A 71,781-nucleotide genomic window follows, 5' to 3' on the forward strand; every position below is an offset into this window, starting at 1 on the left:
TTTTTGATGAAATCCGAGAGGTATATGACTCGTCCATAGACAGCAATATAATCAACACTTTCAAGGTCCAGAAATGTACTAAAGACATTGTTAAAACCGTTGACGTGACTGCAGTGGTTCAACCTTAATGTTATGAAGCGATGAGAATACTTTTTGTGCACAAAAATAACGAATTTATTCAACAAGTTTATGTCCAGCTCTTTCAGGTTGTATGTTAGAACAATGACTACAATGATTATTGGCCGGCTCCTGTGTCAGCATCACACGCATGCGTCGTGCTGCTCACGTGGTCAGCTTTGGCCAATACTGAGCCGGCATTCGGACGTAAACACGGAAGCCTCTACTGTGTTTACTGCGGCAACTACGTAAGGATAATGACAGGGAAGAGAAGAGATTGTTCAACAAAGTTGTTATTTTTGATTTGTTTTTGCGCACAAAAAGTATTCTCGTCGCTTAATAAAATTAAGGTTGAACCACTGCAGTCACGTCGACTATTTTAACAATGTCTTTCTGGACCTTGAAAATGTTGATTATATATCTATGGATGAGTCATATACCTCTCAGATTTCATCAAAAATATCTTAATTTGTGTTCTGAAGATGAATGAAGGTCTTACGGGTGTGGAACGAAATGAGGGTGAGTAATTAATGACAGAAATTTCATTTTTGGGTGAACAACTTAAACCAACCCTTTAAGATGTACCCTTGCCTTCATTCCCTGTCCGATCACCATTACATTTGGTTGTGTTAACCTTCACCTGTCTGCCTGCTTGGTGTATTATTATTAAACTTGGAGTGTTTTGAACTTGATCCATCTGTCTTCGTCTTCCTGCCTGAACACGACTGTGACAGATGATCGGACCACCCAAGATGGATGAACGGGCAAAGTTCATCGCCGTGGCCCAGGAGATCCACGATTTTTTGGAGTTCACGAGGGAGTTTGTCCGGTTAGCTATGACCAGCTCCCTTGACGACGAGACCCTGAGGACCTCTGTCTGGAGAGTGTTGCATCTCGATCCGGAACACAGCCAGACCCAGAGCAAGTTCCACCACTGACAACCACTAGGGAGCCAACTGAGCCCCCTGCAGAGACGGAGAGGTTATTCATGGCGACGAGTGAGCCAGTGCCCAAGAAAGGGAAGACAGTGCCCACCATCGCGCTGAAGGAGGAACTCCCCGGAGAATCTGAGCAGGGGTGTGAGCCAGTGACATCACAGCCGAGGGAACAAATTCAGAGGACTGACTAATGGACTTCAACGGGGACTTGTTGATTCCCTCCCTATCCCACCCTGTATCAGAATTTTCGTTGGATTATGAGAACTTTCGACTCGAATCTGTCTGTCTGTTCGGATTTACCGCTATTTAATGACAGCATGGAGGATACTATAGACTGGGGATTAACCCTTTCACTGACCTGTATTGACTGTGTGTTCCTTACGGTGGCCCTCTCTAGTCTCCTATCTACGCCACCTCAGTACTCAGCCAGTCCTCCAGCCCCATCGCTACCGGTGGTTTGCAGCCCTGCATCATCTCCGTGGAAGCCCCACAGCTGCAGGTCACGCAAACACCAAGCAGCGCATGTGAATGTGGATTCTACGGCTCCGCCTACACCTCGGCCCGTCAGCTCCGTCTTGGCTCCTCCCACCCTCGTCTCCACCAGAGACCCTCGGACTTGCGGCTCAACCAGGTTCCCTCGTCCTACCGGCTCCACCTCGGTCAGTCGTCCCACCACTTCAGCCACAGACTTACAGGCCATCCATGGCACTCTGTCCCTCCACCCCTACAGCTGCAGTGGGTTCCTCCTTCCCCTCAGCATCGCCTCTGTCCTCCGTCACACCGGCTTCGCCTCAGCCCTTGGGACCTCCACCTCTGTCGCTCGTCGCTGTGACTGCGCCTTGGTCTCCAGTGCCAGCGACTCCGCTCAGTACCATCGGTCTTCCTTCTGCGCCTTTGGGTCCACCAGCTCCATCTCCCACAGTCGTCTCCCAGCTGTCGTCAGCCCTTGGCTCCTCCCTCCCTCGACTCCACCATGGGCTGTCGGCTCTGGGAAGCTCTGGGTCTATGCCATCGACCAACCACCATCTTCGCTGCCGGGGAATCGGTGTCCTGCCATCACCATCCTTTTGTGTCTTTATTCTAATACAATTTTCAAGTTGAACTGGACTAAACATTATATTAGGCATTAAGATAAACTATGGTTATAATTCCAAATCTTATTTTTTAAAAAGTTGGTGGTATAGAGTTCCTTTTAAAATGTGACTGTGAGGTTAACAAACACAAACCCACTCAGTTATCCAACTTGCAGGCTCTTTTATGTTGCCTTCTTATATACAAAATATATACAACATATATACATATACAAACTTATACCCCCCCCCCCCCCCCACACACACACACACACAAACAGTTAATATGGAATAATAAAATGTTAAATATAAAAATAAACCAACCTTCTATGACAACTGGGTTAAAAAAAAATGATATTCTATAAATGTGAGGGCTATTTATTTACATGTACTGAATTTTTAAAGACATTCTGTATTCCAATATCTCCACGAGAATATAGAATTTTATTCGATGCAATACCAGCAGGTTGTAACATGTATTCCTTGTTTTGGTTTAATTCTAGTTCCTGTTTCCTTTGTTCTCATTTTGTTTGGTTGGTTGTCAGTTTTTCTATATGGTTGTTAATCAGTTCCCCACACCTGTTCTGTTTCTACATTGATTGTCCTGTTTGTTTATAAGCCCTGAGTTCACCTTAATTCTTTGTCCAGTATCGTTTATGGAAGTGTGTTTGTTTTCCTTTATATTAAAGTGTTTCTTTGCATTCTGTTTTGCGATTATGTTACAGTTTTGTTTTTTTTTGTTTTTTGAATTTTTTTGTCTGAGGTCTTGTTAAACAGTGTTAATATTATAGCAAATGCAATAATACATTTTCAGACATGTGATTCATTGCCCTGCAACATTTTGTAATAAATACTTTTGGAATTACCATTTTAGGAATATTAACTGGAGATTGATTTGGACTTGTAATAACAAATACTGTATCAATAATAAATTTAATGAAATATACTTTAAAATTATAGGCCTACATATAATTTATCTAACAAACCAGTTCCTAAAAAGATATAAAAATTATCTTTCTGAATCTTGTGTATTTTGTAAAATGGATATTGATTTTACTTTTTTTTTTTTTTTTTTTTTGAATGTATGTTAAAAACGCTTTTGGATTGATGTGGAATATTTATTATATATGTTAAGTAGAATTAAAATTAACAGAGAGAAAAAAGTTTTTTTATTATGACAAAAAAAAAAAAAAAAATAGACAAGATTCACATTTTTATGTTAAATCTTATAATATTACTTGGTAAGTTTTACATACACAAATGTAAATGGCCTGCCCAATTTATAAATATTTACTTTGAAACCTTACAAGGACTCTCAAGCCATAAAACAATCACAAATATGGACATTTACATAGAATTAAATTCCTCTTTTTTATTTTGATTATACACATACCCTTTTCTGTTATCTTTTTTCTTTCTCTTTTCTTTCTTCCTACTCTTTAATATGTGAATATATGTCTTTGTTATCCTTAACGTTCATCATATACAAAACCTGATGCTAAAAATTTTATTGTTTTTACAGCATTATATGTGAAACATTTGTATTTTTCGAAATGTTACATGTATGTTTTGTTGGAAATAAACGTTTAAAAAAATATCTTTCACTGATTGATTCTCGGCTCTTTACAAATTGCTCATGTTCGAAAGAGTTCGTTGAATGAGTTGCTGACTCGAGAACCGCTCGGACCGATTCAGTCCAATTCCTGAACCGGTTCAACCGAATCTTTGAAAAGATCCACTCCAAAATGAACGATTTGTTACAACATGTCATTCATGTCACTAGAGTTAGAAGGCGAAGTTTAATAATTATGGTTAGGTTAATACTGATATATTTTTAACTGTCTCATCTCACCTGTAAAACCACATGACGTACACTCAGGTGAGATCCTGCCTGACACACATTCTTGCTGTCACAATATATCAAGAGATCTGTTCCTCTGAACTTGTGGGAGGAGCATCAGGATCACTGCCACACTTCAGCAACCTAGTGTTGTTCACTTCCATGAAGAATCGGTCCATCTGGGCCTGCAAACACAGCGGAAAACCGGCCCCGCGGCTTAGCGCTTGTGTTATTCGACCGCTGATTGTCAGTTAGAGGATCCGGAGCAGGAACAGAGGGAGGCGGATCCGAGAGGAAAACAGACCGCTGCGTTACAGGGGAGTGACCGTGATGATGGCGTCTCTCGGTAACACCGGCAGCGCCTCCAGCCCGATGGTCATGCTTGCCCCCAAAACCAAGACCAAAAAGAAACATTTCGTGCAGCAGAAGGTGAAAGTGTTCCGAGCGAGCGACCCGATGCTTAGCGTGTTCATGTGGGGAGTTAATCATTCGGTAAGGTGGTTTATGATTTACTTAACTTCCTACATCACACAACTGCCATTTTATAAGCTAACAGTTAGCTGCACGCACGTATATTGGATCCGAGATCTTTAAAAGCATTGTCTATAGGAATATTAATAAAAAAACATTATTACTGTGTACTGTTATTGTTTTGGGTATTGATTGACACGTGAGGTCACGCGCAAACCGGATACATTGTTTCATTGCACGCGGCGGATTGCAACTGTTGCTAGCGATGTCTGATTTGTGAACAAATCGTTCTTTTGAGTCGAATCTTTGAAAGGATCAGTTCACCGATTCGTAAACGAATCAGACTGAATCGGTCCGACCAGTTCTGTTCTACCTATTCTAGTTGGCTGTTTAGGACATGTCTGACTCACTTTATGTTAATTTTAGTATTGCTTAATTGAAATGTAAATCATAAATAGATTCTAAACGGTTTAGTTTTTGTAATCTGAATCGCGGCTGCACCAAAATTTAAATGGCACACATGAAATTGCAATAATCACCCGTATTACTAAAACGTATTACACATATGTGCCTATATATGACTTTATTGTAACTTTTTAGAGCGTGTAATATGACAGGGATGATGTAATAATAACGTCATGAGGTAAACGAATCATTGAATAATTGCTTTGAACGTTTCATTGACACTGTTCGAAAGAACCGTTTGGTAAATGACTCCGATTTCCCATCACTAACTTTTTCTGATAAAGTAAATTTTGCATATATATATATATATATATATATATATATATTTCAAATCTTAAATTTGAATTTTCCATATAATATTTTTTTATTTATTTGTGTTCCTTGCAAACACAATTTAGTCAAAATACACAACTAATTATGCAGTCAATCCAAATAATTTAAATGCTCTACAAATTATGATTGAAATTCCAATAGGAATACTGTACACATTCCTTTAAGATTTTTTGGGAATCCTTGGGGGAAGTAATTGCCTTTAGGGGCAAGTTTGTTATATGACTGGGAAATCTTCATGTAATGACGTGTCAGAAGAGCGCATTTTCAAGCATTGAGTCATTCAGTGTTGGGATATGGAAAATCTGCTTGTGCAAAGTTCATTTCAGATACAAAAAGTATTTTTTTTACTCACTCTGTTTTTCCAGATAAATGATTTAAATCAAGTTCCAGTGCCCGTCATGCTGCTCCCTGACGACTTCAAAGCCAACACCAAAATTAAAGTGAACAACCATCTCTTCAACAAGTATTTATCAAAAGCACATCATTATTTATATATAATCATTATGTTTACCTTCATTTAGATGTAAAGACAGTCAAAGAGTGGCAGCTTTTTCTGCAAAACAGCCACATCAATGCAGCATTTTGCCTTCAGGTGATGGGAAATGCAGTATTCTGAAGGAGTTTTTCATGCAAATGTAAAATGACCCTTCTGTGCCTTACAGGGAGAATCTTCCAGGCCATTTTAAATTTAAGGAGTACTGTCCGCAAGTTTTCAGGAACCTCAGGGAGCGATTTGGAATTGAAGATCTTGACTACCAGGTGACCTTTTTTCCTTCATTTAAAGTGCCCCAATTATGCTATTTTTAGTTATGGAGGTCTCCTACAATGGGTTTACATGCATCCAAGATTAAAAAACACCTTAATTTTCTCATAATATACATTGCAGCATCACCTCTTTTCTCACAGTGTTTGATAAAGGATTCAGTCTCTCTAAACTCCTCCTTTCCGAGAGCCTACTCTGCTCTGATTGGTCAGATGACCCAGTGTCTGTTGTGATTGGTCTACTGCTTACAGTGCGTGTCAGAAACAAAACTGCCATTGTCTGAATTTCAGCTCCGGATGCTTCCTCAGCACTTTTTACACAGTGATAGAAACAGTAACATTCGTGCCGATTTTACCGCACTGAAAGAAGCATCTTCTTGACATGTCAACAACACGAACCAAACTCTTCCAGTCTCAGCTATAACCACAGTGTTTCAGGGCGGGTCAAAGTAGACGTTCGTGAGCAGTCAATGAAGACCATAGGCTGGCATTATGCAAATTTGTTACAAACCTACATAGGTTCACATAGAAATTAAGGCTGGAATTACTGACGACTCGTTTCAGGCAGTTCAGAATCTGTTCTTTATTTAGGAGACGATAACTCCATTTATCGTGAACTTTGATCTTTGAAACTTTGCAGACTTTTAAGGGGCCGTTCACACAGAACGCATTTTTCTATTCCAATGCGCTACTTTCCCATTGTTTTTCTATGTAAACACGCGCTTGACGGAAGTGCATGACTCGCGTCTTTTGCAGCGCCTCACACATGAGCGCTGCGTTTTTAAGACGCCGTGTCAAGTTAAAAAGAATTTAAACTTTTACACGCAGCTCCGCTCATCAATGTCAGTTCCAAAACAGTGGACCAATCAGAAGAACTCGGAGGCGGGCCAAGTGTTGCGAGCTTCTGTTTACAGTAGCAAGTTGGCATGACAACTGTTTTATTTGACGGCAACATGGCGGAGGAGGCGCTCATTATTATCTTATTTTCTTTTTTTCCATGTCAAAACTTGTATCTGTCAATTCTGCTGTTTGCCTATTTCTATTATTTCCGTTATTGTCGTTATAGAGTACCTCAGGGATGACGTGTTTTTGTAGGCAAAACCCGGAAGCGAGTTAGCATTTTAGGACTTTGGTTCCATCGCCATAAAGTCTATGGGTTTTTTTAATGGGTTTTTGCTAAATCGCCTGAAATAGGGTCTGTGGTTAACAAAGCCTCTAAATATTTTCTCGTTTTGATCTATGACATAAAACACACCAGTTATAACCCGCTTGTGATTTTTTTTTATTTATTTATTTTTTTTATAAACCTTTATTGTGTCTTAAAAACGGCGGTTGCTAACAAATTGCTAAAAGGGACTACTTCCTTTGGCGGGGACTTTAGACGTCATCATGACAAACAGGACATTTGGACAGCATTTCTCATGAAAAAGTGGATAAGTATTCATACACAGCGCAGATCATAATCAGCGAGCATGTTTTTAAATAAAGTTGTTTTTTAAATAATGTTTGAGGAAGCTTGGTGGTGGTGACGTTGATCCGTGACCATGGTGTGCTGTAGTCCGTTTATAGCCTACTGTTAGCTTTTTATATCTGACGACTTTATTTAGGCTTCAAAATGTATAAATGTTGTGTAAACTTGTAAAGATTATATTGATAGACAAAACGTGTAAGTGTCATAACCCTTTGTTAAACACAGAGCTTATTTTTTGCGATTTTTCCAAAAGTCTATGGGAAAAATGCATAGGCTTTCGATCGAGGGAACCCGTGCCCTGCTAACTTCTGGGTTGGCCTACAAAAACACGTCATCCCTGAGGTACTCTATTGCATCGCGTCTCAAAAGCGCGTCTCGAGACCCTCGCGTTCTACGCTGCGCTTTTTTAAAAACCATTCCTGAGCGCGTTTTTAGATGCAAAGACGCGTTCTGTGTGAATGGCCCCTAACATTTACAAACCGCTATATTACACACTACATGAAAGATAATATCCAAAAAAGCATAATAGGGGGAACTTTTTAAACATTTTTTCATGCACTGGATGCAATGCAGCCATTAATAAATCAGCTTGTATTTGGACATTCAGACTTCTCAAATATATACAAGCAGTTTCTTTTGTTCTTGCATATGATATAATATTACTGATAAGTTTGATCTGAAGTTTTCATGTGTGCATGGATGTTTTCCATCAGGTGTCCCTGGCCCGCAGTGCGCCCATGAGAGGAGATGGACAGGGAGAAGGTCTTCTCTTCACGTCATATGACCGTACGCTGATAGTGAAGCACATCTCCAGTGAAGAAGTAGCCGACATGCATAACATTCTGTCCGAGTATCACCAGGTATCTCACAATGTACTAGTTCATGCTTAAAGGAACACTCCACTTTTTTTGAAAATAAGCTAATTTTCCAACTCCCCTAGAGTTAAACAGTTGAGTTTTACCGTTTTCGAATCCATTCAGTCAATCTCCGGGTCTGGCGGTAGCACTTTTAGCATAGCTTAGCATAGATCATTGAATCTGATTAGACCGTTAGCATCTTGCTCAAAAATGACGATATTCCTCCTATTTAAAACTCGACTCTTCTGTAGTTACATCATGTAACTAGACCGACAGAAAATGAAAAGTTGCGATTTTCTAGGCCGATATGGCTAGGAACTATACTCTCATTCTGGCGTAATAATCAAGGAACTTTGCTGTCGTACCATGGGTGCAGCAGGCGCAATGATATTAGCAGCAAAGTTCCTTGATTATTACGCCAGAATGAGAGTATAGTTCCTAGCCAAATCGGCCTAGAAAATCGCAACTTTTCATTTTCCGTCGGTAGTACACGATGTAACTACAGAAAAGTCAAGTTTTAAATAGGAAAAATATCAAAACTCTTTGGTCATTTTGGAGCGAGATGCTAACGGTCTAATCAGATTCAATGAACTATGCTAAGCTATGCTAAAAGTGGTACCGCCAGTCCAGGAGATCGGCTGAATGGATTTGAAAACGGTAAAACTCAACTGTTTAACTCTAGGGGAGTTGGAAAATGAGCCTATTTTCAACAAAAAGTGGAGTGTTCCTTTAAATCAAAAGTGCTTTTGACTGAATCATTACTCCAATATATACAGACGATTAATATCTGCTCAACTGCTGTATCTTTCATGAAAGTGTGATAGCTGAGTGTCTTAAATACATAGGTATTTATGTAGGAAGTGGTGTCAGATCAGGTCAGGTAAAACTGCTTCAGTCCAATCATCTGTTCAAATGAAATGCATAACTTTTTCACCAAAAATTGTTAGGAGACACTGTCTTACTTATTAAGCTTTAACTTCAATAATTAAAAGCTGGTTGCGAAAAATACAGTCACTTTGTGTTTTTGCTGTCCACTTTCTTCCACTTATTTGTATATCATTATAGTTCACGTGTTACACAGGTTTGCTTGTGTTGGAGAAATAATCCATCAAAAGAAGTCAGTCTCCAGCTATTTTTATATTTTGTTTTTACCCAGTTGGGATCCACACGCCCTGTCGTTCATTTCCTCTTTACACTCATCCAAACTTGTTCTGTCACTGAAATCATTTTCATGTTCCATCACACTTCCTTGAAATAGGTAAATTCCTCTTTTTATGATTGACAATGAGCTTTGTTGTTCTGGGTGCTTATTTAAAGGTGTACTAGGTCATGTTTATGTTTATGGTCGATATAGCGGTGGCCTTAGATTATATAATGACACATTCTTGATAAAGTCTTGATAAAGTTCTGGGTTAGCATTGTATAATTATATTCTCAGGTGTGTTTGTCATGAATAGTTCATTTAGTGCACAACTAAAATTGTGCAAAAATAAGGGGGACTGCTGAGAGTAATGGTCATGTGATCTCAACATGGTAGCAACCATGAGTGCTGACCTTCCTTAGACAAAAATAACAGGTACACTACCGTTCAAAAGTTTTTAGGGTCAGTATTTATTTATTTTTGTTTTTTTAGAAAGAGATCAATACTTTTACTCATTAAATTAATTAAAAGTGACAGTAAAGACATTCATAATGTATGTTTTAACACTGATAATAATAATAAATGTTTCTTGAGCAGCAAATCAGCATATTAGAATGATTTCTGAAGGATCATGTGACACTGAGGACTGGAGTAATGATGCTGAAAATTCAGCTTTGATCACAGATCACATATTCAAGAAATAGAAAAGATCTTTTAAACTGTAATAATATTTCCCAATTTTACAATTATGATCAAATAAATGAAGCCTTGGTGAGCATAAGAGACCTATTTTAAAACATTTTTTAAATTGTACTGATTCTAAACTTTTGAACGGTAGTGTATTTTAAACATTTGTTCCAAGTATTATTCTTTTTTTTTTTAGATGTAAAATGTTTTAAGAGCTCTTTAAGACATCAGTCAGCCTCAGTGTGATCGTGCTCATGTAAATGTTGGGTTAGTTCAGCGTTTGTTTGCCTCTGGCTTGTTTACAGTGCCGTGACGGCCATGAGAAAAGTATGTGTGAGCTGTTTTAACAGTTTCCATTGTAGCTGAATGAGCAGATTTTAATCGAGACTGTGCTTCTGCATTTGCGCTGCCTTTATACTCACAAGTCCTGAGGGTACACACTTATCCAGGAACCCGCCTCAACAAAATTGTTATTAAATATTAAATTACAAGCTGATATTTGCTTTTAACTGCTATTGACATGCTTTTCCCTTTAGTTCAGCACTCCACTGATATCAAGTTAGTTTAGTTGTGCGATGATGCAGACAGAGAAATTTATTATGCCTGTGGGCTTGTTTTGGTACTGGATGCCACATGCCACCCAAAGTTCACTGTTTATGAACTATGTGCCATTGCATGAACATTTTAATCATAAATTTAATGGGTAAAGCTCATGAAATATAATTCATTATGTTTTGTGTTGTGTCTCGCAGCATATAGTGAAGTGTCATGGCAGTACACTTCTCCCTCAGTTTTTGGGCATGTACCGTGTTACGGTGGAGAGTGAGGACACGTACCTGATCGTCATGAGGAACATGTTCAGCCACAGACTCGTTGTCCACAGGAAATACGACCTGAAGGTAGGAGCAGTTCCTCACAGCTGAGATGAGTTGCTGTTTCATCAGGATGTTTTTGACAGTTTTTGACAGTGTTTTTGCTGTGTGCCTGAACATCTCATAGTGTTTTCATGTCTTAGTTTGCACACATCATTAAGTTCTCAAGCTATAAGCAAACAGAACTTAAATCATGCATCACACCGCCTTTGACTTGGTTTAAGAGATTTAGGTGGACATGATTGTTATATATCTCCCTTTTCGGACTTTATAAACTTGCAATTCTGAGGAAAAAAAGGCAGAACATCGAGTTTATTTCTCGCAATTCTGATTTTTATTCTCTGAATTGTGAGATACAAACTCAAAACTGCGAGGAAAAAAGTCAGAATTGTGAGATATAACCTCGAAGTTACCTTTTTTACTCTTATTGCGGGGCTCCCATAGACTGCTACTGCAGAACTGTCATTTTCTGACACCTGGTAGGCTCCTCCCACAAAGCACATCATCGCTGTTTACATTTATTTGAAATAGAAATATTTAGTAACATTATAAATGTCTTAACTGTCACTTTTTTCCCGTTTTACTGAATAAAAGTATTGATTTCATGAGAAAAATCTTACTGACCCCAAACTTTTGAACTAATGATAATAATAAAGCTATGTCTATTATCAAGTATGAATGGCAGGAGTATCTTTGGTTTTGCTCTTGGTGTGAACACACCTTAACACCCACTACCTTGTTTATTGCTATTTTGATTCTGTGCCACAAGGGGGCGTGAATGCACTTATGATGTATAACAAACTAAATCACACAACATGAGCATCTGATGCTAATACACTTAATGAAAGACACACTCAAGACTGTCTTGAAGTATCTAACTTTGTGTTTTCTTCAGGGTTCCCTGGTGGATCGTGAAGCCAGTGACAAAGAGAAGGTAGGACATCAGTCCAGATGATTTTTCAACATCAGACACAACTCTTCGGTCTTGACATTCTTGCTTCTTCTAATGCAGGTGAAAGAACTGCCCACTTTTAAAGATGTGGATTTCAGAAATAACATGCAGAAGGTGTATGTGACGGAGGAACAGAAAGAGAAGATTATGGAGAAGCTAAATCGAGATGTAGAGGTAAAGACATGCACAATGAACATTTGGACTTTTAAAAATGTATATTTCACACTAGTTACATACTGCAGGATGAACTGCAGTGGTGATTATGATATTAATATTGCCTTTAATCTTTCTATGATGATAGTTCCTGGTGAAGCTGAAGATAATGGATTACAGCCTGTTGCTGGGCATCCATGACGTGGCACGTGGCGAGCGGGAGGAAGAGGAAGCTGAGGAGCCCTGCTGTGAAGATGACACTGATCCTGAGAACGGCCTTGCTCCGGCCGCACAGGTTGGCTCTTACGGCACGTCTCCGGAGGGCATCGCCGGTTACATGAACAACTTCAAACCCCTGGGCCCTGGAGAATTTGACCCTTACGTTGATGTATATGCTGTCAAAAGCGCCCCAGGTAAGATGGAGGGGAAGTTGAGTATGTGGGGGGAAACCCCCCTTGTGTCCAGCATGTATGGAAGAGGGAAATGGGAAAGGACGTGACATGAGTGTGCTTGTGTTAAATTTCAGGAGCACCGCAGAGGGAGGTGTATTTCATGGGCCTCATTGACGTGTTGACGCAGTACGACACTAAGAAAAAAGCTGCCCATGCAGCAAAGACCGTTAAACATGGCGTGAGTGGAAAACACTTTTAATGCGTACATGCCTGACATGATTTGAGATATAGGAGGTTATAATAACATGACTCATCCTTTTCCTTCCTTTCAGGCTGGTGCTGAAATATCTACGGTTCATCCAGAGCAGTATGCCAAACGATTCCGTGAATTCATCTCCAACATTTTTGCGTAACCACTTCTGGGTGTCCTTATCAACATTTTAAGGTCACATTTTACCCCAAAATCAAAATAAAAGAATTAAATTATATTTTGCATTGCAGAAATTAGGCCTTTTTTAGGACCATTTAGTTATATTTCATTTTGACATTATTTTTATGACAGTAAAACACATTTGCCCCCTCCCCAAATTGTCATTACTGTAATGTGTCCAGATGTTTTTTTACATTTTTTTTTTTTGAGATTCTCATTGCAACAATAGTCATTTATTTATATATATATATATATATATATATATATGCATATACACACACAAATATTATTATGTTAATCACGAACGTTTGTGTTAATAACTTTTATGTTAATGCTGTCAAATCAATTAATCGTGATTAACATTAACGTTTGTTTATTTAATGTGTGTGTGTGTGTATATATACACACACACACACACATATAAACAAACGTTAATGTTAATCACGATTAATTGATTTGACAGCATTAACATAAAAGTTATTAACACAAAAGTTCGTGATTAACATAATAATATTTGTGTGTGTATATGCATGCATATATATATATATATATATATATATATATATATATATATATATATATATATATATATATATATATATATATATATATATACACACACATATATTTATATATATGTGTATTTATATATATATGCATACATAATGTGTGTTAGATGCGATTAATCGATTTTACAGATTTTACAACACACACATGCTCATTACAATAATACAGTGCATATACTATTATTTCTTTTGCATATAATGAGAATTTGGAGGGGAAATGTGCTTAATTGTAATGAAAATAATTTGTGAATACAAAAAAAAAAAAATTAAGGATTAATAGGCTTAATTTTTAAGCAAAATATAACATCTTATTTCTTTCTTTTGAATTTTAGGATGAAATATACACCGGACATGTCCTTCACAGGTTTTGTCAGATTCACTCAACATGTCTTTGCAGTTTCTATCTACTGTTGTCATATTAGTTGATATCTTTTAGCGCCTTTTGGCTGTGCTTCATATTTTCATAGCGTTTCATAACACGATATTTAAGCATGACATGTTGACATGTTGACATTCTCATCCACACTACAGCTACATTCATTAAGTGCATCTTCACAGATTAATAGAACTAGATTCACGTGAATCACAACCCACAAACATGGGAACATTGCCTAATCTTTTAAGGAGATATGACTCCAAACCTGTAGCAGTGACATAACTTGTTCTTGGTGTGCTCTCTCACTCTCTCCCTCTCTTTCTTTGGACTTTGGATTGGCAGAGAGAGAATCCACCGCCTTAACCATTTGCTGAACCGATTCTGGAGGAATAGCAGAAACTCATGTTGTCTGATGCTTTAAGTGCATGCTAGCTTCACTTGATATATGCAGCACTAGAATGTTGTGAGGAGGGAAACGAGATACTTTGTAAAAAAAAAAAAAAAAAGAAAAAGAAAAGAAAGAAAAATTACCAGCCGGGGACCCTAAGTGTACAGTAAAGGTCTAGATTAAAGTAATATTATGAATTGAATGCTGACTGTTTATATGGATGGATGGAGCACACACTATTATTTTCTCTTATTTGAGCTATTTTATGCGGTTAGCCTTAATGCCGAAAAGAGGAATTTTGTAGTTTGTAGTAGAAATACTCTAGCAACACTGAGCTGATTTAGTATGAAATGCCTTATTGTTGCATTTTATTTATTTTGCAAATCAGTGTTTGGACCAAATATATTTTTCAGAGATTTCCAAAAACATGGTTTCTGTTATTTATTCCTTTTAGGTTTGTAAGGCACAATTAGATCCATAACAGTTGTAATTTACACGGTATTTTTAGAGCTGTTTTAACACCTTAAGATGTTGTTACAGTAAGACAAGTTGTTACAGTGTGTTCACATAATGCATGTAACGACTGTAATTACAATAATGTGCATTATTAACTACAATAAAACATTTTTGTTATATATTGGGTGAAACCTAATAAACTTATAAACTTTGTCTACAATTTAGGAATAAGCCTTCAGTTCAAAAACTCTTTATGGTCTTAATAACATGCAATAATGTCTATGATAAGTATATATCTGTAATGTTTTACACAACTTCAGGTTTAGTTCCCTGTGAATGCTTATGATAAACTGCTTTTTTCATTGTAACTCTGATAAACTTTGAAAGAATTGAGGTCGTTGGGGCCTCCGTGATGTCTGGACCTGCACATGAAGAGGGGTCAAGGACAGGATCCACCTAGCCCTTTCCAGGAGCTGTGATTTTGCTGACAAACTCTTTCCTGTCTCACTGACAAAAAGATGTACTCTTAACAATGGGAAGCGTGCAGGGGGGGAAAGCCAATCGTCTAACAAACTGCTGACGAATTTTTATGGTTGTAGGAGTAGCTGGAACACGGAGTTCAGAGCGTCACATTGTTCTCCTAAAGGCTTTTCATACTGTGCTGGGTTACAGACACTCTTTAACCCTTGATTAAGAGGGTTATTGTAAAAGCCAATCGTAAAGTAAATATACAAATAAAACTGGGTTAATATTTAAGTGTGAAAAGCACATAATAGTGCTTTTTAATAGCCAGTTTAAAGTTTGGTAGTTACATTTCAATTACAACTGATTTATTTAGCAGATTTTGGCTTTTCAGAATAGTATACTACTAAAGGTAGGGTAGGCAATTTCAGAGAGGCTAGTAATAGCAAGCTAGCTTTAAAAGCATAAGATCCCGTCCTCCCTTCAGTGCGCTCTCCAAAACCACGCCTCCCAAAACACATGAACGCACATAGCCAGAGCAGAGTCTGCAAAGCGTCATGAGAAACAGCGTTAAATTACCTCATGTCTCAAAGCACATAACAATAGTAATAAACGTCTCGTACCACCTGACTGCTGCAGATTCATTTCACCGTTGATAGTGTTGAAATGCATAAATCCGAGTCTGAGGATGTGAACAGCTCCATGTCGAACATCACGGATTGCCGTCTCGTAATTACAACGGTTACAACGTGGCGTGAACACAGCATAAGCTCATTTTGGTTCAGGAGGAACTGTAAAACGCTGCTGTTTGTTTACGGCACTCTGCGACTATCTGTCTATAACTCTGTATATCCTTGTTATGGAACACGCTGATGACGTGATGTCTACGCGAGTGAGAGGTAATAATAAATAGAAAATAAATATGTTGACAGGCAGGTAGGACATCGGTAGGATTGGATGAACGTTTTTTGGTCCTGAGACTTCCACGGAAGATATATGTACATGTTTTAATTAGACCACTTCTATTATTGACTTCTATCATGAATTAGGCTATCTGTGGCTGATTGACTTGCTATAAATGATCATTTTCAAACTCAGGTCATGTGGTACTGTTTAAACAAATGTCTAAACGCTAAAGTCAACCCTAACAGTCATCCCAGCTACAACATTTCAAACATTTGCTCTTTGAAGCCAAAAGCTGTTAGGCAGAAATGGATGTCTTTTAATCAGATTAGATTAAGCGATTAGTTTGTAGTGTCCTCAACCTCAGTAGCAGTTGCTGAAGTGGTCAGTGGGGGATGCCCGGGGTTTGATGTACGGCTGGCTTCCTACCCCTCTCTTGCTCTGCCTGCCACTCACTGCCCCTCGACCACGAAAGCATTTCCTGCTATTGTTCTGCTGGGAGCTGTGTTTTTTCAGCATATCAAGCATAAACTAGCTAAACATTTTTTTTCCTTTTAGACTCAGAACTGTGAAAAGATTCTCAGGAAAAACTGGAGAAAAAAAAAAACTTCCAGAAGCCCCAGGGCCCCAACAGGTTTAACTAACGTTCAGATAAGAGCAAAGTAGTCAATCCACACACACGTAAAAAGTTCACAGTTGAACTGTGGTGTTTATTATGATGTGCAGCAATTTGGAAATAATGGTTTCTTATTTATTTATTTATTTATTTGTGAAGAGACACCCTTCAGCAAGCAACTAAATAATTCATAATCATAAATAAAAGGGAAATTTTTGTTCATAAAATTAGACTGAACTCATTTAGACGTGAACAACCATTTTCTGCTTTATCAAAGGCATTAATCATTTAAAACTTTTTTTTTCAAAACCCACTTGCTTCAAAATTGTGTATTCTAATATTGCTTCTTAATTATAAACTTGGTTTTGCCTAATTTGCATGTAGATCGAAATAATATGCTAATGAATACATGCAAATGATATTTCTATATACATACAGTATCCACTTTGTTTAAAAATACTACTTGATGTGCTCAATTTTGGTTATTAATAAAAAAAAGTGCAAAAGATGTACTGCAATTGTTTACAACAGTGATTCTCGCTCCAAATACATTTGCAGGCCTCATTCAAAACTTGCTAAAGTTGCATGTTGTTTGTTTATTACACATCATTGATGCAGCATTCATAATGTGTTTAGCTACCAATAAGAGTATCATGTGCCTGCTCGTTAGTACAGATTTGCTGTGCCTTGGGTAACGTGTAACATATACACCCTGAGGCTTGTGCATAATCCTTATTTTGTTGTTGCGCCACACCCTCCTGCAACCACTTTAATTCCATCTTGGCTCCACACATTGTTTAGACCAATACTTGCAGAAAAACAAACATTCTCTCCGGTTATATGGATGATACTATCTGCGATCAAGAGATTCTTGGAGTCCTTCCTGTCAGATTCAACCCCCTCCTGTCCTGTGAGGATGTCCTGCCAGTGTGACGGTGGAGCAACCAGATGCGTGAGAGAGAGAGGGAAGAGCTTATTTTGCCCCACAAATCAATGTATGGCTAGATTCCACACAACGTTCCAGTCAAACAAAGCCTCCAGTGATATTTCTCCAGGACAGCTTCTACAGAGGGGTCGACCCTGAGAGCCTCATCTGCAGTAACTACACAGCAAGGTAGGTCTCCTAGTCCTCTGTCTTTTAGGAAACTATAAGTATTTGATTAGCTGCTCGGGATATGTTGGCTTTAATTTTCTAATTGGGGAACAAAAACTTTGATATATTTGGTGCCAAAAAGACTTTTAGAACAGGGATCGGTAACTCTGGGCCTTGAGGTCCACTGTCAAAACTTGCTGAGCTGGGAAAGGGCAAAAGGGGCAGATTTTAGGAAAAAATATCCGACACACAATCCTCTAAAAGCAGGGACAGGCAACTTTAGCCCTCAAGGTCCAATTTAGGGGTGAGCTTAAACATATAGGTTGAATTCAGGGTGATTGGGATACTTTTTGCCATTGATTTAACTTAGGAAAAGTGTCCCAATCAACCTGAATTCACCCTACTTGAAAAATCTAGCCAAAGTCTTTAGGATTGCTTGAGAATCACAGAGAGGTATGTTCAATAAAAGTTGGAGCTAAACTCTGCAGGACAGCATGTATTATGGGCCAGAGTATTAGACGATTGTGTGTCGGACATTTATTTTTTCCTAAAATCCGTCCCTCTTGCCGTTTCCCAATGCAGCAATTTTTACTTGTACAAGAGGACAAGTGAACAACCTTTAAACAAACTCTTTCCATGTTGTTTCTGCAGAACATGACGTACGATCTACACAACTCGTCGTACGACTTCTACAACGGTACGCCGTGGTTTGTCTACGACTGCACCATCCACCTAGACGAGGACGGCCGACGGATCGCTCTTTTCCTCCTTTACCTGGTGCTGTTCATGGTAGGGTTGGGCGAGAACACAGTGGTGGTGTGGGTGAACTGGCGAAGGCGGCATTCGGCGAATGGCGTGCTGTTCTGCGTCATCAACGTGAGCTTGTCCGACTTGATGGTGATCTTCACCATGCCCTTCTTCATGCTGGAGGTGACCATGGACAAGGTTTGGCTGTGGGGCCGCTTCCTTTGCAAGGTCACACACCTCGTGTATGTCATCAACTTCTACAGCAGCTCCCTCTTCCTGGCCTTCATGACTCTGGAGCGATACTTGTCCTTGACGCGTCCCAACGCACCCGCTTGCTTCCCTCCACAGCACAAACGCCGCTGGTTGCTCTGCGCCGGGATCTGGCTCTTGTCGCTTGTGCTGGCCTTGCTGGAGAATGTCCACGTTGACCTGTTGGAGTGGGATGAACCGGGTTGCTATATGGTACCCGAGCAGTACTACACGGAGTGGTTTGTCTCAGTTTCCTTCCTTTGCCTGATATTCCAATTCCTAGGGCCGGCATCCGTCATCATCACCTGCAACATCTTGATTGCCCGAGCTGTCCGCTCAGCTCCGGACGTCCAGAATCGCCGGGACGTGTGGTTGGTGCACCTGTACTCGCTGGTCTTTGTGGCCTGCTGGCTACCCTACCATTTAGTGTTGTTCTTGTTGACAGTGGACGACTTGGATCCGCACCTGTTCTCCTGCAACACGGTCGGGGTGCTGTACTTCTCATTTAGCCTCGTGCAATGCTTGTCGCTCTTTCACTGCATCGCCAACCCAATCCTCTACAACTTTCTCAGTAAGAGCTTCCGCAACAATCTAATAAACGCAGTGATCAGCCGCATCTCTTCACCACCGGCCAGCACGCCAGCTAACGCGATAGCCGACAATACAGGGACGACAGCGGTGAAGGAGCGGAAGCTCAGTAACGCAAGCACGAGTCACTCCGACATTGGCGCGTGAAGAGGGAAACTCCTAAATGACGATCTGGTGAAGCAAAATATGTGCTACGAATGAAATGGCCTTGTTGAGGCAGTTGTTTTTGGTCATTTGCCCAGTAACTAGCCATAATTTCTCCTGTTTTTCTCACCTCAGTATTGTTAACAGTGCAAGGAAGGAAATATTGTCGTCCTTTCGTAACCTTTATTTCCACCGGTTGCTATTGTCACATCTAGGAACTCCTAGATAAGTAATAAAAAGCCTACCCACATGCCAGTGTTTGTACAAAGACTGTTTTGATTGTTCTGCTCAACAGAAACTTTCATTTAGCTGTCCATATGCTCAATCACAACACCTAGCGATGTTTAAATGGCTTTTGAGGTCAGCAACTTGTTTGTACATATTGTTATGGATGTGATGTCAATAAATTGAATAAAATGTATTTTAAAAGTCTTTTAAACGTGTTTTGAGTGAAAGGGGGAGCAAATCATTTTGTTTTGAGCATGTCCTGCTCCATTGTCTGAAAAAGTATTTTCCACCATAGAAACATTTGTTGAATATAATACATTTAAAGTCCCCCTGTACTCGGTAATTTTATCACTTAAAACTCATCTTTGATCACCAAAATTACATATTTAAACGTTTTTTTCCTGTGAAAAAAAAAAAAATCTTAATGCCTTAAAATAGCTTGAATGTAACTCTACACCCTTGCCTCATTTAATATACACGGATCTATGAATATGATAATTAGCCCCGCCTCCACTCACTCGCACGAGCTCAGACGACATCCACTTGGTCAACTTACTGAGGTAAACGCTACACAATGGTATCGCTTTTTACAACGTCGGACACATAACGGTAATTAATATGATTAGCATTTTGCTCGACTACTTTATCAAACAGCAAATAATGTGTTGCTAATGTTACACAAACCTTGTTCACATTCGCAAGTCAGACAGCTGCCTTCTAACAATCAGTATCCTTAGAAACGCTTTGAACAACTCAAAACGTCAGTGGAGAAAGGCATATAGTCAAAGTCATTTCACTCGGCGGCCATCTTTGAAACGCCTCTCGGGCATCCAAGTGCAGCTCCTATCTCTTTGAATGGGGAAACATCAAATTCTCCAAAGCTGTTTGCCAAGCTTTCGGTTAAATTTCATATTTGAAATCACCAATGAAATCTGACAACAACTGTGTCATAAATTTTGTTTCTAAACGCTCGAATCATGACAAAAAACGGTATTTTTCAGGCTGGATCAAGCTAATGCGCATGCGCAGTCCTAAATGCGCGTCTCTTGTGCCTTATTTCGGAGGCGCGCGTCTGACTGTTTCTATAGAAACCGGAGCTTCTAACGGCCGCTGCAGTGACGCGATGACTTTACCAATCGGCCATTGGCTCTTATTTAGAAGGCGGGACTTATTCCGCCATATTGCGCATTGCACTTTCTCCCATTCAAAACAGTAGGAGTGCAGCGTCTTGTGTTATTCTATAGTTTTTGATTAAATTCATCATAACATCGTTATATGCGTCATACATCCGCCATATTGCTAAATCTACCCGATTTTTCATATCAACAGAAAAATATACCTTGATAATATGGCAAGCCGTTTTGACTTTTATTCATTCTCAGGATATGAATTATTGATATCAACAATTCAGTTCTTGATATCAGGAATTACATTTCCACACATAACAATGTTAATTTTTGATATCAGGAATTACATTTCCACTAGTAAAAACTAGGATTCTTGATATCTGTAATTACATTTTCACTAGTGAAATGTCACCATAGGTTGACATTCAAATTCAATTGTTGATATCAATAATTCATTTCTTACTAGTTGAAATTCCAATTTCACATATCAGAAATACAATTCTTACTAGTAAAAATCATAATTTTTGATATCAATAATGACATTGTTACTAGTAAAAATGCGAATCTTTGATAACAAGAATTCATTTGGCACTAGTTGAAACGTCAGTTCTTGATATCAACAATTGAATTGCTACTAGTAAAAATGTTCATTTTTGATATCTGAAAATGTATTTCTGATATCAATATAATTTCATATATCTAAAATGGCTTTCTTACTAGTAACAATCGCATTCATGATATCAGAAACTAGTGACAATCAAATTATTGCTATCAAAAATTAACATTGTTACTAGTAGCAATTCAATTGTTGATATCAAGAATAGATATTTGCACTAGTAAAGTAATTAATGATATCAAAAATTATGATTTTTACTAGTAAGAATTGTATTTCTGATATGTGAAATTGGAATTTCAACTAGTCAGAAATGAATTCTTGATATCAACAATTGAATTTGAATGGCAGCCTATGGTGACATTTCACTAGTGAAAATACAATTACAGATATCAAGAATTGGAATTGTTGATATCAAGAATTAACATTGTTACTAAAGGAAATGTAATTCCTGATATCAAGAATTGAATTGTTGATATCAAGAATTGAATTTTTGATATCAAGAATTAACATTGTTACTAGTGGAAATGTAATTTCTGATATCAAGAATTGAATTGTTGACATCAGCAACTGAATTGTAGATATCAAGAATTCATATCCTGAGAATGAATAAAAGTCAACACGGCTTGCCATAGGATAACCTTCTTTTGAGACTCCCTTGCGCAGTGAGTTAATGATATGCTAAAGCCAGCCGGCACATTGACGTGATTGGTTACAAGATAGTTTGTGACGTCAGAAAAGCCAGTGATTTCAAACCACGGGTTTGAGACTGTCTTTGGTTTAATGCAGTTTTAAAGAGAAAATACTCAGCAATGGTGTTGACTTATGAATTTGCACATGGTTTGTCTTAAAGCATATTAAAAACACCACACAGACATATATACAACATTAAAAACTTGATTTTCACCACAGGGGGTCTTTAACATTGATGGTCTTATTTTCAAATTCTGTGAACATGATCAAAATTTCACTGTTGAAAAGACGAGACTTTATGACTGGTTTTGTAAGTACCGTTTTTATTCAGAAGACAAGTACATCTGTAGTAAAAGAGAACAGATTTATGATTGTGACACTGAACATATATAAATTATATAAATAACACTGAAGTGATATAAGGCAACTGTTTCATGTTGAAAATAAAATAAATGACATTCCCTATCACATGTTCAACATCAAAGAGAGTGGATCAAGATTTCTGTGGTTTATAATCACAACATCGGTTGATATTATGCATTTTCTTCCTAAAAATAAAACTGATTGATTGAAGAAGGTGATAAAACTAGGTAATTTATAAGGCCATTCTCTTGAGCCAGTATTTTTCTGTGGTACATTGTAAATAAAGCTATAACCACCACAATGTCCCAGCAGCTTTCAATACATACTTTGTGGTTTGACCAATGACATCAATTATGAATGGACCGGTGTGCCAAATCAATTTTGATGTGACCAAAAAAATATATATATTTAAATGAACAATGTAAGAAAGAAATGTGCTGAATAAAAAGGCGTAGAACTGCTGGGAAAATGGTACAGAAGAACATCACAGCTTTCAGTAAAGAATTGTTTTTAGTCATGACAATACCATTTGCACAAAATACTCCGATATGTGCTGAGTGAAGAAGATGAACCCTGCCGTATGAACTGGCTGATATACTAGCACCTCAGTCTGAATCGCTTCTCTTTTCATAATTTTCATAATTAAATGAATGAACAACGTTTGAAGTGTTTTGCTTTATGCACAAAATACAAACTATATGATACTGCATCTCATAACTATTTCTAATTTAGTCTACGTCAAGTGATACACTACACGACTATAAAAATAACAGCTATTCTGTAAAAGAAAAGTACCTTTATTTATTTTTTAAAAAAAGGACCATTTTATTTACATCCTTGACCTAGAGCACTACTTTATTTATCAGAAAACATAGAAACAAAGTCTTGGTTTATTTTCAACTTGCGCTTGTGTCGTGTAAGATCAAAGGTTACTTTGTGCTTCCTTAGAATAACCACAGACCTTTAGCTTATTGTGATAGAGTTGCCGGAAGAGTATATAGAGGTAATCGCACATCAGCACTTGGAACAACATCCTGTTAAAATGACTTGGTTATTAAAACACTACAACACAAAAGTTTGGACGTATTTGGCTGAATTTGTTTGTGGTGATCTTAAAGACCTTCTGATCTAAATGCTTATACTTAAATGGCTGAAAAAGACAAAAATAACTCAATGAATTTTTTCAAAATTTGTCATTTTAAATGACCGAGTTGGACCAGATAGTGAATAAAAAGCAGCCAAAAAGTGTTTAATAGTGTTTAAACACTGCACCTTCATGACATTCTTGGCAAAAATTTGAAGAAGCTACAATATAAGATAGTTATGATATGTTCATTTTTTATTCCATAGCTTTAGTGACTATTATTATTCTAAACTGTTTAAAAAATGATAAAAAAAAAAAAAAAAAGAGGAGGTGTGTCCAAAAATTTGATTGGCAGTGTAACTTTGCTCAGTCTCTCTTGCCATCAAGTGGTCAAGTATCAGCACTACATTTTTAAAATAAAGTTTTAGTCTTTAGGACTCATTCTGTAGACACCAACACAAAGACGATCACATTAAACACTTCATTACATTCTAAGTCTACGGTCACTTGTCCTCAACAACTTACGGAGTAAGTAAACGTGGGCACACAGTGTGACGGAGCATTCAGAGGGCGACGTTGTTCAGGTGTCCAGGTTGGGGACGGGCTCTTTAGAGTGGTCGTTATACATGAAGGTCTCCTCGATGTTGAAATCGGGCGGCAGCTGGTCTTTGTGGAGCTCCATGTGCGAAGAAACCATTTTAAGTGTGGAGAAAAACAGTCCGCAGACAGTGCAGCGGTACATGAGGGCGCCTGAATGCGTCTTTAGGTGGCAGATCATGGTGGATCGGCCACGGAAAAAGCGCAGGCATACTTTGCACTGGTAGGGCTTCTCACCTGTGTGGATGCGGAGGTGGTAGGTGAACTCGCCCGAGTGTGCGAAATGCTTGCCGCAGTACCGGCAGCGATACAATTTTTCCCTAAGCCCCGTGCCAGCACCGGAGTTGCCATTCAGTACGAGTCCAGCTGGAAACGGGACGGCCCCGTGAGCCATTTTGTCCTGCAGGTTGAATCCCACACTCAAGTTGAATCCAGGTTTACCTGAGCCACTTGCCTCCAAAGGTGAGGAGGAGGATGAGGAGTACTCGATGAGCTGGTCCGCCTTGCGTTTGGCTGGCCATACCTGGCTGCCCTGGAGCTCGTTCGAATGCACGCTGAGATGGTAATGAAACGCAGTTTCTGAGGGGAAGGTCTGCGGACACAGGAAGCAGCGCAGCTCGGCCTGGCCTTCTCCACTGGTTTCCGGACTGCCGTCGCCCTGTTTCGCTGATGCTCCTTCCTCTGAGTGTACAGACAGGTGTCTCTCCAGCAGTGCACTCTCTAGGAAGGGGTTGGCGCATTGTGGACAAGTGTAAATAGGAAAAAGGTGTGTCAGTGTGTGCCACAGGAGGGCGCATCGAGAGGGCTGAGACAGCTGGCATACTCCACAGCGTAATGTTCTCAGGCATGCGTGGCTCTGAACATGGTCCCTGACCGCCTGAAGAAGAAAAAAATCCATCATTAATATAAACAAATCAATGAAATTAACTGATATATTAAAGTAAAACTGAATTCTAAAGTGAAAGAAATGATAATGGATTTAAAATATATATCTTTCTACAGTCATAACAAAAAGATTACAATATTACACAATAATCTCAAGGTAATCGGTCACACTTTAGATTAGGGTCCAATTCTCACTATTAACTACGACTTTTGCCTCAAACTCCTAATTACTGCTTATTAATAGTTAGTAAGGTAGTTGTTAAGTTTAGGTATTGGGTAAGATTAAGGGATGTAGAATATGGTCATGCAGAATAAGGCATTAATATGTGCGTAATAAGTACTAATAAACAGTAATATGCATGCTAATAAGCAACTAGTTAATAGTGAGAATTGGACCCTAAACTAAAGTGTTACCAGGTAATCTTACGAAAATTTGATAGTTGTAAATCTCACTGAAGTCATTTTCTTCCTTTACCATACAAGTTAGTTAGCAGTATGTAACCAATAAAGTGGCAGCTCATATGCTATATAAAAAATAATATTAAATAAATAAAATAAAAAATTAAATAGTTTGGTTGCTGTAATATTTACTTTAATATTTGATACATCTGTTTTATTTGTTTACTGGAGTAACTGAAAAACTGTGAAGCAATGTTTACTTAGAATATTTAGAAATTTTAATATTATATTTAAATATTTAAAATTCATATTGATTAATATATATATATATATATATATATATATATATATATATATATATATATATATATATATATAACAAATATTATATAATATTTTAATTTCTTAATTTTAAAAATGTAGCTTTTTAAAACATGTTACTTTAGTATTATTTATATATTAGTATAGTATTTATCAATATTTTGAATTAGTTTTTATTTTATATTTTGATTTTAATTTTAGTTTTAATAATTTTCTTATGTGCTTTTGTCATTAGCTTTAATTCAATTTAGCTTTAGTTAATTTAGTAAATAAAATAAAAAAAGTTTTTTTTTTTTTTTTTAATAATCATATATTATTATACACTGTCTGGCCAAAAAAAGTTTGCTGTTTGGCCGAATCAGTGGTTCGGAGCGTGTATCAAACTGCCAAAGTCACGTGAACCATTTAAATTTTGAAACACTTATGACATAACGAAGCCTCGTTTACTGAAATCACGTGACTTTGGCAGTTTGATACACATTTCGAACCACTGATTCGAAACAAAAGATTTGTAAATCTTGAAGTGAAGCTTCATGAAGCAGTGTTTTGAAATCACCCATCACTAGATATTGTTGAATAAAGTCGTTATTTTGTTTTTTTGGCACACAAAAAGTATTCTCGTCGCTTCATAACATTAAGGTTGAACCACTGTAGTCACATGAACTGTTTTAAACATGTCTTTAGTAGCTTTCTGGGCATTGAAAGTGTTAATTATCTTGCTGGCAATGGAGGCCTCAATGAGCCATCGGATTTCAACAAAAATATCTTAATTTGTGCTCTGAAGATGAACGAAGGTCTTACGGGTGTGGAACGACATGAGGGTGAGTAATTAATGACAGAATTTTCATTTTTGGGTGAACTAACCCTTTCAGTATTTGCCTATTAAAATCCAACCAGCAACTTTTTTTTTTTTTTTTTTTTGGCTGGGCAGTGTATTTCAGTTTTATTTTAATTAATGAATAAGGCACAAGCATAATGACTCAAAGTTGTCACATCACACCTGATTAGGACACGGTATAAGGCTTATAAACAAAAAATGTTTATGCTCCACTAACTTTAAAATCATTTGCCATGGATTTAGCACAAATGGTGCACTGCAGTTCCCCTCCTTGCCGTTGGGAGTCTCCGTTCAGTTGGTCTGGATTTTGAGGGACGCATTTGGCTGCTGACTGACGTCTATGGTGAATCAATGCAGACTCGGTCCGGAACTGGTGCTCACAAACGTCGCAGGAGAAGAGCAAGATGCCCACGTGTGTGAGGGCGTGTGCGACACCAGCAGCACGATCCGAGAAAGAGGCTCCACAAACTAGACATGAACCCGTTTCCGAGAGGTGCGTCTCAGCATGAGTTCGTATGATGCCGTTTTCCACCGGAAGCAGCATCCCGCACGATTTGCATGGCTGCGATGATGCCAATTGGCCAAGAGATGCCCCGTTTTCACCATTCTCAATGCACATCAATTCCTCGTCGTCCTCTTCTTCCACAATGAAGTGCTCCTCCTCGTCGCTCAGTTCAATTATGTCCTCTGAAAGCGCTCGCCACTGATCACCACTTTCCGTATGCTCCTCCTGTAGGCGGTGCCTCTTTCTAGCATGATCTTCCTCAAAAAAATCAGAATCTTTGATTGGTCCTGTAACAGCCCCAAGCTGCAAACTGTCCAAGGGGTCACTGGAGGACGACGAAGGGGCGCAGGTTTCCCCTCCAAGCTGGGCTGAAGAATCAGGGATGGAACATGGTTCCTGAGACCCAAACGTTGATTTGCTACCATTAACAACAAGCTGGTCCACTGAGTTACTTCCTCCATTTTCTCCTTCATCCTCTTGCTCAGTCTTGAGCTGCAAATTAAGGCCAGGAAGAGCATCTGCACAATGGTTACTGTCCGAAGGACTCAGCTTGTTGGTCACCTGCTGGTTGTAACCCAAATGTACCTGCATGTCTTCGTTTTTAGGCGACTGGGTGGCCAAGTGGGAGCGATTCAACCTGCCATTCCTGCCATGAGAAACCGGAGATGGAGTTACAGGTGTGGGTGCGGCTGAAGAAGACAGCGAGGAGCAGGATGCTGCAGAGGATGAGCAAACGGACGCAGCCACTGCGTTGGCGGACGCCATATCACCTTCCGTATCCCCATCGGCCACCGGGTCTCTAGAGCTGGAGCTCTGCAGGTCAGGAAAGGTGGCATGGCAAGCGCTCACCAACTCCTTCACGCCGAGCCTTTCCGCCAACTCATAAAGCACTCCCACATTGATCAAGTCTGTGAAAATCTCACCCGTGTAGATAAAAGTCAACACCTTCTCGAGATTGGCGGCGGAGACAAAGTCCAAAGAGAAGGTGGTGGGAACGCCATCCTGGTTGCGGGAACCTCTGGAGAAGAGGCTGTTAAAGTGCGTGCAAGAGCATGCTAATACTACACGGTGAGCCGGGAAGGAACGTCCCCCGACCTGGAGGATGACGTCACACAGGAGGCGAGACAGACGGCAGCGGTTGAGCTCGGAGAGGAGACGGGCCGCATGGCCAGAGCCCTGCAGCCTGATCCGCATGCCTGGCAATTCTGACAAAAGCCAGGATTTGGTCTGAAACAGACAGAAGTGAATCAAAAAGGGTTATGACATAAGACTCAGATGAAAGTATAATAGCAAGATGCACTTACATTCAATACTTTAAGAGGTACTTTTTAAACAGTATGTAATTGTATGCCATGTCGTAATTACCGTAAATAAGAGATGACAACACGTGACACTGCTGTTCACGACATGTCCTCGGATTCGAACTCGTAAATTTCTCTTGCACTATTAACTCCAAAATAAATCTGCAGTGGTCGCGTGGTACAGCGGTCATGTGATACAAGTCTAAAGTTGTAATTACGAGTTCTATGAACACATGAATGCTTTTTACAAGTCAAAATAGTTACGGTATTTATGACATGGCGTGAACGTACCTATAGTACAGTATAGATAGTATCTACGGATAGTACACTACATTGTTGTCACATGACCTCATCACTCTGCACAATTAATGTTTGAAACATTTAGCGTGGGATAATGCCTACTATTTAATTGGGTCATTCTATGTCAAATCTACTACATTTTGGAAACTTCCCCGGCTCAAATTTTTAATTTTGTTTATATTTTTTTCTGTAGAAAGACAAACATAAATAGTGATGAAAGCCAAAATATTAAATGTCACAGATGTATATTTACTGAGTAATCCACTATTTTGTAGAGGGGGGTCAAAAGCCAAGGACCTCTGGTTGAGTTGACACGGAATGACCCAATTTATTGTTTAAACAGTATCTGGTATACAGTATACTGCACATAATTTAAAAGGTAGTAAAGTAGTATTGTATTAAGAACATAGCCGATATGACAAGGTTTTTTTTAGCCGATATGACAGGTGCTTAACAAATAAGAGGGCTTGTTGACGTCAGCCAAATCATAAAGTCGTTTCAGAGTCAATTACATTTTGATGAACGATTATGAAGACAAACATTCTTTCAAATAAAGTGCACATATAAAAAATGCCCAATATTGCCATCACAAAAACACAAACAAAAAAAATATTTCCACTACACATTAAATTACACTTACCATAACTAAAGTTTACATTTATCACCAGCTAGTTTCAACACAGAAAGTCAGGGTAGCCTCAGATATGTTTGATGTATATCAAATTAAAAAAAAAAAAAAAAAAAAAAAAAACACAATACACAAATACATAAATGTGAAAATAAATACAATTCGTCAACAACTGGTGTCCTAACAAAGACAATCCACACGCAAATAGGATTTGTACTTTGGGATATTAACACAACATTTGCCACCCTTCTGTAACAAAAATATCTATTTAAATATGTGCAACACACAATCTAGGGTGCAATAAAACATCTTTATTTAGTACATCATTCGTTTAGCCGTAGCTAACCGGTTGTCGTTGGATTACATTAGCATGTGTGGCTAAGTAGCACGTTAGCATAATCTCTCGCAGTGTAAATAAAACAGACCGCTGTGCCACTAACTAGCACTCAGAAACCACATAACACCTCAAATGTTTGCTTACCCAGAGAGTGCTGCTAGGTTGCGAGAGATAAATAATACCACTCGGATCCTGTTAGCCCAGACAGACAGTCGTCCCTGCATAGACATCGGCGGTGTTTCAAAACCTAGTAAGCTGCCTACCTAGATAACTCGGTTCATTCAGAACGTGTCTGTGATGCCCAAAACTACTAAAGAGCTCACTATATTTTTTAATACACGGCCATTGTGCCATAGGACTTCAACACCGAAAACTGAGAAGGAGCGCCTCCCATGGAAATCCATGTAATCCTATTACCACTGTGAAAAATGTCCACATTACCTCAGGAAACATGTTTGTTTGTATTTACAAGACAACATAGTGTTAAACAGTTATTAAAAATAGTTGGTTTTACGATCATTTTATTGTAATATCATGAATGTATTTAAATATAACATCGAAGATCACAAAGATGGCAATATCTAAAATACATGTCCTTGTGGAAACATCTTTGGGTCCCCATGAGGCTCATAAATCATACTAAGTGATTTTTTTTTGAAAATGTAAAAATGCAGAAAACTTTATGAAGGTATATTTGGTGCAAAACAACTGAGCAACTGTGACAGTGGAATTTGTAGTTGTAGAGAATAGCCACACATGTGTATCAGTAAATTTAAAGTCAGAGAAAAATGTTTCAAGATGCTATGTTAGCTACTTCACAAAATAGTGTTTTTCTCTGAGGCATGGTAAAAGCATGGTACTCGCAAAAAAAATCAAGAAAATTAGATTTAAACAATAAGACTAACGGGTTGAGCTATATAACAATAATCAGTTTTCTGTCTATAAATATATCAAAACAGTTGTTCCCTTGTCTATTAAAACATGTAAATATTAAAGCGTCTTTGGTGTTTCCATGGTTTCTACAAAATAAAACCGGAAACCGAGGGTATCGCGGGTATGACGCAATTGACAGGCGACTCCTCACACGTCCCGGAGCCTTGGTTAAAATTGCAATTTTCTCACGATTTACAAATAGTTGCAAACATTTGGGATATTTTAAGTACTCAAGTGAACAAAAAATATAACTCTGGCCTAGTGGTTTTTGGATATTTTACTGCAAAATTCTTACATATTGCACCTTTAACTGTGGCGGGAAGGGGCTTCCATACCAACAACCCAAACTAGCTTTTCTAATTGGCCGAAATTCCCTGATCTCAGGACTGAGCCCGCCTAAGCCTCTACAGATGCACAGCTCACTTTTGCTCCACATTTCCATAGATATATGGTGCAAAAAGGAGAGCGCGCAAAACTTGTCACTTGAAAGCGAAAAACAGTGTTTGAAACTCGTCGCAGCAGATTCAAGCAGTTGTATTTATGTACTTGTGTTTGTGCTCGAAAAATATCCAAGAAAAAAAAAGAGATGTGTGAGAAAAAATTCTACAAGTGTGCAAGTCTCATTTGATGAATTCACATACTGATTTGCGGATGAGCAAAGTTTGTCCGTCACTTCACATTTTTTGATGTGGGTGCGTTTTGCACCATATTCACTGCGTCAAGTGTAGCAAAAATGTGAGCGTACGAGTTTCTTAATTTGTGTTTTGTAGAATAGGATTTGTGCACCTGCAATAAAGAATTTAAGAAGGTGTAGCCTAACTATTGTGTTGTTTGTGGGAGAGAAAAAAAATCTACAAGTTTGCAACTTTTAAAACATTTTTCTCTGTGACTTCAAATTTACTGATACACAAGTGTGGCTATTCTCTACAACTACAAATTCCACTGTCACAGGTGCTCAGTTGTTTTGCACCAAATATACCTTCATAAAGTTTTCTGTGATGGCTAGGTTTAGGGTTAATATAAAAATCATGTTGGAACATCCCCATAAAACACGAAAACCCAAAATGTCTGTGTGTGTCCAGTATTTTTCTTCTAATGGCCCAAATTGAAATTGATGTGCTATATTGGATTTTAAGGCTAATATATTATGGTGATAGATTGATTGATATTTTGTCCTCATAACTTAGGGAATACTGAACCACACACACACACAAATAAATTTCACATTTTTTTTCTGCACAAATTTGTTCAGATGTGACCAAAGGTATCCAGTCTTCTGTTGTCATCCAGGTTTCTTAATTGAAGTCACAGCCACATTTTATTGTGGTCTTTTAAAGGAGTAGTCAGAGAAAACAAGTTAGGAACATTTTGAAGAGTGGATGCAGCTAATCAAACTATTTTCATGACTATTATCAGATGTGTTCATGAATGCAAAATGCAAATATGAGATAATAAGGCCAAGAAACATTCTATGATCTTGCATTTATATGCATAATGAACTTTGTCACTCGGTATTTGTATTGACACATAGCACAATTTCTGTTTTAACCAGCTGAATTCTCTGAAATCAAACAGGACATCAATGATAGTGAAGTTTTGAGGCATTGTAATGTAGAAACATTGGCTTTTTGATAAAAAAAAAGATGGAAACTTAACAAGCAGGACCAAAGAGAGGTTGAAGATCAGAGTTTATTGTCTATAGTATTTAGAAATGATGCACAATGACAAATACTATTTCTTCTGGATATAAACATGTTCTTACATTACATTACCCTCAGCCATGATGTCTATTTTAAAGAACAATGGTAATGACAGTCATAACGGTAAATACATTCCCTCAGATTGCTTTGGGAAACTCTCAAGCTACATTTTACCATGTAATGCATCTATATTACAGTATATTAATCAGCATATTATAAATAATATTGCTTTTTAGTTGGTAAAACAGCTTTATTTTTCATTAAAAAGGCATGTTGAAATTTTGTAGCTGTCATTCTAAGTCTTCTAATATGGACAATTAAGAGTTTCTTCTTTTCTTTTTACTTTTTCCCTTTTCTGAAGAATCCGCAAGGATGTACAGTATTATAAATACAGTGTTGTTGCCGATATCCTGGGACAAAAAAAAAAAAAAAAATCACAGACGCACGGAACACACAACTCTGTATGAAGAAATAAAAATGGCCCTGGAGAAAATGTTTATATGGATCATGAATGTTCATGGGTTACGAGACCCTCCTCCTGGAATTGACACGTCCGACACTCGTGATGCTACTTTTGCGGGAGAGAACAGGAGTCGGGGAGGTGGGTGACGTCTCGCTGGGGCAGCCGTGCTGGAGAAGAATCTCGCCACACTCTTTGCTCCCGGCTTGGCGTGCCAACGTCAGTGCGGTTCTACCCTGCGGATCCTTTGACTTCACATCACTGCCGTACTGTTGAGCACAATTAAGCAAAAAAAGTAGCCGTTAGAAATGCTGAAAGTTCAAAAGCTAAAGGAATGGTTCATTTAAAAAGGAAAAACTATTGAACTAGTCATTTAACACTATAAGCCTAATGTATCATATTTAATACACACATTTCTAAGATCTCTAAATTATCAATCAACGTGATTAAACCTTTGCTAAGTAAAACATTGGACACAATCTTCTACACGCCTGTCTGTCGTCTGATTGATAGTTTATATTTTTTAGCAAGTAAAAGGCCATTTAATATAATTCTACAAATGTCCAACTTCAAGTCATGGTACATGTGTCTTTCTGCTGTGAAATCTAATGATTTTTATAAAGTAAATGTAAGAATAAGTATTATATTATTATTAATATTTCAAAACGAACATTTACTGGACTGAACCAACTTAGGTTTGCTTGATTATCCATACATCATTTTTTAGAAAAGTCTCAAATATGATAAATCAGGACTTTGAGGAACTTTTATTTGTCTCGTATTGCATTGCATTATATGTTTTGCCCTCCACAATAAAAACTACAAAACTTTGATTATAAAAACTAATAATTTAAAAATATCATCTTACTAAGACATATTATTCGGTGATATAGAGTGACAACTGATATTTATATGTATTTTATGCAAGTAGTCTGTCATACTGTTATAAAAATATCATTGATTTACATTACAAGCTATCAGAATTTCATCCTACTTTTTGGCCAGATAAATATCAGCATCCGCACCAAATCGCCCACTTTTGCTGAGTTTGGGCGTCTGAATAAAATCGAGATGTTTTTCCCTCCTTGAGTATGAGCTGTATATTTTCCTATATCAAACTATCTGAGCCATAAAAAAATAATGTATCAAATATGATACTCCACCAAAAAACAAATTTGTGACCATGAACCATGCACAAAACCAGTCATAAGGGTCAATTTTTTGAAATTGAGATTTATACGTCATCTGAAAGCTGAATAAATAAGCTTTCTGTTGATGTACGGTTTGTTCGGCTTTAAATCAAAATTTTAATAAACTTTAAATCGCCGTTAAAGTTGTCCAAATGAAGTCCTTAGCAACACATATCCACTCACAAAAATAATTTTTTGATACATTTACGGTAGGAAATTTACAAAATATCTTCATGGAACATGATCTTTACATAATATCCTAATGATTTTTGGCATAAAAGAAAAATCGATAATTTTGACCCATACAATGTATTGTTGGCCATTGCTACAAATATACCTGTGTGACTTATGACTGGTTTTGTGGTCCAGGGTCACATTTAAAGATTTTTAAAAATATCTTGTCTGAAGTTTCAATAAGCTGTTCCCAAAAAAAAATTCTAATTCAAAAATGTTGTCAGGCTTTCCAGGGTTAACTCAAAGAAACAGGCTCAGTAACTCACCCAGACCAGCAGCTGTGTCATGACCACGTCTCCCAGCTGGCAGGCCGCATGTAACGCGCTGTGATGCTGCTGCGCTGCTCCTTCAGGCGGGATGTTGATCAGGTCCTTGGTGCTGTGCGCGAGGAGCAGCAGAAGTCTGGGAAGGTCCCTGTCGATTACTGCTTTAAGCAACCAAGTCGACATTGTGTCCTCTGAACACTGAGCGGGCAAGGGCGACACAAATGCCCGCTGTTCATATTTGGCACGGATCCACGACTCCCTCTGCTCTCTGAGACAAACACAAAGCAAAGGCCAAATTATTACCATAGTGACTAACCGTGTTAGCCATGGTCTCTTTACACGTGTGTCATGATGAGGGCTGAAACATTGAAACCTTTTTTAATGTTTTTGGTTAATGCTACAAAAAAATTATTTTATTGAACAGTATCTTTATCTTTTTTTCTGTAAATATCTTAACATACTTCAAATATATACATTTAGAAACATAATTTTAAGTGACAGTAAAGACATTTATAATCTTTTGAAATTTCAATTCACCAAAGAATATTGAAAAAATGTATCATAGTTTCCACAAAAATATTAAGCAGCAAAACTGTTTTCAACATTGATAATAATCAGAAATGTTTCTTGAGCAGCAAATCATCATATTAGAATGATTTCTGAAGGATCATGTGACACTGAAGACTAAAGTAATGATGCTGAAAATTCAGCTTTGCAGTCACAAGAATAAATTAAATTTATTTGTGCATGTCTCTGTAAAACAAAACTTACTGAACCACTGTCCACAATGACATTCAAAGTCAAAGCCAGCTCACCTGGTTGCCTCGGGTGTCAACTTTTGGCACCCTTGTGTACAGGTCTCCCAAATGCTATTGGCCATATGATTGCCTATAGCCGAAAGCACTTTCGTGAGTTCACTGGGCCAGTCGTCCAGGTCTAGTGAGCGCACACGGGACAGGTGCGTCCCCAGGTTCCGGTGTATACCCGAACACTCGATGCAGATTAGAGCACCAAGATTAAGACTCGCCCATGTTGGATCTGCAAGGAGACCATAATGTTCTCATATACTGAACAATGATAGAGATTCTCAACCTGTACTTTTTGTTGTTTACATTTTGATTATTTCAGGACAACACTTACTTGGTGCTGCACAGTCCACACAGAGGTCGTTCCCTTTGGCGTTTCGAATGGCCTGCAGGGCAACAGCTTCACTTTGGCTGTTCCTTCGAGCCTGAGAGATAAAAATTAAGTCCATTATTTAGTAATATTACAGGGCAAACTGTTAATATGTGTAGTATATTGCTGCTTAACATGATTTAAGTATGTAGGATGAATCGGCATCCTTTTTTGATTCTATTAACCAATTATTGCTCTTAAATTTTAGGGATAGAGAAGAAAGTGCCCCTATTATGCTATTTTAAAGGTTCCTAATTTTTGTTTTGGAGGTCTTCTACAATAGGTTTACATGCATCCAAGGTCAAAAAACACTTACATTTTCACATAATATACATTGCAGCATCAACTCTTTTCTCAAAGTGTCTGAAACGGTTTGATAAAGGATTCAGTCGCTCTAAACTCCTTTCCAAGTCTTCTCTGCTCTGATTGGTCAGACGACCCAGTCTGTTGTGATTGGTCCACCGCTTACAGCGTGCATCGGAAACGAAATGCCCATTACCATATCTGAATTTCAGCACTGGATCTTCCTCAGCACTTGATACACAGTGATACGAACAGTAACAATGGCATTGGTTTTACCGTATCAATTCCAGTGTGACTCTCATTCTTTGGAACTGCAATGAAAGTCAATTTGCTTTCGCAGCACAGAAAACAGCATCTTCTTGACATGTCAACAACACAAACCAAACTCTTCCAGTCTTAGCTACAACTACAGTGTTTGATAGTCAAAGTAGACGTTGTTCACAGGCAGCCAATGAAGACCACAGGGTGGCATTATGCAAATTTGTTACAAACCTACGTAGGTACAATCAGTAAGTAAGACTGGATTTACTGATGACTCGTTTCAGGCAGTTCAGAATCGGTTCTTTATTTTGGGAGACAATTCATAGTTTTCACATGACGTCACACACTTATAGGAGCACCCACCTGGAGGGCAAAACCATTTAAAACCATTACAAAGAAAATTGCACGTACCTGTATATAGTATTCATCATCAATAAGGTGTATACTGAATTTGGTCTTTTAATATCACTGTTTTAGTACATTAAGGCCCTTTAAGTGTTTTCACCTTAAAGGATTAGTTCACTTCAGAAATAAAATTTCCTGATAATTTACTAACCCCCATGTCATCCAAGATGTTCATGTCTTTCTTTCTTCAGTTGAAAAGAAATGAAGGTTTTTGAGGAAAACATTCCAGGATTTTTCTCCATATAGTAGACTTCAATAGGGACCAACGGGTTGAAGGTCTAAATTGCAATTTCAGTTCAGCTTCAAAGGGCTCTACACAATCCCAGCCGAGGAATAAGGGTCTTATCTAGCAAAAAGATCGGTCATTTTCTAAAAAAAATTAAAATTATTAACTTTTAAACAAAAATGCTCATCTTGCACTAGTGTCCAAGACTTCACCCATTACATAATCATGTTGGAAAGTTCACGCATAGGTGGAAGTACCTAAAAAACTCATTTTCATCTCATTTTCTCCTCCAACTTCAAAATCGTCTGACATAGTTGTTTTACCTTTTTTTGTAAAGGCCGTTTGACTTAGTCTTTGCACATTTGCTTTGTAAACACTTGATCGGTACTTCCGCCAACGTCACGCGTGACCTTTCTAACGTGATTACGCAATGCGTGGCGCATCGCAGAGCAGTGCAAGATAAGCACTTGTGATTAAAAAGTATATAATTTTTTTTTTTTTTAGTAAATGACTAATTGTTTCACTAGATAAGACCCTTATTCCTTGTTTGGGATCATGTAGAGCCCTTTGAAGCTGCACTGAAACTGCAATTTGGACTTTCAACCCGTTGAACCCTGTTGAAGTCCACTATATGGAGAAAAATCCTGAAATGTTTTCCTCAAAAACCTTCATTTCTTTTCGACTGAAGAAAGAAAGATATAACCATCTTGGATGACATGGGGGTGAGTAAATTATCAGGAAATTTTAATTCTGAAGTGAACTAATCCTTTAAGCGTCTTAGAATGTCTTGCTGTTTTTAGTGATTGAAATATTGCAGCAGGTGCTGGATATGGATCACGGTTGCCCAAAACTTGCATTTTATTCACATGTTTTTGTTTTTCTTCTTTTGAGATGGAAAACTGACAGGCCTGTAATGTAGTTCTATGGATGTTTCCCAGTCTCCGTACCAGTCGTTTGACTGAAAACTATGAATCTTTGAAACTTTGCAGACGTTTTACATTCACAAACAAATCTGGAAAAGCATAATAGGGGCACTTTAAAACCTACTGGCCACAAAAAAAAAGTAATAGATTTTTTTTTTTTTTTTTGATGCATATTGAACATAAATAGTGAAATCGTGTTCTCAAAAGTTTATAAGGTTTGTGCTGCAAATCTTTAAAAGATGTTCCTGATAATGACAGACTGATAGAGATCAGATCAGAGCTTGTTAGATCATTATTTAATGCACTCTTTACCTTATTTCTGCTCTCACAGCTCTGTAGACTTGCAAGGATCTGGCTTTCGATGGCCTGAACCCAGGCGTCCCTGTCCTCTTGACTTTGGGCTTCAAAATGCCAGCTCTGTCCTGTGCTCGATATGATGATGAAGTCTGTGCTCTCCTCTTCTGTTTGGGCAAGAGCAACAGTTATTTACACGAGAGGAACGGATCAATAAAAACACCCATTGTGTCCTCGGTCTAATGTATCGTCTCAGTATAATTATGTGTTTGAGGAGACAGGAACACAGACAGAAACACTCAGATCCATTTGCTGTAATCTAATGATGTGACAAGAGATGGACATAGACACATACTGCAGAAAAGACAGCGAGACAGAGTCAGCTCAGCCACTCACACATTTCATACATTCAGGTTACCTGTTTTGTTAATGTTTCTCAAGCTACCAAAGCTCTTTAATTTCCACATTTTGCGCTTGGCTTGCGGTGCAAGAAATTAGTCCAGGGCAGCAGAGGATAAGAGGAATGAAAGGAAGAAAGGAAAGAAGAAAGAAAGAAGTAAAAGAGATTGTAAGAGGACCTTACAGAAAGCAATTAATCAGGTCCACACTGGAATCATAAAAGAAAAGAGAAGACAGAAAATGTGCAAACTCTTCGCAATAACACATCTGATTGCCTTATCAGTATAACTGGATCAGTGTGGTTTGTGTTAATCGTTCACAAATCTGATCTCTTACCCTCAGCCTGTCCAGCTGCTGCGTCTCCTTTCAAGTTAATACTTCGGTTTCGTTTTTTCTTCTTCCTGTCAGTCATTGGAGAAGACGGGATGTGGTCTTTTCCTAAGGGAGGACTTGTAGCCCCCTCAATGCTCGAGTCTATTAAGATAATACAAAAAAAGAGGACAGAATTTTGTCAAAAACATTTCCTGCACAAGATTTGTAACTATTGTGATGATAAACCCAAACCCAAAATATTACAAATAATTATATTTGGATTAATTATATTGGGTATATTTAAACATATTATAGTAAAATTAATATAGTACTATTTTATAATCTACTTGTATTATACATTTATATTCAATAATATATATATATATATATAAGTAAATAATAATAATAATAATAATACTATATTAAATAATAATAATACTATATTAATATATATATATATATATATATATATACTATATTACTATATTAAATAATAATATTATTAGTACTATATAATAAAATTATGTAATATAATAATATTTTTAAATAAAATTGTGTAATTTAATATATTATATAATTATAATTTAATTATATAATGTTATATGTAATATGGTTTTTAAATATTTAATATGATTATACACTGCAAAATTACTTAAGTACCTTCAAAAATCTTCAAAATGAAGTGATTTTATGCTTTTAAAAAATCTGCCAGTGGGGTCAGAAAAATAAACTTAATTCAAAGGGAAAACAAGATTATTTAACAATAATATATATATATAAGTAAATAATAATAATAATAATAATAATACTATATTAAATAATGATAATACTATATTACTATATTTATATATATATATATATATATATATATATACACACACACACTATATTACTATATTAAATAATAAATAATATTACTATATATTGTACTGTAATAATATACTATATACAGAATTTTTAATAATATAATATCATTATATTGAGTATTTTCTTGGGACAAAAAAAAGAATACATATCTCAATTAAGGTTACACACACACATTAACACTAAATGTAACTAATAAAACTAAAAATACTGAATCAAATAGAAAAATACTGAATCGAAAACACAGTCATTGACAGTGTTGGGGGTAACGCATTACAAGTAACTTAAATTACGTAATCAGATTACTTTTATGAAGTAACTAGTAAAGTAATGCATTACTTTTTCAATTTACAACAAAATATCTGAGTTACTTTTTCAAATAAGTAATGCAAGTTACTTTGTTTTCCCATTTATTAACTGACAGCTCTCCTGTCGCCATGTTGAGAGAAATCGTGAATAAGTTCAGAAGTATTGTGTGAACATAATGTGAGCATTTACTCATCTAACTTGCACAAAAACAGAGTTAGTATTCCTCAAAATGAATAAAAACAGTGAAATGCAATCTCAGAATATTGCACAAACCTGCAATAATTAAATGTATTAAATTAAACAAATGTACTTTATGTATTTAATCTCACTTTATTAACCAACGTCTTTGCTGCTGACCTTCAATGATCCAATTCAACCAATTCTTTACATTTGCCAAAAATAGAATTTTTTTGTTGTTATTAAAAAGCCCAAACCAGGTGAGAAAAAGTAACACAAAAGTAATGTAATGCATTACTTTCCATAAAAAGTAACTAAGTAACGCAATTAGTTACTTTTTTAGGAAGTAACGCAATATTGTAATGCAGTTCCCCAACACTGGTCATGGACTGGTGTATTCAACTAAATATTTAAGTACAAAAAAGGACAAGTAAATTTGATGCACAGGGAATTTTTTAAAATACCACTAAGTGATATGTCTCTTTAAATTGAACTGTCAAAATGAACAGATTTGCATATGAGCTTGATACGAACTGAAACTCTGCAGTTGGAAATAAATGCTGAGCTACTGTCATTTTCAGGTTAGTAGCATTGCTAAATTTAATTAATTATTCTCCAACACAGTTATAGAAGGAATGAATGGAAGGTGTAAGCAAAATATTTACGTACCCACACTGAACCCTTTATTAGACACAGATGACGGGCAACGTTTCACCTTTTGATCATTATGAAATGACAAGCCAGTTCTGGATGCCTCTTCTACAGTCAGAAGATTTGCTGGAAAGAGAGAAACCATGACAGTGAGAAATCATTCAAATTAATCTATATCATTTGTGAGCACATTTAAAAAATTTCAATTACATGTAGCGCCCCCTTCAGATGACTTGTCTTTACTAAGTCCATTTACACCGGGCACAGGGACAAGAGCAGGGCCAGGGGACGGCCCACCGGGAGTGACAGCGCGATGAAGACGTTTTCCTGGCACCTTTACTGTTACTCGCAACAAGTCCATCTCCTTCCCTTGAGCGTTCTGCATAAACTCCTAAAATCAAATATACATACATACATACATATATACATACACTTACACACACAATACGCCTGTTCTCTTCTACAGCAAAAAAAAAAAAACAAAACATTCAAGCTTTTGGGTTTTGTAAAGGTTTTGTAAATATTATCAGGCAATTTTATCAAAGTAACATTGATTTTTTTGCACCTAAAACCCTGTCCTGCCTCAGACAAACACAGTAATATTTTAAAACATTTGCTGCACTGGATTTTAATAATTACAACACAGATTATAAATCCACACCCAAAATATAATTATATGATTTTGATATTATTAATTTGTAAAAATATAATCATATTGAGCACTATATAATAAAATTATGTAATATAATAATATTTTTAAATAAAATTGTGTAATTTAATATATTATATAATTATAATTTAATTATATAATGTGATATGTAATATGGTTTTTAAATATTTAATATGATTATACACTGCAAAATTACTTAAGTATCTTCAAAAATCTTCAAAATGAATAAAAAATCTGCCAGTGGGGTCAGAAAAATAAACTTAATTCAAAAAAGAAAACAAGATTTTTTTTTTTTACCTCACTAACAGATATTTTTCTTAATATACTCACTTAATTTTGATCAATTTTTCTGTGAACAAGACTTAATATCTTAAGTCATTTTGCATCTCAAGTAAATATATCTTGATTTAAGAATGTTTAGATATTTGCACTGGAAAACAAGATGAAAATACTGAGCAAGAAAATCATTTTTTGCAGTGTATTAGTTATTTTCCTAAAAACACTAATGCTCTGATGAAAACAGTATGGATTATAAGAAAGCATTACTCACGTTTATACTTGAATGATACATCAGCATGCCATTGTTTGACAGTGTCACATACTTCTTCTTCCACTCCTTATTTAAAGAGCGTTCACTACGTTTCCACAAAGTTCCCTAAAAAAAAAAAAAAAAAAAAAAAAAGTAAATAATTTTTTATTTTTTACACTTTTTACATCTAAGGCAATGAGATTCAGACAATTTTAACAGTGCCTTCTACGTGTCCAAATCTGTCCAAATACTTTTTTGGGCCACTGCATTTCATCACGTCACATCCTCAAGTCAATGCTGAGATCTTACATGTACCTGTTTGATAGGAACCGACCGACTGCTCATGTCACTTCTGCTATCTGAAGCTCTTTTCTCAGAGTCACTCCCACGACGGTTCTAAAAAATCAGACATGTTAGATAAAGTAGAGATGAGAGGAAGGTGAAACATATAAAGGAAGGAAGACAGATGTGACTCATGAGATGAGGTGAAAGTTAGAGTGACAGAGAGTTCACAAACAGAATCTCAGACTAAAGATACTGTCATACTTCTGTTGTACTGTAACAACATTTGAAGGTGACGTGTGTATTTTCACTAGTATCACCAAAAAGTTTTTTAAAAACAGTAACTGTTTTTGGACAGGTTTCCCCATCTGCCAATGGTCAGGCAAATAGAATAATGTTTTCATACTGCCACACAATTAATAGTTATCTTTACACACTAAATTGGGATAGAAGAAATTACACACTCTCACCTCAGATTACTATAATCATTCAGATATAAGGCCAACTATGTTTTAAAATATAAATAATACAATACAAAATGTTCCACAACCAGTTTCACTGGTGTTGCACATAATCTAACAGGCAATATCTGACACTCTTTGTAATGAGCTCAAAGAACTAACCGCAAATAAAGAGGTCCGTCGTCGGGGCAGATTTCGTTGCGAGCCCCCTTCTCCACTTGCCCCACCCCGTATGTCTTTGTGACTTATCACAGGGGTAGAAGGCAAAGAGGAGGGGTAATCACTACTTTGACCCCCATTACTGGCCTAAGAGAGGATGATGGGACATTAAGAAGAATGAGACAGAGGTTGGTGGAATGGCGAATGGTGCAGACAGATTGATGAAGACAAAGTTTTTCACAATCACTTAAAACAGTCAAATACTCAACAACTGGGGTATAAAAATATGTAATGCATCAGTCTGAAATGAAAATGTATGTATCGATTTGGAAATTAATCATTTATAATTCATCTACAATAAAATTACCACAATAATGAAAACTAAACCAAAATGGGACCAGATATCTGATTTTGTGATGAATAGCATATAAGTAAGCAAAGGATATGAAACTAATCAGATCAGAAAATTTTGTCAAAGAAATATTTTACACCCCAACAATACTCGAGAATATTTAAAAGAGCAACACTGTGATGGTATTTAATTCATTAAAATATTTCACAATAATTATAATGATAAAGGGGTCAATCTCACAAAGAAATGTCTGGGTCATAAAATAAAATAAAATAAATAGGTATATTATATTTAATAAGATACACAGTCAAACCAAAAATTATTCAGACATTTTTTATATATTTTTTTAATATATTTTTACTAGTGTGTGCAGGACACTATAGTTCATTTATGTAAGTGAGGATAGCAAAATAAAGTAAACTGTGACATATTATACCCAAAAAATTCTTCATACAGTGGACTACCAGTAAAATTGATAAAAATTTGGAACCAAAAATTATTCAGACACTTTGACCTGACCATGTTTTGCTTAAGTGTTATATGACATAATTAAGATTAATTTTTTTCTGACACTGTGAGATCTTGTCATATTTTATTATCATTTTTTTAAACTATAGTGAATAAACTGTATTAATGAATGAAATGTTCAAGGTGTCTGAATAAATTTTGGTTTGACTGTGTGTGTATATATATATATATATATATATATATCGAGAGAGAGAGAAAGAGAGATGTTTTTCATTGTGACACTATTCTAATGACAATTTTTCCCCAAATTCACATATTGTAATGAGAAAAACTAATATTTTAGTAAATGCAGTGCCAGAAATAATAATGACTTACAACTGCATTTCACAAATGCACTTTTTGCATTATAGTAATGAAAATTAGATTTAATTTGACCCAGACATTTCTTGACAGCTTTCATGAGATTCATCAGAGAGACTCATAAGCATTGAGATACCTGTCCGGGCCCTGACACTGGAGTCGAGGCCCCTGAGTGACTCGGGGAGTTTGGAAGAGATTTACAGGAGGCCAGAAGGGCGGCTTGCTTCTTGGCAGCGACAATCTTGTGAGTCACTAAGAGAGAGACAAGTTTGTCCAATCAACACTGTCATCCTGATTGAAAGTAACATGCTATTTAAGCCCCTATTTTGAGATGAAACTTACTTTCATTAAATACTCTGTCCACATTAAGCCCATAGGTGGCACAGGTCTCATAGTAAGTGCAGCGACGCACATCTATACACAGCTGCTGGACTCTCTTGTCCTCAATCACACGGGCATTAGTGCTACTAATCTTATCTGCAGGATAAGAAAACGGTCATAGAGTTGGTGTGCAACACCATATTGATCAATAAAACATCCCTGAATCCAAGACGAGTGTAGCTCTTACCTTGTGTTCCAACCGCTATAATGGGGATTTCTGCTATGTTACGATGTGCGCTTAGCTCACTGTAGTTCTTGTACACATCCTGGAAACTTGCTTCATTTTCCAGGCTAAAAACCAGGATGACACCATCGAGCCAGTTGCAGATCTACAATCAAAAATTTAGGAATGAAAAACAGGGGATAATGCAGAATACACTACTGTTCAAAGGTTTGGGGTCAGTTGAATGTTTTTAAGGAACTAATACTTTTGAAATTGATCAAAAGCGGCTGTAAACACATTTATAATTTTACAAAAGATTTCTATTTCAAATAAATGTTTTAAAAGGTATCAAGTTTTCCACAAAAATATTAAGCAGCACAACACTTTTCAACATTGGTAATAATAAGAAATGTTTTTTCGAGCATCAAATCAGCATATTAGAACGATTTCTGAAGGATCATGTGACACTGAAGACTGGAGTAATGATGCTGAAAATTCAGCTTTGATCACAGGAATAAATTATATTTTAAAATATATTCATATAGAAAATATTCATATAGTAAATTGTAATAAGATTTCACAATATTATTGTTTTAATAAATTGTTTTTACTGTATTGTTGATCAAATAAATGCAGCCTTGGTGAGCATGAAAGACTGCTTTCAAACACATAAAAATTTTTACTGACTGAAATTTTTGAATGGTAGTATACATACAAATGCTTCTTGTTACGCGAGCTCAATTTCATGCATCATTCGAAAATGTGTAAGAAGCAATTCATAGCACAACGCTGCATTCTCAATCTTTCCACAAGGGGCACTATAGTGTAATTGCATAAACTGTCTTCTTCTTCAGTTTCTAGTTAAAATTAGTTAAACACATCTGTGGCTGCGTTTAAGACACAACTTCCCTAAGCACTTCCCCTTGGGGGGATCCCTACCGCCATTTTGAAGTGTGTTCCACTTCGTGAAGTGGATGAGAGAAGTTTATATGGATAGGCCCTCGTCCCCTTGATTTTGACCGAGGGAGCGAGTCTACTCTGATGTACACTTCAAGCAGCTCTGTATCCCACAATTCAACTTGATTGTGATGTCACAGCAGATCGCGCTTAACTGAAGTGTATGATATATTGATTATTTTGGCAATTAATCGCATAATAGCGTATAATATATTAATTATGTTGATATTTAATCGCATAATAATTGTAGCTACCTTATATTGCCAGTCAAAATTTATACTATTGATATTTTGTTTCATTTGTGTAATTTTATGTTTCTCCAACAGCTCATACCTATAGGATTTTATATATTTTCTCCAACAACTTATAAGCATATAGAATGTTGCATGAATCAAATTCATAAGTACACAAGGGGTTTAAATAATAAATCAGCTCCATTGTGAATTCCAAGTGGTCAAGGACTTAGTGCATTTAATTTAAACCGTATGCACGAGTTCCACCAGTAGTGGGCACTAGTGCAACGTAAGCGATGACGCACATCCGAGTCCACGAGACGGAGGGAAGTTAGTGAGTGAAGAGCATAAAAATTTGTAGTGGAACTCCTCCCTATTTTCCCCATATCTCGTTCACTCGATATACATCATTGCTTACGTTGAAAGAGTGTCCACTACTGGCGGAACCTTTGCAATGCGTTTAAATGGAACATGGAATCCGCTATGAAGCTGATTTATTATTCAGTTTTTTTCCTTATGAATTTGTTTTACACACCATTCTATAGGCCTGAATGTATGAAAAATTACACAAACGAAAATGATAACAATACAATAAACTATACCTGTGTGAAAAAACAATCAGCTTAAGGTAGCTACAAGTATTATGCGGTTACATGTCAAAATAACTCCAATATCATATTTTAGGGTCTGTCCAAATAAACTTCCCTCAACCACTTGACGAAGTTGAACGCACTTCAAAATGGCGACAGGGATTCCCCCAAAGGGAAGTGCTTAGGGAAGTTCACAAGTCTAAAACTGGAGTTAAACGCAGCCTGGTTTAATGGCACGGAATAGCTTGCTGTAGGTTTGTTACCTCCACACTAGGAGATGCACACTTTCATTGGCTAAATATTTTTATTTATATTTTTGTTGTGCAGACAGTAAGTTCCTGACTCAAGTGTTAATACAGGAACATTAACACACCTGTGCACTTGGTGGACCAGATTCCTCTCGGATCAGCAATAACTGACTCTGTCCCTCCACCAACACCTCTTTTTTATATCTTCCCCCTTCCAGAGAAGAAAAAGAGGAGAAAGGCGAAAGATAAGATAACAATAATGACTCTAAATGGTTAAAATGACAGTCTTCGAAAAAGGAGATGAGAAGTTCTCACCCTCATGCGATTCAAGTGGAAGGTAACTTCCTGTGATGAATCTGTTTACCAGAGCAGATTTTCCACTGCGAAGGCTACCCAGAACCCCCTGTATGCGGCAGAAACAATAATATTTTTAATCATCACTTCAAAAAACAGAATATATATAATTTGACATTGTTGAGATCTTATCTGAAACTCCTGAGGAGACACATTTGAGAACTAATTGAAACTGAATGCTCTATTAATGCTCTTCTTGCTAATTTTAGTGCTAATTTTGTTGGTGTTTAGAAACTACTTACAGGCAAAGATGTATCCTTACTCATCAGTATGACAAAAATTCAAAATAAATCTTTTTAGTGCACTTAACCAACTGAAATAGCCTATTGTTTTCATAGATGTATGCCTAAAACGATTTGAAATGGTTGTTTATATGCTTAAGGAATTAAAAAATTGTTCTCACCAATCGCAGTTCTGGAATAGCACGAGTTAGGGTCCATTCCTGGCTATTGGCACATGATGCTGAAAAAAAGTCAAAGTTAAGTTTTAACTTCAAAACAATACAATGAAGCTTTTAATGTGTTGCTGTGCAGTTGCTTTTAGGTAGTTGCCCTAGTAAAAAGAGCCCAGGACAAGTTCAATATTCTATATCCAAAAGTCTACACCCTTTTTAACTGAAGTGGTGGGGTTAGTTTTACATACAGTAACCAAATTCGGTACATATACTGATCTCAATAAACTGGACAACTTTCTAAATACATTCATTAGCTCCACGGAACAGGAAGTCCGCTATTTTAGATTTAATGTGTGTGTATCCCCCGGTTTCACAGACAAGGCTTAAACCTAGTCCCAGACTAAACTGCATGTTTGAGCTGTTTTAACTGAAAGTAACTTGCACTGACCTATCTTAAAATATGTCACTGCCATTAGTTTTGTCCCAAGATGCACACCAGTAATGCTTTTTTTCTAAGGCATGTCTATAAAAGCTACTTAAATGTCCTAATTAAACTAAGGCCTAATCCTGGCTTAATCTAAACCCTGTCTGTGAAACCAGGCCTAAAGATGCTGAATTTGACCGTTCGCAAAGACCCGCCCCCTTTAGTTACCGTTGCACTGTTGGTCCACACATCATGTTCTGACGCAGTGAAAAATACATCGCGGAGCAAAGAGGACACTGACAACGCGTCGACAGACAAGACAGAGCAGGTTACTTTTATTACTTTAATTTTAAATTATGTGTTTTTTGAAGAAATTTAAACAATAAATACCGTTTTGTGGCTCTTTAATGTGTCGTGACAGATCGCTGTAGTGTAGTTCATGCGGCTCGTGAACCGATCATCTCTTCCTACTAGTTATTTTATAGCATCAAATAAACATCGAATGAACATCCGAATGAATGTTGTTTCAACTGCGGAAAGACGTCAGTACACCATTTTTTCAAGTTCAAGTCCACCGATGTTAATCTACCCAGTCCCCTGAGTGCTTTGTCGGACAAAATGGCAGATTCGACGTTATGATTGGTTAGATCGCCTGTCAGTCAAACTCGGCGAAGGGATATCTGAACAGTGTTGCCACGGCATGGGATTAAATTAATGGGAAAAAAAAGGAAAACAGGAAGAGTATTGCATCTTCATAAGTGCATTGTCTAATTTAGACCCACATGAAAAAAATACTATAGTAATTTATAGTAAATACTACAGTGTTTTTGAACTATACTATAGTAAATTGTAGTATACTGTATATATTATAGTATTTGTTAATGAATGCTACTACAGCATACTGTAGTATTAACTATAGTGAACTGATATAACTGTAATAAATACTGTAGTATACTTTAGTTTTTACTACAGTAAACTGTAGTGTATTGTAGTATAATATACCCTATAGTTGTAGAAAACTTATTTTACCACAGCAACTATAGAATTACCACAACAAATTAATACTATAGTATGGTTCAAAAACACTATAGCATTTACTATAAATTACTATAGTATTTTTTCATATGGGGATCAAATTAAGGTTCTATATTTTTCTCATATTCAGATCTGTATTAGGCTATAGGTGCTTAGCAAGCACCACTAGTAAAAGTGCAACAGAAAAATAGATGAATCAATCATAACAAAAAAAGAGAAGGGATATATGCTGATTTATGAATATTATGTCTCAGCAGGTCAGCTACTGTATTTCTGTTTTCTAAAAAAGGTCTCTCATATTGATCTACAGCTTAAATCCTCTCGTTCTGATCGTTGATGTCAGTGACGTGAAACTTCAGATGACTCACTTACAGGAAGAGCAAGTTTGACACGATCTCATGATTATACAGTGATCAAAACATTCAGAACCTCCAAGCATTGAGCAGCAGAATTAATAACATTATGTCCTCCAGTAACTTCAAGCCACATTATCTTACATGACCATCAAAGTCAGTTCAGGCTTAAGGATGCCGTCTGTTTCTTATGCCAAATCTGTGACCATTTAAACACAGATCAGGCGTTGCCCTTCTGTTGCACATTTCTATGCTGCATCGAAGTGCAATTTGATTGCGCCTTAGCCTAGGATGACAGTTCATCTGGAGGTGTTATAAATCTCTGGTAAATCACAAGGCGTGAAGGACTGCAGGTGCATCCGTGCAGCAGCGAGCATGGAGCACCCACACCCCTCTCCGCTTTATATTGGAAGTCTTAGCGCACTCTCGTTATTTTTCACCAGTGGTTCAGACCCGGCACCCAGTGATAGACGGGCATGTCACCTTGTTTTTTGTGTAGCTGCACAGCTGTGTCGCCCAGTGGGTGCATCAAGCAGCAAAAGATGCTTTTGTTAAGGGGGAGGATCGGTGCGATACACCCTTGTGACCGGCGTGCACTGATTTAAGCAGCTCACGACACACAGATGCAGGAGTTCACAGCTTAGATCGGCATACGATCTGAGTTGGCACTCATGCCGTTTGCAGTTTCCTCTCTCAGACACCACCCACGACACAACGGAAGAGGTTTAACCCCCTCCGAATTCAGTGCAATTCTATGAGGTCATTGTACGGCGGGGCACATCAGGAGTCGAGCCAGTGCGGTTAGACAGTGTGATCCTTATGTGCCATATACAACACGCCACCCCCTCCATCTAAACGGACGCTCTATGTGACACATTCTGGTCTCTCTCTTTTTCAAAAGGACCCCTCCTCGCATACCCTCACTCCCATTCATTTCATGTGTGGCTCGCTCCCTGGCATAACACAGCCACACAACAGGCAACTCTCTCAGCCCTCCCTGTTGCCATGACAACCCCACCTCCAGCCGCTGCTTCTGTTCACTCGGAGAACACATACGTAAATATTTTGTGTGCGCATGCGTCGTGTGTACAGACACATCAGACCTTTTGCTCGTAGCATATAGAACACACACACCTATATTGAGGTTCACTTGTGCAATTATCAATTACATCCTACAAAATTGGAAACCTAATTATCAAATCTGTATTGCCGAGAAATGCTGATGTTTGAAAAGAAGCTTTTGTTCAACAAGCTCTGCATGTAAATTAGTTGGAGGCATATCTGCAACATTATAGTAGACTTACTTTGCTTGGGTGGATTTAAAACTCAATTGCCTGTTGATTCAGATACTACTTTATGTTATTTAAAATGTCACTTCACTACAGAAATCAGTGCTTTACCTCCAGTTTAGAGTGCTAAAATTCATGGCTTGAAATTAAGAGACTGGTGATGAAAGGATTGAAGCTTCCGTGAAAGAATGAGATCAGAATACAGGAAGTGGGCGGAACATCAAAGATGGGATTAGGATGTTGGGCAAAAATTATGCTGCCTGTGGCATGGGTATTATCAAATTTATTTCCCATTCCAATTTTTCCAGTGCAGAAAAAGAAACAGTAGGAGGTGGTTGTAAATAAAAGACCAGTACATTTTCAACATCTTAACTCTACAACCCTATGCATTAGAATTAATAAAACCAGAATTCCCTAAATGTGCGTACAGACTTCAACATGTCGATTTTTCAAATTAATGCAAACTAAAACATTAAGACACTTCACTTTAAAGGGATAGTTCTTCAAAAGAAGAAATAAAGTCATTCAGGTTTGGAATGACATGAAGGGTAAGTAAATAATGACAGTATTGTTTTTACTCAAAGAATCCCTCATTTTCAAAATGTGCAAACTACTTAGTATGCCCCCTCCCATTTTCAGAAACAATCCTGCTTCTGCTTATCTGAGAGTTTGAGTTGTGTGAATGGGTGAGTAAGCCATGTTCTCCTACCTTCCTCTTCACTGGATTCCCTCTGAATGGTGCTATAGACTGGGGTCACAATGGTTGCACTGGTTGCAACTGGAGTGCTCTTGGTAAAAATGCCACTAATAAATCTTAGCATCTTGCGGTCACGTGCTGAAGCCCCCTGGGACTGAGCTGTTCTAAAGTCAGATACCATTTGACCACCTTTGCACTTAAGGAGGTCCTCGGACAGACAGTTCAAGTCGCTGTTGTCCAGGGTGCGACTCTTTCCTTTGCGTTGAGGCTTGGTAATCAAGGCGACAGGGGTCGGAAGAGATGTAGATCCTGCCTTCAGTCTCTCGGCTCGAGGACTTTGGGTTCGCATGGCTATGATGTCCACTTCAGTGGGCCTCTTCATCCCAACACCTTTGAGGTCTTCATCGCAAGTTTTCACCTCGCTTACAGCCCATGATGCCCGAAAAGATCCAGGAGTCGGGCTGGTTGGGGACTGAATCCTGGTCCGACTGTCCTTACGGTCAAGGCTCTTTGAGGAGGCGTGGATGCTCTCTCTAGACTCCTTCAATTCACGGCCACTGCCGTGAGCTTTGAGGAGAGACACGGGACGCTGGGTCGCACGAACCGGGATGTCACCCAGGTGTCTGGCTATATCCCGGGGATAAGAGGTTTGGGACATTCCAGTTGATTCTCTGGCTCTTCCATTCTCTGTGGTTGATGAGATCATTGATTTTTGTCTATCACCAGGGTGAGCACCATCTGCAAAAAGTGCCTTGTCCTCCCTTGGGCTTTGGAGTATTTCCTGTTCCACTGAGAATTTGACAGATTCTCCAGCTTCCAGCTCCACAGCCTCACCCATTTTCTGGCATTCCTGGCCCTCATTATTGGATCCAGCGTGCTTGAGATGTTTCGCTCCATCAGCATCGTACACCGCTCCCTCCACAGCTGGCCTGGACTTCTCCAACTCATTTTCCTCAGTGGTTTCTACCTTCACCAAGGTGAGGGAGATAAGGTAGGTGGTTTTTGACTGTGACGTCCCGGTTCGGTTCATGGGGTCCAGAATTTCTCAGCAGATCAAGGACAGAAAATTAATTCAAAGAATCAAATAATCTTGTTATTCACTTGTTCAATGGCTTCCACAACAGAAAGAAATCACAGAATTCATAGAAAAAAGACAATTCGGGCAAGTGTGTCAAAAAGAAGTGAACCGCAACCTCATTCCCTAGAGTGGGAAAAAATTTAGCTAATGTCCTTTGTGCTCTTTCACACCTTCATGTTTCTTCCCAGACTTAATTCTCTTCGTATTGCTGTTCTCTGGTCCTCTCACACCTATTTTAAGCATGCAGACATGTGCCTACCTCTCCACACCTGCATGAAAAGCATGCTCCCGATTCCATTGACTACATTCAACAAGAGGCAGATTCAAAGGCGAAAATGACAATGCACGAGATGGAAACGGGATCGAAAATTCCTTCAAGGACGACAAAGACTAAAATTACATCTGGGAGACATGCAGAGCTGTTAACCTCAGATCAAGGCACATCGTTTCACCAACCTGCCCCACAGCGTGTGGAGGAGATGCTGACAGACTGAAGAGTCGAACTGAGGAGTCAGTCTACATGCCACATGGATCGGTGGAAACGTTTACGGCAAGTCCACAGAGAGAGATCCTAGTGTCCCCACACAGAGTCTATCCATCACGCCTCCGGTGATCAGTGCGTCAAGCAGTCGGAGATGTCAATAATGCAGACGTACGAGACGATCATGCTTCATTCTAGAGAAGAAGGTGCGTCTCACGCTAAAGGTTTAGACGAGTCACGCATCATGAACAAGGGTCTCTCAGATCTCTCCAGTGGAAGGTCTTCTTCAAACCCACGCAGAACGGCACCGTGCAGGAATACCCTGCTTCTCTCTCCATCTCCTGCTTCTCTCTCTCTCTCTCTCTCTGCCCTTGTCACCAGCCAGACAGCTCCCAGCCCCTGCTTTCCACAGCCTGCTACCCCCTCCTCTCGTTCTCCCTCCCTCCCTCGCCTTCTCCCTCTCTTTTTTCTCGCTCGCACTCTCTCCTGCTTAAAAAGCGAGAATCAGTGATGTGTTGAGGAATAAAGACAGACTGTAAAGCTTGCAAGGTTCTGACAAGGAAAAGAGGTCAAGAAAAACACAAATACGAGTGGTTGCGTGCAAAAGCTAATCAAGACTGACACATCAATAAGGCAAATTTTGCACTCGATCCAGTGCTGTATCAGGCGGCAATGTGCCACATATCACAGTCACAGTCAGTACAGTGATTCAAGAGCCGCCGTGTCCCCCCACCTTTTCTGTCCTAGACACTGAGCTTGCTTGTTACCAAGGTATTCCGAGGCTAAACTCCTCCTCCTTCATGCACTGATTCCATCTAGTCTCCCGTTCGCTATCTCCATATCTAACCCCCTGCTCTGTGCACCCACTGTCCTTGCCAAGGTGTCTATGAATGAGTAAGTGATTGAGTGAGGGCATGCAATATTATTGACAATTTATTGATTGAACTGTTGGTCAAATGTGCGTGATTGGAGCCAATACAACACTCGAATTCATTCAATAACTGGGATGAGAGTAAAAATAATATAAATATGTCCTACACAAGACTATTTATATGTCCTAAAACTGATTATATATATATATATATATATATATAAAACCAAAATTTATTCAGACACCTTGAACATTTTTCATTCATTAATAGAGTTTATTCACTATAGTTTGAAAAAAATGGTAATAAAATATGACAAGCTCTCAGAGTTAAACTGTTTCAGAAAAAATTAATCTTAATTATGTCAGATAACACTTAAGCAAAACATGGTCAGGTCAAAGTGTCTGAATAATTTTTGGTCCCAGATTTTTAGCAATTTTACTGGTAGTCCACTGTATGAAGAATTTTTGGGTATAATATGTCACAGTTTACATTATTTTGCTATCCTCACTTACATAAATGAACTATAGTGTCCTGCACACACTAGTAAAAATAAATTAAAAAATATATCAAGAGTCTAAATCATTTTTGGTTTGACTGTATATATATATATATATATATATATATATACACACACACACACACACACACATGCATATACATTTCCGAATATAAATATCAATATGTCCTATTTATGTCTTAAACCTGGTAATATATACAGCATATATATACACACACACACACACACCTACGCATATAAATTTATAAATATATAATTATATATTTATATACTGTATGTATATAGTTAACAAAAATAATCTTGTAGAGGAATAGTTGCCTTTAAAATGATAATTGGCAGTCCTATAGAGCTCACAAATCAATAATATATGATATTGATTGCTATCAGTCATGAAGATAGGTGTCATACAGAACGCAATTCAACAACATTTAGGAAGAGGACATGCAGTTACTTGTATATGAATGTCTCCCATTTGTTCTTTTTATTGATTTTCTTCTTTATTGCAAATAAAGAAGAATTTAGTGACTATTACTATATTGCTCATAGTTAAGTTAAAGGGACAGTTCACTCAAAAATTAAAATTCTATCATCATTTACTCACCTTCATGTCGTCCCAAACCTGTATGTATTACTTTCTTCTGTGGAACACAAAAGAATATATTTTGAAGAATATTGGGAACCAAACAACATAGAACCCCAGTGACTTTCAGGATATGATTTTTTTTAATCTTATTTTGTGTTCCACAGAAGAATGCAGTAAATGATGACAGAAATTACCCTAGAAACCAACCAGAAGACCCTAATAACCACATAGCAACATCCTAGCAACCACAGGCAAGCGCCACTCATATTTTCACCAGAAAATCCAAAGCTTTAGTTTATTTATATAGTATATATTCTATATTCTGTGCTAAAATTTCATGACATCTCCGTCTTGGAGAACTCGCACTCTTAAATATATTTTCCCCTTTCTCTCTCTCCCCTAAATCGCTGTCACTCTGCCCGTCTCCCACGCTCTTGGCTCCCTGCAGTAATCAACATTTAAATGTGTCAGTCCTATTCTCAAATCCCTATGCTCAGAAGCCAACAGCAATGATTTCCCCTTTACAGTTTCCTTCAATTTTATTCCCATCAAGCATCCTTTGAATCATCATATGACTATGTGGGCTAAATAAACCACATTCAAAGATGATCCTTTTGTTTTTTTTGCTATTTCATCTGGTTTGTTCTGCAACTTAAGTTCCCAGAACATCATTAGTATGCTGGTTATAATGCAAGCGAACGACTTTCTCCTGGAAAATGATAATGGGTGAAAAAATCAGAACATTATCTAGGGGCTACTACAATATCATAGAAACAAGAAACCAGAATATCCTAGCATCATTGTGGCAAGTTTTGTATGGGTAAGTACCATAAAAATCTTGTTTAATTTTGGTTTTGGTTTGAAGAAACAAAATGTCAGTGAGATTACGCAGACTGACAGCCTCTTCATATTGAACAGCAGTCTACAGTGACGGACTCATTAACGCTCACAAGAGGAAGTGTGAGGAGGAAGTAAATTATAAGGAGCATCAACAAACACTATATTAAAGCGGCATTATTTACTGTCACCTAAGTTCAAACCTAAAAATATGCACTTCGTGGATGCTTACTGCCAACACGATCTATAAATGTTGCGTCTTAAAATAATTGAACTTTACACCCGGCTCATTTGGCTAGAGCGTCAATGGATGCCAGATTATTTAAAGTCAAACAAAAAAAAAATCCCAGCAGAAAAAAAAGTGTAATCTTGTGGAAAACTAAAAATAATGGGGTCAGATAGGGAGAGTAAGAGTAGCACTGTAGACAGGTGGTGACTGAGATGAAGAGGATGTGGCTTTCGTGGGCAGCAAGTCAGCGTCAGACAGGAAATGGACCAGCACTTCGTGTTCAAAAGCTTGCCACCATGACGACGTCTCTAAGATGGTGCTAGTGTTTCAACCTGGGCCTCTGTAAATTAACATCCACGATTCTGATTCTACATCCGGACTGTAGTAACAGTTCAACATCACAGTCTAATGGAGGAGCATGTGCATTTGGAGACGTCTGCCGGTTATATAACTCAATTTGACATGAGTTAAAACATTTATATTCCTTTTTATCTGTCTGCCTTCTCTAAAATATACATTTGGGACATTTAATAATTTGATATGATTATAAAACTCAAGATAAAGAACCCTGCAAAAGTGGAACAATCAATAGCAATCAAACCATGTAAAACAAAGCCTAATTCCTTGCATTTTTATCTCACACAAGGAGCTCAGATAAACTCATTTCCAGTGTGATTAGTAAACTTGTTCTCTTCTGAGAATAATCTAGACATGCAATACCATCACCACAGAGCTCATCTCAAAGCGTGCAAGTCAGTCTCCTCGGTAAGCAACAGACCCCCTTAAGTAAACATCACACCTTTCAAAATGATACAGGAAACTATCAGTAAGTGTTTTAGGGGATAAAATAACCAGTCTCATGATATTTAGGACACTTTTCCAATGAATTCAGGCTCACCTTGTATGCTGTGAAGAAAAACCTTTAGTCCTGTCTTGAGCTGCGGGTCCTCAACCCTCTCCAGCTGTTTGAGAAATTTATTTATGGTTTTTTGTAAGCTTTCATGTCTTCTCACCTCAGCTCTAATTGCAGTCGAGTTTGTAACTTTAGTTGTGCTATTCATATTTAGACCAATGTGACTGCTTAAAATGCATGGAGTTTCTCCTGTAACCCATCAGCATTTCCTGCCCGTTCTTTCATGTCAGTGTCACGTACAGCAGTAAAAAGTTGTTCAAACTCTAAAGCATGCAGCTCAGAGCAGAAGTAGTTTTGCTTGCATGAATTTCCTCTCTCTCTCTTTCTCTCTCTCTCTGAATTCACTTCCTGATTTTAAAAGAGTGTCACCATCTCATAGGCTGCTCTCTCGCAAACAGGATTTTGTGGTAAATTCAAGACAACCGTTAAAAAAAAATATGGTTTCAAAAAGGCAGCCTCAAATTTATCAGATTTAGAGCTGGAATGGCAAAACCTCAGCATTGATATGAGAACAAAAATATATTACGATACAAATAGAGGAAATTGGGACTAGTTGTCACATGCTGTTTGATAGACAAGGGTATTTTTTTTTTTTTATAAATGTCAATTTGAGCAGTTTGTCACATTAATACTGGGGCAAGTGTTTACAGGTGCTTTTTTTTTTTCATTTCATCTAATTTATTAATTATAATATATGTTGTTATCCTAAATAATGCTTTATATATATATATATATATATATAAAGGCTGTTTAATAATATGATGTTCTCGTTGAGAGAACTCATCCCATATAGTGTCAACATAATGAATTAGCCTCAGCCTCCTCTATACAATTCTATAAAATATGAATATATTTGGCATTTACAGGAATTTGTTGCGTGAGATGAAAATACATACTTAAACATAAATATCGCAGTATCTTCAGGCCTTCACAGTGTCTGATTTAGAATATGGGCCTGTCTTTATCATCAGTCCTCAATGCAGCATCCTGTGTCTCACACGCCCGTGACGACAGAGGGCGATCTGAAGTGTGACGTTGTTTGTTGCTACTCTGCTCAGCCAATGATGCTCAAGCAGCACACACGCCTCACTTCAGCGTTGGTTTAAATACCAGTCCACAATGTCCAGTATTTACTATAATCATTAAATCAGCACCTCTAATTATTATCTCAGAAACCTATTAATATCCAGTCTATTAGATATTATATCTATTAGGTTAATAGACTAAAGTCTATTAGATTGTCTTTGATGAAACAGCATGTTTGCAGACAGTAGGGGAAATGTATCCTACTGTGAATCTGTTCCTCTCTTAAGATGCTTAAGGTTTTTAATTAAATGTCTTTAACTGAGTATGTTGGTCGCTGTAGGCTAATTAACTGGAAACTACATTATGAAAATACGCGCGTGCTTTTTGGTGGCAGAAGCGTTTGATATCGCGAGATTTACAAAGGAATGATAATTTAGAGCTTAAAATATTTGGAAATAATAATTTAATATTTTATTATATTTTTATTAGTGAATTGGCTTAATTGTGTGATATAAATCATTTATATAAAAATAACATAAAAGGAAATAATATTTTGGACACGAACCTTCATTTAAAAATAGGTTAAGATCAGAAAGAGAAGATTTTCTCTTTTTTTCTTGAATGTGGAATTTTTTTTTTTTTTTTTTTTTTTTTAATGATGGCTGTAAATAGGAAGTTCTCTCTCCTGGCGTCTGTCGCATGCATTTCAAACAAAGCACGTGAGTAAAAGTTCTGCCGCTAGAGGGTCTGCGGCTCCGGTTGACGTCACCGTCACCGGTTCAGCCCTTGATGGGAACCGATTTCCGCGAATCGGTTCTTTCGAAAAGTTAATCTCAAAGAATCAATTTAAAACGATTCAGCGATTCATTTATTTCATGACCCAATTGTGTCGTCATCACATAACACCTTGACATTTCGGCTAAAAACGTTTTTGTATGTAGAAACATTTCTGTTTTTTTACGTTTTATTTAAGTTTCATTAACAAGGCTGTTTATTGTAAATGAATGTGTCTTAGTTCAGTTTTTTGCAGCCGTGATTCAGTTCATGAAAAACATAGTTATTTACCAAAAAAATATTTGCATTACCGTTTGGGACCGCGAGCAAGGAATGATTCAGCTCAGTCGGTTTTGTGAACCGGTTTAATTGATTCATCGAAAAGATTCGACTGAAATGAACGATTCGTTCATGAATCGGACATCGCTACTGCTCACCCACAAGAGAAGAAGAGCAGTTTATAGCATACTCACATCAGCGAAAACAACATCAGTAGTACACAATTTCATTTCACCGGTAAATGCCTGAAGATTCAACATGGTTTGCGGAGGATTTACTTGCTCGAAAAACGCCCTCTGTTCTCTAAATGTAGTTTATATGGTAAGTCGCACATACATGAATATATAGCTCAGCTAGCCTGCTAGCAACAGCTAATCCTGTATAAATACTTAAAACATTTCGTTTACCTTATCTCAGCATGTCTACTGGATAAAAGGCGTGTTATGAACATTTTACTTTATTTATATTCACTCTCTAGGTCTTTATTGCTAGGTCGTAGGTGAGGTCTTTGTTTTATAGCTAACAGTACATGAATCAGCTAGCTGCTTATCTTCATAGGCTGTCCTAGTTAAACAAAACCTTCTTGTTTTACTGCTATTAGTGAAAGAAAACATCTGTTTAATGTGGTAATATTAAGATTTTTTGTAGTTTGTTTTTGTCGAATCTCCTGAATGATGTTTCGACATCCAGTGTTGCATAACCGTCCCTATGTTTGTATAATCTGTTTTTTTATTTACTCGTGTTGTTTTCTTTGTGGATAAAGTGCATTCCTAAATTATTAAATACATATGTATTTATGTCTGTTTCACGACTGATTAGCCTGAATGCTCTGGAAGGCTTTGGTCTGGCAGCTTCATGCATGTAGGCTATCTGTCAAAACTCAAATGTCATTTCAGGTGTTGTTGAGTTAGAATTAATGCTTGCTTAATATGATACACACACGGCTGAGTCACTGATCATGCTTCTAAAATGCCTCTGACTCACATGTGTGATGACAATACTGACAATGCACGGTGTCAGACAAAAATAAAGGACTTTGCAGTTTGCACTCAGCCAGAGCTATAAATGAGATGACTTTGGGTGGTGTAGTGGTTAAAGATCTGTGCTAGTGACACAAAGGTTTAAAGACACTTAACCTCATGTTACTCCACAGGAGCTGCTTTTGTTATAAGTGTACTGTAAATCAAGGGTTTTCAATCTTTTAGATGTCCCAAATATGATCATCCTTGTGCTAGGGAGCCCATCCTAAAATTTCAAAGACAGATGTATATTTTCATGTATAAAGAACCAATTTATACTGTGAAAAATTAATATTATAAATGTGTAAAATAGTATATAATTTCCATTATGTTACATTATTTCATTTTTTTATTCTCATTATAGTACTGTACTGTTAAATTCTATTTATTTAAATGTATTTATTTAAAACCCCTGCTTTAAATCACTTCACAATTGAGTAAATTCATTTTTTAAATATGGACTTTGCACAGAAAAGTCAGGTCTGGATCACTTTGTGGTGTATTTGGCTTGGTGTTGGTTCACAATGTTCTCTTAATGTCATAATCGTACCCCTCATGCTGGCATTTAAGGAGGGACTGTGTGTACATTGTTCGGCTTTGGGTTTGGCCCGTGATATGCTGCCCATGTGCTGCTGTTTGGTAAATATGTTGCTCTCTGGACCTACAATCTTTATCCTGCTTTATCTTTGCTTTGGGTTATATAGATTCCAGACAAACCTTTGAACTGTAGATTGACCCTAGTCACAGTTTAGCTTATAGAAATGTAGTGTAGAAATGCACATTTTAGAAGTGTAACAACATGTGACTTGTTTAATGTAGCTGTCACAGTAGTTGTAATGAATTTAAACACAATATAAAGTAGTCATCTTGAGACATAGGTTTAACAACTGTAGACGTCACTTAAAGTCAACATGAAATCAAATTTGACCTTATTTACTTTAAAGGATTAGTTCACTTCAGAATTCAAATTTCCTGATAATTTACTCACCCCCATGTCATCCAAGATGTTTATGTCTTTCTTTCTTCAGTCGAAAAGAAATTAAGGTTTTTGAGGAAAACATTCCAGGATTTTTCTCCATATAGTGGACTTCAACAGGGTTCAATGGTTTGAAGGTCCAAATGTCAGTTTCAGTTCAGCTTCAAAGGGCTCTGCATGATCCCAGCCAAGGAATAAGGGTCTTATCTAGTGAAACAATCAGTCATTTTCGAAAAAAAAAAAAAAAAAATTATATTCGTTTTAACCACAAATGCTCGTCTTGCACTGCTCTGCGATGTGCCACGCATTACGCAATCACGTTGGAAAGGTCAACGTGTGACATAGGCAGAAGTACCGACCAAGTGTTTACAAAGAGAACGTGCAAAGTCAAACGGCCTTTACAAAAAAAAGGTAAAACAACGATGTCGGACGATTTAAGTTGGAGGAGAAAATGAGAAGGAGTTTTTCGCCCTACTGTGGTACTTCCGCCTACGTCACGCGTGACCTTTCCAACGGGATTACGTAATGCGTGGCACATCGCAGAGCAGTGCAAGACGAGCATTTGTGGTTAAAACGAATTTTTTTTTTTTTGTTTGTTTTTTTTTTTAGAAAATGACCAATCGTTTCGCTAGATAAGACACTTATTCCTCGTCTGGGATCATGTAAAGCCCTTTGAAGCTGCACTGAAACTGCAATTTGGACCTTCAACCCGTTGGTCCCCATTGAAGTCCACTATAAGGAGAATAATCCTGGAATGTTTTCCTCATAAACCTTAATTTCTTTTCGACTGAAGAAAGAAAGACATAAACATCTTGGATGATAGGGGTGAGTAAATTATCTGGAAATTTTAATTCTGAGGTGAACTACTCCTTTAATACATATTCCTGATCTTATTGTGAATGAATTATCGGAGCATGTTATTATTATAGAGTAAAACATTTGTTGTCTTATTTTTTTGAAATCCTCCTCTCCAACTACCTGTCATTTGGCGACCACGCCCAGCTAGCATTTGGTTAACATGACATGGTTAGCCGCTGCTGGTAGTCGTAAGTTAACTACACTATTTGTAGACAAAAAGTTGCCATCAGTTCTGGCAAAATAATTTTTGCAAGCAACAAATGAATTGTAACTTATTTTACTTAAGGTGTCTTGCCAGTGTACAATTTTTATTTGATTATACTTTTTGGTTTTTATTTTTTATTTATTACTTATTATTTTGAATCAATTGTAAGTTAACCTTTTAAAGTTAAATTAAAAGTTAATTAAAAAAAATTAAATTAATTCAATTAAAATGAAAGTTAATTGTTGTAATACGTTTTGTATGAGATGTTTTTTACTTGATTATAATTTTTATTTATTTGGTTTAATTTTGTATTTTATTTTTACAATTGTAAGTTAAATGAAAGGTTAATCAAAAATGGAAGAAATTAGTTTTATTTTAGATATTTTGCCAGTGTACTATTTTTATTGTATTTTTTGTTTTGTTCGATTTTATTTAGTTTTATTTTATTTTAGTTAATTTATTATTTACTTTTTAAATCAACTCTACAGATAAAATCAAGTCTTTTTTTCCCCCTCATGAATTATTCTGTTCAACTTGATAATATGTCACATTATGGAAGTAAAATGGGTTGTGAATGCCATTTCATGTTGACTTTAAGCACAATATAGTGTTATTTCATACAGTTTAAATAAATGGTTTGTACTGTTGTGGCACGTTTCTGATTGGTCTCTTGTTTCATCCTCAGCTGGTGGGTCTCCTGTTGATTGTCGTAGCAGCATGGGGGAAAGGCTTTGGCATTGTCTCCAGCATCCACATCATCGGTGGCGTGATTGCCGTGGGCTTCTTTCTGCTACTGATCTCCATTGTGGGGCTCATTGGCGCCGTCCATCATCACCAAGTCATGCTTTTCTTTGTATCCTTTAGCAGCTTTGTATTGCACACTTTTTGTAGTTCTATGCCTATCTATGTTGTTATAAATTGTAAATATTTAAAAGTTCTCCCATCTGAATGTTGTAAAGTCCTTGACCACAAATGCTTTTCTACAGTACATGGTCATTCTCTTCATTGTCTTCCTCTTCCAGTTTGGAATTTCCTGTTCTTGCCTGGCCATGAACCAGGGTCAGCAGGTAGGCCTAATTAATTTTAAAGCGCACATGTTGTTGTTGCACAATTGTTTGTTGAGAAACTGAGTGTGATTCTTGTTTTTTTTTTTTCATGTCACATTACCAAAAACAGGAGAAGCTGCTGAACTCGTCCTGGAAAATAATGAGTAACGACACGAGAATCAGCCTTGAGAACAAAATGGACTGCTGTGGCCTGTTCAACAATACTCAGACAGATTTTGTATCTGACTTACACCTCTGTGAAGCTGTAAGAGTACCTCCTTGTGTTCCCTTTTTTTTTTTTTTTCTTGCTTAATCTGTTTATTGAACTTTAAGCAAGTTGTTGTTGAGTAATATAACTTTGAATTGTCTGACCCAACAGGTAAAGGGTCCAACTACAGTTTATTTTGTTCTAAGATGATCAGTGAATGGACTAATTTTATCTGATGACCTGTAGCCTGGATGATGGATGTTTAACACCCTGCTTTCTTTTCCCGCAGCCATGTGTAAAAAAGAAATCCTGCCTCACCTGTGGTGAAAAGATGCTCCAACATTCATCAGAAGCTCTGAAGATTCTGGGAGGAGTCGGCCTCTTTTTCAGCTTTACAGAGGTTAGTTCAGATCACATGTGAATGCCTCAAAAACATTGTGGGAACTGGAGATCTGGACTTCTTTTGTTGCCTGTCCTTCTGAGGTCTGGGCATGTTAGTTAGAGAATCATGGTTAAAATAATTGTTATTGATCATAAATAAGTTGTAATTAAGAATGTGGCATCCTACAAAAACTAAATTTACAAACTACATCATTGTTAGAAGGTAAAATACATTAAAAAGTATCAATTACACATCTAAAGCTCATCCTTTACTCTTCATTTTGTTGCATAAGCTCAATAAGAAAAGTTGTTGTGGTTGTTAGTAAGTGAAAAAGAGATAAATAAAGTCCCATGTGCTCAACAAGTATATTACATTAATTGTAAGTATGACTTTCAAGGAGGAATGTTTTCTAAAATTCAAAAGTCATCGTAAAATATAAACACACTTGAGACTGTACATTAGTTGAATTTTATATTAATAATATATATAAAATATATTTAATACTGAATTATATTAATTAATTGAATCAAGATCCTCAGATATTAAATATTATTATTATTATTATTATAAGTAGTAGTAGTAGTATCATATTAATGTGTATGTATGTTTTATTATTTATTTACTATTATTGGAGTTCTTATTATTTTGAATTGGCTTTTGTTTTTTTTAATTGTAATTTAAATTTAATTTTGAGTAATTTTATGTGCTTTTGCCATTTTAATTATTTTTTTTATATTTCTATTTAGCTTTATTTTCTATTTGTTTGTCATTTTTGTACCTTAACTTGCTTATTTTATTTCAGTTAGTTGCCAAGGTTTCGTTTGTTTTTTAAGTTAATGATATTCATCTAATATTTGTTTTATTTTATTTCAGCTTTTTATATTAAAATATTATTAAATATTATTTTATTATTTTATCTTCATATTTATTTTATAACAAAATTAACTAAATTGTTTCTTTATTTCTAATAATGATTTTTTAAAAATAGTTTTAGTTAATACTAACAACACACACACATTATATATAATATACATTTAGCAGAATAAATATATTAATTTAGCAGAATATTAGAAAATAATGTTAGAATATAAATAATATTATTACTGAATATATATTTATTGAACATTGAAGACTGATCTCATTTTTAATATTTCTGATATGTGACCCTGGACCACAAAACCATTCATAAGTCGCACGGGTATATTTGCCTACAGTAGCCAACAATACATTGTATGGGTCAAAATTATCGATTTTTCTTTTATGCCAAAAATCATTAAGATATTAAGTAAAGATCATGTTCCATGAAGATATTTTTGTAAATTTCCTACCGTAAATATATCAAACATTTATTTTTGTGAGTGGATATCCATTGCTAAGGACTTCATTTGGACAACTTTAAAGGTGATTTTCTCAATATTTTGATTTTTTTTTTTTTTGCACCCTCAAATTCCAATTTTTTAAATAGTTGTATCTCAGCCAATTATTGTCCTATCCTAACAAACCATACATCAACGGAGAGCTTATTTATGCTCAATATCAAAACATTTACCCTTATGACTGGTTTTGTGGTCCAGGGTCACATTTATAAAGTCACTTCCAGCCATGTATTACTGTGTCATTTTGCCTAAAATGAAAAAAAAAATCACTTTATCACATGGACCTTTTCTCATTTTAGCTATTATATTCCATTATTGTATTTATAATCATTTCCCCCCCTTTTTTTTCTCAGATCTTAGGAGTTTGGCTGGCCATGCGCTACAGGAACCAAAAGGACCCGAGAGCGAACCCCAGTGCTTTCTTATAGTCTCTCAGACCGTCTGTCCTAAACTACGTTTAGTGTAGTCCAGCTATTCCAGTTCCCTTTTGCACAGGTAGAGTGAAGCGCACCAAGAGACATTTAAAGCGTTAAACACAACCACAGATCCCAGACACCGCGTTCAGAACACACAAACCAACGCACCACACTGCACATACAAACACATTCATTTTAATGATAGATCTGACCCATTTTCCACACAAGGTCTGCAGAGGGCTAATTTAAACCAGCAGGAGGAGGTATCATGTATGATAGGATGCTCGTTCTGGCACTTCCCCCCCTATCCTTGATGTGAGAAGCTCTTCCTGTTCTGTGTATGCAAACCGAAAATCTGCAATGTAAAAGCCATCGATGTCTGCATGTTCATAGCCTCAGAATTGTTTCCTGTGACATGGTCAGCTCTCTTATGTACACATAACCAGGTGTGTAGTGCTGAAATAGTTTCAGTGTAACAGAAAGTTATCCCACATAAACTATATTAACGTTTAGTATCAGTTAATGAGGTAGTCAGGGTGAAATTCTGTCACGTATCTCCCAGAAATGTCTTGAATGAGTGCAGACCTGATAAACACCGGTGTTTTGTGCAATGCTTTATGGAATCCGTCTCAATGAGGTGACCAGTCCAGCCTATGGGATATTAGTTTAGGAATTAGATGTAGAACGTGAATATTTAAAAAGATAAAAAACTTGTGTAACTGAGCCATGTGAATGGGAGGATTTCCCCTGCCGACGGACTGCAGCCCTCCTGTTGTACATAGTCTTTACCGTGACAGGGTCGATGTTCACCGCTTTTCCATCCTTATTTAAACCACGGAGACCCTACCACCTCAGCCGGGTCTCGCTATTCTCACTGGACTTTTGAAGTTCTCGATTTCCTTTTGAAGCTTAGTATTACTCAAGGAGATGGTGTTTTAAAATCTTATGCATTGTTTTGTGGATGTTTGTGTTGAAATACTCTCGGCGTGCCATTTATTTGCAATCATGAATCGCTTCTTTCTAGCTATTTTAAAGTACTAATCAGGTCCATAATTTTAGCACTGAATAATGTGCCATTTCAGTTAAATCCTACTTATTTTGTGTTTTGCCAAATCTCTCTTGTTTTTGTTTGGTTGCGCTTCAAATTTTTTCTTGTTTTGTGCTAAAAGTGTTAAGTTGCCATTCAAGTGTGCGTTTTTTGCAATGTTGAACATTGTTATTGTAGTAGATAGATCATTTGTAATACTTTACGTGCACGTGCATATGTTGATTCCTTATGTCTAGTATGTTCTTGTGTTAATTTGCTTACTCATATTAATAGATGAACATATTGGCTAATATTCAGTCTTAACCACTTTAGTTTCCGCCCCACATGATCGAGAAAATGGGAACACTGAACCATCACTCAGTACAGCTCAAATGTGTTCTGCTTCACTTGGTCATGGTATTATGAGTGTTTCACTGATGGATTTTGAAGAGGTGAAATCAATGTCTGTGCTATAATAGTTATTTATTGCCATTGTGAGAAGGCCGCAGTACCCGACTCGGTGAGCTGTAAGCACCATTTTCCCTGGATTTGCCTTGTATTTTTGAAACTGACTTTTCCAATTAAATATTCTTAGATCAATACCTGTGCAATTCTCTTTTTTATCATAATGAATTGTTTCTCAACTGGTTTTGCTTCCAAACCCAAGATTTTACATTGACATAAAGTGGCGACCCAACACAGTACCAAACCTGTGTTTCAGGGTCCCTTCGAGTTTTAAATAAAGTCTTAAATTCAGTTAAAGGGGCTATATATATATATAATGTATATGTATGAATTTTCATGTATTAATCACTTTTTTGTTGCCCATGTGTGAACATCTTGTAATGAAACGAGACCTACCTGATTTTTATGTGAAGTACTCAGAACGTTTTTGCTAAAAAAAAATCAAAAGGATGTGACGTTTACACTCCGAGAGCCTCTTTTCCTTTCTGTGACACATGAAAACGAATGCTTATACAATGTTCATGATAATGCCGAAAGAGCCATTCCGTAGTGTAATGTCAATGTGTCATGCAAAGAAAAGGGATTAATTCAAACTATAGTCTCACATAGCAAGATCTACATAAGCCACGTTTCCACCGAAATTACCCGGAACAATTTGTCCCAGGAACTTTTTTTCCCCCCAGACCTATTGCTAGCTGTGTTTCCATAGCGGTCTAAAGTACCGTGAAGATTTGACGTAGGACTGCACGCGACTTTCCAGTTCCCACTGGATTTCGTCCTCCACACATAAGCTTAATAAAGCCTGAACCTCATCGTCAGTCCATCGGCTGTATTTTCAAAACTCCATTGTTGATTCGAATAGCAAACAACTGTTACTGCACGCACCGCAACAAACTTTGAAAAAACGATGGTTGAAATAAAATGCTTTGTGGAGTCAACCAAACAAAATGCTGCGTGACCTTAACCTATCGGTATGTTCAGCAGCGTTGCCAAGTCCACGGTTTTCCCGCGGAATTGGGCTACTTTTACACTGTTGCCGCGGGTTGTTTTTCGTGTCCGCGGGTTGAATCGACCCAAAATAACATATTTAGTCCCTGGAATGCAAATTTAACCTGTGGAGTCCTGCCAAAAATGAAAATTTTACCCCCCAGACTGTGATTTTTACTGTGGGACCCCCCTGAAATGCGATTGGGCTAGTTTTGGGCTATTTTTGAGGAGCAATTGGGCGGGTTTTGTTGTGAAGACCTGGCAACCCTGATGTTCAGCACCCAAGTCCCAACCCTGAAAGTGCCAGAACTTTGAAAAAGTACTACCTAGTGAGCAAGGGACTATTTAGAGGGGGAATTTTTTACCCGGAACTTCATTTAGACCCTGGTTCCTGCAGTCGAAACACACCGAGTACCACCCCAAAGTTCCTATTTCCTGGGCAAAGTTCCTGTGGTGGAAACGCGGCTAAATATACTTTATAGTATAACCAAACTACCATAACAGTGTAATTTTAATTACCTCATCTGTTGATATGATAAATTGCAGAGCTTGTGCAAACATATCCATATCACTTCTCACCACTGTCAGTTTTGTTCTGTGTTTATTTTGTTATTGAGAGGAAGGGGTGCAACACATATTTACATATTCATCGAAACATTGCTTTCAGCAGCTGGACGGTGTCTGGATGTTCGCTCACAGTATATCGCTGCAAAGGTATTTTCAACTTTTACTTCTAAGTGAAGAACGAAAAAGAACTTCGCCTTGAGTATATTAAGGCATTGAATCACGTTCAGCCTCTTGTACATTATGAGTGCGAGCACAAGCAGTAAGTTGCTGGCTGCAGTTCACATAACGACCACAGGTGTCACTGTATATCAAGGGTTTCTGAATTCTACATATATCCCCTATAAAGCCATAATTCTTAAATATCTTAAGTGGTAAAGTGAAAAGTCTTAATTATTAATTCAAGCCGTCTTAAATTTGGAGACAGAAAATCAGGAATTCTGATATGGCTTAATGTGATTATCAAACTTCAAAAGGTGATTTAATTGTAAGCACTGCATGTTTCAAAGTAAAAACCAGCACTGTTGTGCATTCTACAAAGCTTGCGGTTTCAGAGCAGGTCGCAATCAATGAATACTGCACATTTATGCCATGTGAATGCTTATGATCTACTGTTGATGAATTATGACTATTTATCTTATGTATATGTTGTACTTTCAAACTCGTCACATTTCTAAAAAGTGTAGCTGCTTTGTCACAGGATCAGGGTCACCAGGGTAGCCACTATATTTCTGCTGTTCCATAAGGTCCTACTGACAGAGAGTGAAATTGCATTTTCATTCAGTTGGGAAATCGAAAAGAAGTTCATGTGGATTCTAAAAATCTAAATAACTAATAAGACATATATTTCTATATTACACTTTAAGAGTATATATGAAGACTTCAGATGCAAAAGCCTCCAAGTGCCATCTGAAATTTTCTTCTAAAATGACCTTTTTTTTTATCAGGCTCCTATGTTTAGGTTTAGTAATTTTACTTAAATGCCATCAGTAAGTCCTTTTCATTGACATTAAAGTGAAATAACTGAACATAAACATACAAGCTTGATAAAAAAAAAAAGATCATTTCAGAAGAATGGAGCTCTTCATATACTCTTAAAATGTAATATAGAAATATATATCTTATTAGTGTTATAAAACTATTTTTGTTTTTGTTAAAACCTTTATTATTTGAACTGTATATTTAAAATAATCATTTTATGGTTTAGATGTTACCATAGATTTTGCTCTAAAACTGCCCATATAGTAATTTTATTTGTACAGGGCTTAAAAAAGGTCTTAAAAAGCCTTAAATCAGATTTTAAGATACCCTGCAAGGTAAAAGAATGTATTTAGAGTATATTAAATAGGCCTAATCTGAGTATATTTTTTTATCTTACATAATTTTATTCATGGGGTTATTTTGTACAACCTGTCCATGTTCACTTCTATCAAACTTGTCCTACTTCTACAAAGTGAATTTTTGATACCAACAGCAAAAAAATATGGGAAGTGTTTTTTTTCTCCTTTATTTTAAATGTACAAGATTAATGTGTGTTGTGACATTTTATTATTTGTATTCAGCATTGTTTTCCCCCAAAAAGTGGGTTGCAGCCTATCAGTTGACAACCACTGGATTATAATATCAAAGCAAACTGCCATTTGTTGTCATTACTTTTGCTGGAAATCACAGAAAACAACAGGTGTTTACACTTCATATCAAGTTTATATTCATTTTATTTCCACAACTAATAATCCATTATGACATGAGGATAATACTCATGAAAAAAGACTTTTTTTCTCTCTCTCTCTCCAGGTCGGTCTGTGTGAGATCACTTGCTTGCATTGTTTTCAGTGTTAAGGTGCTTATTTTCTTGTAAACAACAAGCTGTTATTTATATATTATACAACCTGTGTAGGATGAGTTTGTAAAATGATTCATACTGGGTCTGAAAAAATATTCCACTGTAAACAATGTTATCTTACAAAATGTTCCCCTAGTGAGAGACAAAACACTGTTAGTTTGCAGTAAAGGTAAATTTTCTTGTACTGTCTCTCAGAGACAAACGATTTCTTTGTGTAATACTCCACTCCAACTCTCAGCATCAACAACAAGCTTCCTGCTGTCTGTCTGCTGATTTCTACTGTGCCCATGCTCAGTGATTTTACACCATGGGTGAAGTCATTTATAAGGTGGTTTATAAGGCAAGGTCTTTGTATCTCAAAATACACTGCCCCCATGTGGTGCCCACTGGAACGAAAAGCAAAAGCAACAAAACCCTGTATAGCAGGGGTGTCCAACCCTGCTCACTGTCCCGCAGAGTTTATCTCCAACCCTAATTAAACACACCTGAACCAGCTAATCAAGCTCTTACTAGGCATACTAGAAACTTCCAGGCAGGTGTGTTGAGGGAAGCTGGAGCGAAACTCTGCAGGACAGTGGCCCACCCCTGCTATATAGGATCATAAAAGCAAAGCCATACGTAAAAGCTTTTAGAGCTTGTTCTGCGCATTTATAGTGTTTGTAACCTACAATACAAACGTATATCAGGTCCATACCAGAGTAATTGTTAACGAAACTAGGCCTATTAAAAAGTGTTTTTGATAGTTGAAATATTGGTGAAATAAAAATTAAATATTACATAAAAATGTAAATTAAGTACAAAAATTATTAAAACTAAAATTAAAGCTAAATAGAAATTTCAAAAAAGTAAAAATGCCAAAAGCACATACAATAACTGAAACAAACTAAATTGAAAATGAAACCTGAAAATATAAAAATGAACAAAAATTCAAATTATAAATAAATGCTAGTAAATAAATAATACTAAATTAGCACGGGTTCATACAAATCTAAAACATTTGAAATTGTGCATGACCCCGCAAACTGAATTTATTGAACAAAACTGAAGTAAGAAAAATACTTGAGGAAGTGCTATATTATAAAAAATAATGATGGGTAAATGGTTGAAACCCCTTTAGAAGCAACTACTGGTAAATTCGTGAATTCATAATATAGTCAGAGTTTTGTTGCTTTTATCTCTCTATCTCTCTAGAATCATTGCTTAAAGGCACAATATGTAAAATTTTTGGATTAAAATATCTAAAAACCACTAGAACAACATTATTTTGTTGACTTGTGTACTTACATTATACCAAATGCTTCCAAGAATGTTTAAATCCAGAGAAATAAGCAATTTTAACCAGGACACGGACCGTATCCGTGCGTCGCCTATCAATGACATCATACCCGTGTTACTCTCGATTTCAGGTTTTATTTTGTAGAAACCATGGAAACACCAAAAAAGCTTTAATATTTTATGTGTTTTATTAGACAGGTGAGCAACTGTTTGGATACATTCGTCGACAGAAAACTAATAATGTTATATAGCCCAACACAGTAAGTCTTATTGTTTAAATCTCGTTTTCTTGATTTACCATGAGT

At 37.0% G+C, this 71,781-nt stretch overlaps 5 protein-coding genes across 10 annotated transcripts; 3 read left to right on the top strand and 2 right to left on the bottom strand.

Moving 5' to 3' along the window:
* The first annotated feature begins 4,078 nt into the window (after nt 1-4,078).
* pip4k2ca (phosphatidylinositol-5-phosphate 4-kinase, type II, gamma a) lies at nt 4,079-14,957 on the top strand. Its single transcript, XM_051880055.1, has 11 exons — nt 4,079-4,457; nt 5,600-5,697; nt 5,897-5,993; nt 8,181-8,327; nt 10,905-11,051; nt 11,920-11,958; nt 12,037-12,150; nt 12,278-12,542; nt 12,656-12,759; nt 12,854-12,966; nt 13,850-14,957. Exons 1-10 carry the CDS (start codon nt 4,296-4,298, stop codon nt 12,932-12,934), a joined length of 1,254 nt encoding a protein of 417 aa, XP_051736015.1. The 5' UTR covers nt 4,079-4,295; the 3' UTR covers nt 12,935-12,966; nt 13,850-14,957.
* A 2,298-nt stretch (nt 14,958-17,255) lies between these two features.
* Nucleotides 17,256-19,971, top strand: gpr182 (G protein-coupled receptor 182). Its single transcript, XM_051880056.1, has 2 exons — nt 17,256-17,832; nt 18,463-19,971. Exon 2 carries the CDS (start codon nt 18,466-18,468, stop codon nt 19,540-19,542), a length of 1,077 nt encoding a protein of 358 aa, XP_051736016.1. The 5' UTR covers nt 17,256-17,832; nt 18,463-18,465; the 3' UTR covers nt 19,543-19,971.
* Nucleotides 19,972-22,503: 2,532 nt separating this feature from the next.
* LOC127505121 (zinc finger and BTB domain-containing protein 39) lies at nt 22,504-30,151 on the bottom strand. Its single transcript, XM_051880467.1, has 3 exons — nt 29,903-30,151; nt 26,905-28,419; nt 22,504-25,121 (listed from the first exon to the last, which is right to left on the bottom strand). Exons 2-3 carry the CDS (start codon nt 28,384-28,386, stop codon nt 24,228-24,230), a joined length of 2,376 nt encoding a protein of 791 aa, XP_051736427.1. The 5' UTR covers nt 28,387-28,419; nt 29,903-30,151; the 3' UTR covers nt 22,504-24,227.
* A 2,211-nt stretch (nt 30,152-32,362) lies between these two features.
* Nucleotides 32,363-57,043, bottom strand: agap2 (ArfGAP with GTPase domain, ankyrin repeat and PH domain 2). Of its 6 annotated transcripts, none has more exons than XM_051879548.1 (19): nt 56,736-57,043; nt 47,452-47,510; nt 47,010-47,097; nt 46,820-46,905; nt 44,691-44,832; nt 44,465-44,599; nt 44,259-44,374; nt 42,946-43,089; nt 42,356-42,436; nt 42,062-42,166; nt 41,052-41,232; nt 40,860-40,967; nt 38,865-39,002; nt 38,548-38,607; nt 38,148-38,296; nt 35,682-35,772; nt 35,357-35,579; nt 34,542-34,809; nt 32,363-33,120 (listed from the first exon to the last, which is right to left on the bottom strand). In XM_051879548.1, the coding sequence occupies exons 1-19, from the start codon at nt 56,896-56,898 to the stop codon at nt 32,914-32,916; spliced, it is 2,544 nt and encodes an 847-aa protein (XP_051735508.1). In that variant the 5' UTR covers nt 56,899-57,043; the 3' UTR covers nt 32,363-32,913. The 6 variants fall into 6 exon arrangements, with proteins under 6 accessions (XP_051735508.1, XP_051735505.1, XP_051735504.1 ...); XM_051879545.1 differs by lacking the exon at nt 56,736-57,043 and adding an exon at nt 51,253-53,213 and having other exon boundaries at nt 41,052-41,220; XM_051879544.1 differs by lacking the exon at nt 56,736-57,043 and adding an exon at nt 51,253-53,213.
* Nucleotides 57,044-58,948: 1,905 nt separating this feature from the next.
* tspan31 (tetraspanin 31) lies at nt 58,949-66,942 on the top strand. The gene is made up of 6 exons (XM_051879550.1): nt 58,949-59,150; nt 62,573-62,740; nt 62,874-62,954; nt 63,064-63,198; nt 63,431-63,541; nt 65,253-66,942. The coding sequence occupies exons 1-6, from the start codon at nt 59,088-59,090 to the stop codon at nt 65,325-65,327; spliced, it is 633 nt and encodes a 210-aa protein (XP_051735510.1). The 5' UTR covers nt 58,949-59,087; the 3' UTR covers nt 65,328-66,942.
* The last annotated feature ends 4,839 nt before the right edge of the window (nt 66,943-71,781 follow it).

The sequence above is a fragment of the Ctenopharyngodon idella genome, chromosome 22 (assembly GCF_019924925.1).
Source record: "Ctenopharyngodon idella isolate HZGC_01 chromosome 22, HZGC01, whole genome shotgun sequence".
Classification (NCBI taxonomy): Eukaryota; Metazoa; Chordata; class Actinopteri; order Cypriniformes; family Xenocyprididae; genus Ctenopharyngodon; species Ctenopharyngodon idella.

What these genes read in the sequence shown, in the direction of transcription:
- pip4k2ca (XM_051880055.1), top strand. Translation starts at nt 4,296, where the DNA reads ATGATGGCGTCTCTCGGTAACACCGGCAGCGCCTCCAGCCCGATGGTC. An exon ending in TTGAAGATCTTGACTACCAG is followed by an intron (nt 5,994 to 8,180) that starts GTGACCTTTTTT and finishes GTTTTCCATCAG; the next exon opens with GTGTCCCTGGCCCGCAGTGC. An exon ending in TGCTGTCAAAAGCGCCCCAG is followed by an intron (nt 12,543 to 12,655) that starts GTAAGATGGAGG and finishes GTTAAATTTCAG; the next exon opens with GAGCACCGCAGAGGGAGGTG.
- gpr182 (XM_051880056.1), top strand. Translation starts at nt 18,466, where the DNA reads ATGACGTACGATCTACACAACTCGTCGTACGACTTCTACAACGGTACG.
- LOC127505121 (XM_051880467.1), bottom strand. Translation starts at nt 28,386, where the DNA reads ATGCGGATCAGGCTGCAGGGCTCTGGCCATGCGGCCCGTCTCCTCTCC. An exon ending in CCATGGCAAATGATTTTAAA is followed by an intron (nt 25,122 to 26,904) that starts GTTAGTGGAGCA and finishes TTTCTTCTTCAG; the next exon opens with GCGGTCAGGGACCATGTTCA.
- agap2 (XM_051879544.1), bottom strand. Translation starts at nt 52,270, where the DNA reads ATGAACCGAACCGGGACGTCACAGTCAAAAACCACCTACCTTATCTCC. An exon ending in GCTGTGAGAGCAGAAATAAG is followed by an intron (nt 35,773 to 38,147) that starts GTAAAGAGTGCA and finishes TTTATCTCTCAG; the next exon opens with GCTCGAAGGAACAGCCAAAG. An exon ending in TTGACACCCGAGGCAACCAG is followed by an intron (nt 34,810 to 35,356) that starts GTGAGCTGGCTT and finishes TGTTTGTCTCAG; the next exon opens with AGAGCAGAGGGAGTCGTGGA.
- tspan31 (XM_051879550.1), top strand. Translation starts at nt 59,088, where the DNA reads ATGGTTTGCGGAGGATTTACTTGCTCGAAAAACGCCCTCTGTTCTCTA. An exon ending in ACCAAGTCATGCTTTTCTTT is followed by an intron (nt 62,741 to 62,873) that starts GTATCCTTTAGC and finishes GCTTTTCTACAG; the next exon opens with TACATGGTCATTCTCTTCAT. An exon ending in TCTTTTTCAGCTTTACAGAG is followed by an intron (nt 63,542 to 65,252) that starts GTTAGTTCAGAT and finishes TTTTTTTCTCAG; the next exon opens with ATCTTAGGAGTTTGGCTGGC.